Source organism: Lampris incognitus, chromosome 18, assembly GCF_029633865.1.
Source record: "Lampris incognitus isolate fLamInc1 chromosome 18, fLamInc1.hap2, whole genome shotgun sequence".
Taxonomy (NCBI): Eukaryota; Metazoa; Chordata; class Actinopteri; order Lampriformes; family Lampridae; genus Lampris; species Lampris incognitus.
The window spans coordinates 19052230-19124318 of record NC_079228.1 but is presented as its reverse complement, the minus strand read 5'-3'; positions in this window follow the sequence as shown (position 1 = coordinate 19124318).

The following is a 72089-nucleotide window of genomic DNA, read 5'->3' as shown; positions in this document are numbered from 1 at the left end:
TGAAATTGGCCGAGCTGTTACTATATGGGCTGACTGTGCTGTGTGTCATATACACTGGCTTTAAACACAACACACGTTTTTATTTTGGCCATTTCTTTGGTCTTGTCACAGTTGCCATTCAGTTTTTATTTGTCAATAAATCCTAACGGTTCTGTTCCGTGTCTGCAGGTGGGAAGCCAGATGTGGGTATGTGTCCTGGTCACCGCACTACCGCCTCCTCTGGTCAGTCGGGGTGCCTGTTCAGGGGGGAGGGGGAACAGGGGAGAATAGCGTAATCCTCCCACGCGCTACGTCCCCTGGCGAAACTCCTTACTGTCAGGTGAAAAGATGCGGTTGGAGACTCCACATGTATTGGAGGAGGCCTGTGGTAGTCTGCAGCCCACCCCGGATCAGCAGAGGGGGTGGAGCAGTGACCAGGATGGCTCGGAAGAGTGGGGTAATTGGCCGGGTACAACTGGGGAGAAAAAGGGAGAAAATTACCAAAAAAACAAAAAAAAAGTAAGACTGCCTCATCAAACACCAGTGAAGAGAAATGAAGAAAATTTCTTCATCTTCTCTGATCAGGGTATGGGTAAACTACTCACACTTCAATGTCTTAAGGTTAAACTGCAATTTCATGAATTAATCATCAAAAATGAAAATTCATCAGCTAAATAATAAATGAGTAGCTAGTTTCCTGTCATGTTTTTTTAACTATTTTTTAGATATTAAAAATCCTTGAATTTAATGTAAATTCACAAGAACCTTGTTTCCCTGTTTGCCTCTACCGTTTTCAATCCCAACAACAGGAACCAAGAGCCAGTTGGGCAGAGATGTTGCCCAGCCACAGCAAAGCAGTGTTGGAGACCCTTCACTTTCTGAAGGACCCCAGAAAGGGCCCTTCCTCACTGGATTCATATCCACTGATCAAGCTACTCTTTTTGAGATTCAACACCACTTTGCCATCATCGGCACCAGTTGAGCATCTCGTCTCCTTTGCAGGCATGGTTTACCACCCTCACAGAAGACGATTAACAGCTGAAGGAGAAATCAGTTGTGTTGAAAAACAACTAAAACTGAAATGTAAAAAAAAAACCCCAAAAATGGTTAGATGGTACTTGTACTGAAAAACAAGAAAATCGGAAATGGAAGGACTGCAGTGTTAGGGGGTACACAAAGGAGTATATTGTTTTTTGTTTTTTTAGGTCGTCAGCATTGGGGGAAGAGTGGTGCTTCTCTTTCTCTTCTACTACTTTGTACTGTATCATGCTCTTCTGTAATGGTACTGTTATGTGTCTTTTCACTCATTCAGTTGGTTGCTTGTAAAGTTAGAGATACCAGATATTGTGTGTGTGTGTGTGTGTGTGTGTGTGTGTGTGTGTGTGTGTGTGTGTGTGTGTGTGTGTGTGTGTGTGTGTGTGTGTGAGCCCTGTGATGGCCTGGCGGCCTGTCCAGGGTGTCTCCCCGCCTGCCGCCCAATGACTGCTGGAATAGGCTGCAGCATCCCCGCGACCCTGAGAGCAGGATAAGCGGTTAAGATAATGGATGGATGGCACTGCACTTATTTATCGCTCTTGAAAAAGGCATCTGCCAAATGCCCAGTCTTATTGTCTTCTGAAAGACATGGTGCATCACTGTGGCCTAACTGTTCAGTTCCCCCAGTTGCAGTTCAATTGGCTGTTCACTCTGTCAGTCAGTGGTCGCTTTGACTGACAGAAATCACCCAGCAAGCACCCTTGAATTCGCAGCCTCCCACCCCCAAGATATCCTGATTGGCCACTTCAAATTTATGATGGGGGGAAATTAGCAGAGCTCATCTTTTCAAAGTAAGGGGGTTAAGGTCAGACCCATATTGAGATTACTAAATGCATAAAATGTGATATCAATTTGTATAGAATGTATTTTTGTATTTTCACATTACAACTTACTTGTATTTTAATGAAATACATTTTCTCATACCAGTATTTTGTATTTTATTTTGATACATTTGATGAGCAAGTATTTGTAATTTGTAACAATATACTTTTTGATGTATTTGTGCCCATCTCTGGCTGTGAATAATAATAATAATAATAACAATAACAATAGCAATAATAATAATAAGTATTTGCTTATAATAATAATAATAATAATAATAATGCTTAATAATAATAATAATCATAAAAATAATAAGCATGTTGGCAGTCCCAGAAACCCCACCAACATAAAATGAGGCAACTACCATCTACGCCAAACGAGTGAAGCAGAAGGCAAAACACCATGGCCAGCAGCAACTGCAAAAAACCTGGGAGGCCAAAGCAATGCACGGGAAGTATCCAAAAAGAATGAAAGATGCAGATGTGGACCAACAAAAGACACACCAGTGGCTGAGGAGCACCAGACTGAAAGCAGAGACGAAGGGCCTGATAATCGCTGCACAAGTCCAGAGCCTGACAACCAGGTCCTGTCACCGTCGCATCATCAAAGATGGAACAAACCCAAAATGCAGAATCTGTGGAATGTACGAAGAAAACATCGACCACATTGTCTCAGGCTGCCCGGAACTGGTAAAGAGCGAGTACATGTACAGGCACAACAAGGCAGCAGCATACCTGCATGCCCATCCACACTGACAGAGAGATAAAAGCCAACAAGCCCAACATTATTAAGGACAGGAAGGAAAAGACGTGCATGCTCATCAACATGTCAATACCATCTGGAAAAAAACAACAACAAAAAAAAACCTCAGTGAAAGTCACAGAGAAGCTGACCAAGTACCTGGAGATTGAAATCAACAGGGTGTGGGGAATGAAGATTGAAACAACACCAGTGGTCATCGGAGCTCTAGGACTCATGAAGAAGGGAATGAAAAAGTTCACCAACCGTATCCCAGGAAACATCAACACCCATGCAGTCCAGGAGTTCGCCCTACTTGGCACAGCCCACATATTACAACGGGTACTGTCAATTAAGTGACATCTGCCCTATAGTACCTCAGGTCCACAGTTTGGCTCTACAGGATGTAAAACAGGAAACATGAAAGAAATAACAACAATAATAACTGTATTTATATAGCACTTTTCTAAAACAATGTTACAAAGTGCTTTACAAAGAACTAAAAACAGACAAGGCAAAAATAAGAGTAAGACCAATAACAGTAAAAATAAAAACAGTATAAATAAATAAAATCAAATATCAAACATTTGTAAAAGCTTTCATAAAAGCTTCAGAATGACAATACCCTGTTCTCTGCCAGCTGAACAAATTTAGAAAATGTCTTTGGAGAGACTTGCATGTTGAGGCTGGGCCTAAAGGTATGATATGTGATATCTACTTTAAATTAACAATATAGAAGATTCTCACTTGAGTCAACATTTGTTAGGTTACCATCTCTCACCAAACGAGGTAACACAAAGATTATTCAGCTTATCGGCCCTTACATTTGTAGCAATACGGAGAAATACAAACGTGTGACTGCGGCGACATTCCAGCCAAACCAAGCAGCTGGGAAGTGTATGCCAAAAATGAAGGCAACTGGCATCTTTGAGACTGCCACTTCAAGGAGCATTGTGCTCCAAGATGTGAGCTGAGATGAGAATACCAAAAATGCAGAAGAATAAAGAGGATGAGGGGAGGGAGAGCAAACAACTTCAGCAAAAGAGGGTGCATATATATATATATATATATATATATATATATATATATATATATATATATATATATATATATATTCAGGCGAACCTGAGGGAGAGGTTGAGAGTAAACAGATAAAAAAAAACTGCGAAGGATCAGTGCCATTTACAGAAGACAAAAGATACAAGAATGTACATTTTAAAAGGATAAAGAGACCCCAAAAAAAGTACAAATATTGAGAATGACGGATGCGCTGAAGGAGGAAACAAGTCAGAAAGTTGGACAATGATAATCCGTTCTGAACCAAAACGGAAAGTGTCAAGTATTTCCTTTTTTTCCAAAACAAAATCAATAAACAAACAAACAAATATATAAATGAGGTGGAAGATCATGTAAATGTATCTTGATAAAGGAGGAAGACAAAGGTCAGAAGAGGCATCTTTTATTCATAAGAGTTATGTTTGAGAAAACGATCGTTTGTGAGACAGACGAGAATGCCTGAGATTAAGGCCTTGCTTGGTGAAACCCTCGTGTTAATGCCAACACTTATAAGTACACTTAAAAAAATAATTTGTTGGATTTACTTATAAATGCTATATCAAGTGGTTCCAAGCAACTCTGTTGGGTATATGTTAAGATACTAAATGTATTAGTGTTGTCTTAATGAACTGAAGTTATACGTACAAAAGTGAGTTCAGTAAATGCCATTTAACTAAATTAATTCAATGCAGTTCATTCTTCATACATTCAAACAACTTAATATGGCTGAGTAAATGGAACTTAATGAAACGTCTTACATTTTCTGCATACTGAATGCATTTGACTAGCTTTAAATGTTTGAGTAAATTCTATTCAGTACTTAAATGCATTGAATATATTCTTTACACTTAACGCGTGCAACTATCTTACAAAAATATTTAATTATAGCACTTTTAATTATTAAAAACTAATATATAGCACTTTTACAGATTGAGGGGGGCATACAAGATAATATATGCATAAATCCGATTTTTCCCGTTTTTAATCGATGTAAGGAGTGTGGATGTGATCAATGAGACAAATGGTAGCCCTAAAATCACATTTATGGCCAGACGAGAGATATCGGCGGTCAAGTAACTGATTTCCGGTTGGCAAAAATGTGGTAACTTGCTGCGTCACAAATTACCATTAGCCTAGAGGGCGTGTCCATAGCGGGACACTGTAAAAGCGGAGATGCACCCTTTTGGCTCGAAGGAATACGGCTGTATTGGCTGAGCAACATATTCGTGAGGCGAGTAGTCAACTTCCACTGACAAAGAGGAACCGTCTTCCACTTCCACATCCTCAACCTCAAAGCTGCTGTCGGCGGTCTTGTCGCCCCAGTGTTTAGTCCACCCAGCCACACCCACACCACCGCCCTGAATTTCAGTAGCCAATAGCTATGAAATCATAAAACCACACCTACCTTTCAGTTGTAATTCAAACTGCCCCTGTTAAAAATGTACTCAGAAACAGCATGAAAGTATCTATTTAAAGAGCAAAATAATTCAGTGTTTCCACTAAACACACTTCAAACTGCATTTGTGAAAATGTTCACAAATATTCAAAAGAAATCCATCCATCCATTATCCAAGCCGCTTCTCCCAATCGGGGTCACGGGATGCTGGAGCCTATCCCGCAGTCATTGGGTGGCAGCCGGGGGGTTACACTGGACAGGCCACCAGGCCGCCGGCCGACTCCCCCGACCTATATGTCTTTGGACTGTGGGAGGAAACTGGAGCATCCAGAGGAAACCCACGCAGACACAGAGAGAACATGCAAACTTGCACATGCACAAAGAGGACGACCAGGGATGACCGCCAAGATTGGACAACCCCGGGGTTCGAACCCAGGATCCTCTTGCTGTGAGGCGACCACGCTAACCACTGCGGGACCATGCCGCCATCAAAAGAAATAATTAAATATAAAAATAAGACGTACAGGCAGCATTTGCAAATTATTTTAAGTAACATCAATTACATAACTTAAAGTTGTTAAAATGTTAATTTTGATGTCAGTAGTGTCTTAACAGACATACTAACATATTCAATTGATTAATATCTCAATTAGGTATTTATCTTGACAGAATATAGACTTTAAAAACCGTGACCTCAGTTAGCTACTCTTTCTTTCGTTAAGCTCTCTTTGTTTTTTACTGGCTGGGTAGTCTGGGCAGAAATTCACTTCAGCTCTCCTAGGTTTTTTTTTTTAACAGGATTTGGGCTCTTGCCACTGTGTTTCATTTAAGAGAATTTATACTTAATTCTGGGCATCCTACATTCCTCAATCTTTTTTTTTAATCTTTTTTAATTTCACCCCCTTTTTCGCCTCAATTGTACTTGGCCAATTACCCAACTCTTCCGAGCCATTCCAGTTGCAGCTCCACCACCTCTGCTGATCCGGGGAGGGCTGCAGACTACCACATGCCTCCTCCGATACATGTGGAGTCGCCAGCCACTTATTTTCACCTGACAGTGAGGAGTTTCGCCAGGGGGACATAGCGCGTTGGAGGATCACGCTATTCCCCCCAGTTCCCCTTCCCCCCTGAACAGGCACCCTGACTGACCAACCAGAGGATGTGCTAGTGCAGGGATCAGGGCGGATACCCAGTTCCGGCTTCCCACCCGCAGACATGGCCAACTGTGTCTGTAGGGACACCTGACCAAGCCAAAGGTAACACGGGGATTCGAACCGCTGATCACCCTGTTGGTAGCTACGCTACCTGGACGCCTCTATGTTCCTCAATCTTGTACAATAATTTCCCATTTTATATTTAAGGCTGATCTTCCTGTGAAAGAATCCAGTAACAGAGCCTCGCTCCTTTAAAGCAAGGACGTTTTTTTTTTTTTAATGAAAGCTTCTTCAACATTGTCAAACTCAGAACTGAAAGGGTACACTTTCTACTTCATGATTTCAGAAGCCAAGGTGCATAAATTGTCAGATTTGAGTTTTGGGCTTATGTTCAGGAGGGTGCCATTGGTGAGGAATTCTTTATTGGCCTTCATCAGTTGCATCTCAACTTCATATGTGAAGTGAGGTATAGGGAAGATGACTGGCCAGGCTTGACATGTTAGTGACAAGGTTGACTCAGGCAATGAGAGTATGTCTGTGTCCACAGAAGTAGAGGCGGATTTGTCTGAGCCACAGAGAGGTGTGTGAGGAGCATTAGTTTCTGGTTGCACACTCCGTTTGGTCACGTTGACCATGCCTTTATCTTGGAGATCCGCTGTTGATGCAAGATTCATAAATACATTAAAGTCAACATCCATGTTCTGCAGTCTGAAGTCCTCTTCAAGTCTAGATGGTCTTTTGATTTCCTCTACAGAAGGTGGCATTCCGGAAGGAAGAGTCAGTTTTACAGAATCGTCATCTCCCAAGATAATCTTAAGCTTCCCTGGAGCAGTCATTTCTCTTGGACAACTCTTACTCTGAAAGAAAGGGAAAAAAAAGATTAGAGTACAGCACCCAGATAGCACTGCTGTTACTTAATTTATATAATGCTGCCCAAGCAGGCCTTCACAGCACAGCTGCACAACTTGTAGAATTTAGATCAACATCACAATGAATACAGGATCAGAAATCTTTATTTAAATTGCCAAAGCAGCTTTTTGGACTGTTTTCAAAATGTATTTATTTGTTGTTTGAATATAAATGAATAAGTTGGTGACTTCAAGAAGAATTTGTCAATATGATCTCACAAAAACCCCAAAATAGGAAATTCAATGGAGATGTGTGAATGAATATTCATTTAGTACATTGATACAAACATTTTAAGTAAGGCCAGAATGGCAGTCTTCCTATTGCGGGACTGCTTGGTCTGTGTAGAGCCCTGCCAAGTTATTTGTTTTATCATTTCTCCTTGCATTACTAGAGGAACATATTTATCTTTTCAACATAACCATCCGAAGAGATCCAAGATTGTAGTAAGAGAGGGAGTAAAGATCTGCCAATTTAGACAACTCAATCAACCAAATTTTCCTTGGAGATGGGTTCAATTCGAAGGACCTGTAGCATACCATGAGTTTAGTTCTCTCACCATGACTACTAGCCTATCTTTCAAAACACACATCTGCACAATTTCCGCAAATTGTGGCAGGCCACCACCTGATCCACGTACTATTATCATGCCACTTCTTGTTGTTTATGCCATCAACAGAGATATGCTGGGCCATATTAACCACAGTAGTGCAATTACATTCAGTTTAAGTGCTACATCCTCTCTGGGGACATCAGCTGGGACTGTTGAGACTCTTGGAACCACCAGAGAGGGCTCTTCACTGCTTGCTGAAATCATACCATGGTCAACCATGAGCTGGTTTATTAGCCAGAGTGTGCCAAACAACCAACCTGCGTTTGGCCTCAAATCTCATTGTCCATAATAAAATAAGTGGACCAAAGAGACAAACCATGGCTGGACAATTCCAGAAAGTGATGTTTTGGCAATTGTTTCATCTGAAGGACGAGCTCTTGGTACCTATATTGGTGCTTTGATATTTTACTCTCAAAGTATGCTATTGACTCATTCAAATTGACAGGGCAAACAATTAGCTCAAAAATATCCTTCAAAACTAAGAAGAGTTGCCAGGCTGGCTCATCCTCTGGTATCAGTTGCCCAACAATTGTATTAATCTTATTAAACACCAATTCTCATGTGCATTGCCTCCAACTTTTTTTTTTTTTTTTGCTTGGGAAAATATGTGGTAATATATGGGAGCAATTAGTCTTGCCTCCCCACATGTATGGAAATGTCAGGATCAACTCATTTAGATGGTCAAAGGTGAAATACTTCTTGTCGAGAAGTAACCCAAAGCATGCAGCTAGCTCAACAGGTACTACGCCCAACATATGAGCAACATCAGCGGGGAAGCCTGCAGTAACTGCAAAGAAAGAAAGGCTCTCAGCTAAAACACGTGTTTTTTACACCATAACAGGATACCCCTTGCTCGCCTGCGCTTGCTGCACGTGCATGATGCAGCTCTTCAGTTCAATGTGTATACTCACAATTTTTTTCTTTACCTCCTTTGTTTGAATCTCTGAGCGTGAGGCAGTACAAAATCTACAAGTGTAAGCTTGGGAAAAACTCTCCACAAAACTAGCCACTCCATGAGCTCCAAGGTTATCCGCCACAACACAGTGAACAGTGCTTTTAACAAATGTTCCTAGGTAATCAACAAACAGTCCCTGCTGTTCTAAAGTGACAAGGTTATGCATATCAACTTCCCCACTCACAGCTGTGGTCACATCCTGGATTTGGTCTGCTCCACTAGTCTCACAATACATCAGCTCTCCAGCCTCAACCTTAATATCTCTGATCACCTGGCAGTCACCACAGACATTGACATCTCTATCCCCATCCCAAAAGTCAAACGCACAATGTCCTTCAGAAACCTTAAATCTATCTCCCCATCAGCAACACACCTGCTGTGCATACACACTTGCCTCCAATGTCCTGTTGTTGTTCCGCTTATTTCTTCTGTTTTTTTTGCTTGTTTTATTTTTTTGTGTGAGTCTGCAAGTACTATACGCTAGGCACACTTGGCCAATAAAGCTGAATCTGATTCTGATTCTGATCAGCTCTTTCTGCCTCTATTGCCAGTAAAACGTCTGCCTCCCCTTCCCCGCTGTCTGATAATGCCTGCAATCTTGTCAATTATTATAATTACTCACTCTTCTGTCTTGATCAGCTGGCCCCCATTAAAACCAAAACAGTGTTGTTCACAAACTCAGATCCCTGTGATTCTCCTGAACTCCATCAAATGAAATCCTGTAAGCGCCAGCTCAGAAGACTCGCCAAGAAAACTGGCTTAACAGTGCATCTCCAAGCCTACCCCAGCTACCTCAACAATACAAAGATGCTCTCATCACAGCCCGGTCACCCGACTACTCACACCTAATGCAGTCTGGCTCCACCAACTCCAAGACTCTTTTCCACAATAAACAAACGTCTCGAACCCAGTGACAATACCTCCAATTCCTTCACAGTTAACAAATGCAACAAGTGCAACTCTTTCATTTCATTTTTCTGAACTAAAACTGACAATATCTACAGCAACCTGATCACCTCCCCTACGCTCTCTCCCCCCGCCTACCACTCAGCCCCTGTCAAAGTTCTTCCACGTATTCCCAATGGAGCTGTCCAATCTTACAGTAGGAATGAGAAGCTCCACTTGTCTTGTGGATCCCATCCCATCCGATCTTGTTAAGGACTGTCCCCCAGCTATCTCCTCACTCATCACAGAAATCATTAACTACTCCTTCAGCTCCGGTTCAGTGCCGCATACACTTAAACTGGCTGCTGTTACCACCATCCTCAAAAAACCTGGGGCTCAACCCTGATATCATCAGCAACTTTCTGATAATTTCCTGATGATTACCTGATTTCCCAGAATCCAATAAACTGCACAAAGTTTATGCATGTTGTGTGATGTCCCTAACAGATTACAAATTTCAAAATCAACAAAAAGGCATAAAGAGATTCTTAACTCCCCACCAGAGATAAACTTATAGTTTAGGAAGTGATGACCCTCGTGATAAGCTCTGTATTGCTCAGTACTTGCTGAATGTTGGTTTGCATGGCTATCAACAACTTTACTGAGTATATCATTCTGTTTGTGTAATGATTTCAGCGTGGGAACATACCGAAAAGTTGGATTTGTTTGTGATTATATTTATGCGACTACGTCAGTCACCTTGCTCACCTCATCTTTAACTGTCTGAGTTTGACAGAAGTAGCTAGTGGGCCATCATTTTCTGTAGTTTTTTAACAAAGGGTTAAATGAAGTTAATGCGCTACTCAGTATTTTAATGAGCAGATAATCTACAGAGAGGTTGTGATTCTTAAAGGTGTCTAAAATTACTTGGTTTGGCATAGGCACAGATAAACAACTCATTAAATAATGTAATTCTGTTAGCAGATCCTCAATTGCTGTGCTTGAGACATACAAATGGATTTCCAATTTTAGTAAAAGAGATGCAAATTTCAGCTCTAAGGTTTCTGACAAGTCCTGTGCTGTGTCAGAATCATCTGCAATACTGTTTGCATCGCCATTGGATTTTCTGGTATCTAAGCTCCCGTCAGCTGAATCTGGGGTTGATGTTTCACTTCTTTTTACAATGCCCGGTTTAAAATCTTGAAGACTACATGGATTGTGCTTCCAATTTTTGTGTGACTTAAATGTGCCATAAACATTTGTCTGATAAGAACAGCCCTCAAACATACAATGTACAGTCCCCTGACTCTTAAGATGGTTGTTGATGTGACAAAAATACTCTCGTTCTGAATCTATGTCCCTGCATTCACACACATTGCATTTAAAGGTAGCCTAACTCACAGATTTTTGCACAGTTTAATTTGCATATAATCTACTTGACTATGAAGAGCGTTCCATGTTTAAAAAAAGCAAGGGAAATCAGAATGTGCACATGGATAGGGGTGACTGCAGCTAAAATGGCCACGAGATAACCTGTAGTGCTTTAATAATTTAGAACTCGATGACACCTCTGTTCTGCAATCTCTACACCCCCACATTGAAGTCACTGTAAAAAAGAAAAGGGGAAATTAGTTCTTTAGTAAAATATGCATAGTACTGAAGTGCAAAACTGTTTTTACATATGCCATGACATTAAAGCGAAACATTAATCACAATTCCATAAAATAACTAAAAAGGCCTAATTTCATTCCACGGAAAGCGTTCTTCTAAAAGTCAAACATCTTGAAGAATGACTTGTGTTTGCCATTACTTTATTAAAAGGTTGTGAAAGTAGAATTCAGAACGTTATGTTTTATTTATTAATTTTACCATATATTGCTTAGATAGTGTTTGATTATTGACCAAGACTGTAACGGGCAAGTTAAAAAGCATGTGTGTATGTGTGTGTGCATTTTGTGTGTTGTTTTTATATGTACACATTTGTTTTTCACTTTGACTACATTTATTTTTACATTTATTTTTTACACGTTTACATCATGCATATGCAATTATGCATTTATAGATGAATATGATAGCAAAAACAGATAATAAATAAATAAATAAATACATATTTGTTCCTATACATTTATAGGAACAAATACTGATTTATCATTTTGTCATTTATTATTTGTGCTGTAACTCTGCTGGTGTAAATTCATTGGGTTTTTTTGGGACTCGCTCTTAGCCTGGCTCCTCCCCTGGGACCAATTTGCCTTCAGAGACCCTACCAGGGGCTATTGCCCTCAACAACACAGCTCCCAGGATCACTGGGACACACAAACCCCTCCACCACGTTAAGGTGATGATTCTCTGAGAATATATATATATACACACACACACAAACACAGTTGGTCACATTCTAGATGAGAAAAAAAAATTCTCTTCTAGAATGTGACCAACTGTAACTTGACCTAATTTCCCCTTGGGGATCAATAAAGTATTTCTAATTCTGACTACAGCTTTTCTTAGCCATGCAAAACCTGGAATAGGCACCGAGTTTGAAATGGATGTTCTTCAAAATGTCTTTTCAGGCAGTCAGTCAGGTAGCAGATGGATCTAGTTATCTTTGAAATAACACATCTCAGCCATGGAGAGAACACTGACATTTACTGAGACTTCGTTTTTCAAAAATATAATAATCATTTTGTATTATGCATTGACATTTCATTCTGTTTGGTGAATATTTTTTTTAATTAAATGTCTGGATTTAAAAAAAAATGCACAACAGTTTCCATAATAGGGTTGAATAGGTTTTAAAGCACTTATTCCTTCTCACTTAGAAAACCCACCCAAAGGCAACAGCTTACCCATTCTACCACAAATGGTTTATTTTTAACCATATATCACCCTCTCCAGAGTGTGAATTATACAGTGACAATCTGGGGGGTCAACTTTCTCTCCAGGGCATAAAGGGGACCCAGTACAGCGTAGGCACATGCTTCAGTGAACTGACGTCTTACAGTCCTTACAGTAGCTTGTTTGTTTAACATTAATGTCCACAGTTTGTAGATGATGATACATCAAATCCGTTACACCAGCTCATGGGGCATGTACCACACAACCATTTTTGTAGTCAGGGGTCAACAACAAAGCATTCTGGAGCAAAACTGCCAGCAAGTCAGACTCACACACACACACACACACACACACACACACACACACACACACACACACACACACACACACACACACACACACACACACACACATACACAAAACAGTAGAAAATCATTTCCACTAAAACACAGACCCACACAATGCTGTACCAGAACTAAAGACACTACCAACATGCCAAAGAGGTAGGCATGTGTGTTACTACCAGACATGCCTGACTAACATTAAAGGCATAGACCAAACAATAATCAAAAGTTGTCAGCTGTTTTGTTACTGTGAACATAGTCTAATAAAAAAAAAAATCAACATTCCACATCATCTCATTCAACATCACCATCATTCTTTACTATCAGTAACATGTTTTTAAAAGTCCCTGGCATATTAGTTGAGAAGAGAAGGATATGATTGTTGTGCATCACATCAGTTTCTGAAAGTGCTATTTGCCTAAATATCTGGTATGATGGTATACATCTTTAAGTGCAGTCGACTTGGTAACTCACCTCTTTGCTACTAGGTCCCGTCAGTTCAATGTCCTCCTGACCTCCTCCTGACCTCCTCCTGCCTGCTGACTGTCACTCTGACCTCCCTCTGCTTCCTTAATACAACAGCACCTAAATGGAAAACTCACCATCATCCATACTATCCTGCTCAGTATTAAGCCTGCATGACAACCACGGAAAATAAGGCTGCATTATCATCCCTAGGTCCTAATTCTTACATGTTTCAATTTATTCTTTTTTTAGCACAAAAAAAAACTACCATAAACCCAGCCATTAACCCAGCCACTGAGGATACACAAGCCAGTGAATTCTTATGGCCTGTTTCCACTACATGATACTGGCCAAACTCGGCTCGACGAGTGTCGTTTTCCATTACCGTAAGAGTAACCCCTCAGTGTAGCTGGTCTACATTGATTTTGGTACCCGCTCTAGTTTTTTTGGAACCTTAACAAAGGTGGTACTAGAAAAGTGCTAACAGTTACCAAAATGCCAGTACTTTCCAGTAATGGAAAACGAAGTTGAGTCGAGTCGAGCCGGGACCATGTAGTGGAAAAGGGGCATTTGTGTCAGTCCCAAGCTCAGATAAATGGGGAGGGTTGCATCAGGAAGGGCATCCAACATAAACCCTTTGCGAAATCAAATATGTGGATCATAAATCAGATTTCCATACCGGATTGGTCGAGGCTCAGGTTACCATCAACCGCCACCGGTACTGTTGGCCAGCAGGGTGCCGGTGGAAACAATGCTACTGTTGGGCAAAGGAGAAGGAAAGGGGAAAGGCATGTCATGAGGCAGCAGGAGAGGAGGAAGGGTAGGAGTGGGGAGGTGAGAGTCGGAACTTTGAATGTTGGCACTATGACTGGTAAAGGGAGAGAGCTGGCTGGTAGGATGGAGAGAAGAAACAATGTTGAAGTCAATTTGGTTCTTGTTAGCCTCAACGGAAATGTTTAGCCCATTTTTTGCGAATATACTACACATTTCCTTTTTTATTCAAGATATTCACAAACAGTGGGCTAAAAATTTAATTGAGGCTAATAAGAACCAAACTGACTTCCTCGACATCTCATTAGACCTTAGAAATGGTACATACAGGCCAGGCCGCACATGAAGCCTAATAACATACTGCAATGCATCCACAAAGAAAGCAATCACCCGCCCTCTATTTTGAAAAATATCCAAGTGAGCATAAATAAGTATATCATCTAGCCAGGCTATATTTAATGAAGCAGCCCCCCCCCCACACACACACACACATAACAAGCAGCCTTACAAAAGAGTGGGTGGATATAATTTCAGGTTTAAATACAACCCACCATCAATTAGTGACAGCCAGTGGCTAAAAAACAAAACAAAACACTAAAAAAATGTTTAAAAAAATGCAGCAGAAGGCAGAACACCACCTGGTACAATCTTCCCTACAGCGACACCATGGCCTCTAATATTGGAAAACTACTTTTCAAACTTTTGGATGAGTGCTTTACCCCAAAGTATCAACTAAGAAAAATATTCAACAGGAACACAATCAAGATTAGCTACAGCTGCATGCCAAAAGTTCAGCAAGTTATTTCATCCCACAATACAAGCATCAAGACCAAGGCACAGACCCCCTCAATGCAGCCAAACACCATCAACTGAAACTGCCATGCTAAGGCATCATGCCCTCTTGAAGGAAAATGCCAGACAGAGGGAGTCATTTACCAGACATCAGTGACAAGAGAAGACAACTGCAAAGTGGACACTTACATTGGACTAACAGAAGGTCAATTTAAAATTAGGTTTAACATCCATAAGAGTAGCTTCAGGAATGAACATGCAAAAAATGCAACGGCCTTAAGCCACCACATTTAGTCATTAGTGGACAAGTATATCAGTGACTCTATCGCATGGAAAATCCTCGCCAAAAGCAATGCATATCCAATTGATAGCAAAAGATGTAACCTATGCTTGGCAGAGAAATATTTTATTATTTGCAAGCCTGATATGTCCACCTTGAACAGTAGAAATGAATTAGCCACCAGCTGTAGACACAGAAAAAAAAATCTGCTTTGCAATTACAAATAAGCGATTGCCTTTATTACCCCCCCATTAGATGATATACATGTAATGACCTTTATTAGATGTTATATTTTTATATTTTAACTGTCTGCTCTTTCAACTTTGCTCCAGCCCCACTCTACTAGATGATATATGTAAAGTACCCCATTGGATGTTATTTTGTTATATTTTAAATGTATGCTTTTTCAAGAGTGCCCCGGCCCTTTCGGTCCCTGCTTTTCCAAAACAAGACCCAGTCCCTCCCCCATTGGTTGTAAGTTATTTTTCAAACGTTTTCTATCCTCCCATTGGTTGCTGTGCACCGTAACGAGGGGCGTGGCAGGGGGCAGCATTGTATTTATTTGCTGTGTTTTTTTTCTTTGTTGTTTAGCCACCTTGGTAGCTGGTGAGTGCATGACGCACGAAACAGGCTTGTTCTGCTATGTATTAAAGTTTTTTTCTGACATCTATCTTAAAAGTCCACTCCACATTTTTTGAGCACTCTTACCAACATTATTGGTGGTTTCCGGAAGGAAAAAAAAGCTATATATATATGTAACCGGTGGTGTCTCGCGTGCATTGTGTTTGAAGAATTGACCCAGACCAGGATATCTTTGGAGGCAATCTCCATTTATTCTGACAAAATTAAAATAACAAGAATCAAAATCCTCCGATCAATATTGACATGTACTCTTCAGCCCCACTCTCATGTACAACACAAAAAGGCAAAAATGTTGCAGTCAATACATTAAAATATATAAAACTTACCTGACAAAATTAAAAAAAAAGAATCAAAATCCTCTGGTCAATAGTGACGTGTACTCTTCAGCCCCTACAAAAATTAAATGACATAGGAATATGTTAGCATGCTACACAGTAAGTTTAAGCTACAAAGAACTCACAGAAAAAAACAGTGTCGCTTACCTCTTGCATGTACAAACCCCAATTCCAATGAAGTTGGGACGTTGTGTAAAACGTGAATAAAAACAGAATACAATGATTTGCAAATCCTTTTCAACCTATATTCAATTGAATACACTACAAAGACAAGGTATTTAATGTTCAAACTGATGAACTTTATTGTTTTTTGCAAATATTCACTCATTTTGAATTTGATGCTTGCAACATGTTCCAAAGAAGCTGGGCCAGGGGCAACAAAAGACTGGGAAAGTTGAGGATTGCTCAAAAAACACCTGTTTGGAACATTCCTCAACAGGTGAACAGGTGAATTGGAAACTGGTGAGTGTCATGACTGGGTATAAAAGGAGCATCCCCAAAAGGCTCAGCCATTCACAAGCAAGGATGGGGCGAGGTTCATCACTTTGTGAACAGCTGTGTGAGCAAACAGTCCCGACAGTTTAAGAACAATGTTTCTCAATGTACAATTGCAAGGAATTTAGGGATTTCATCATCTACAGTCCATAATATCATCGAAAGATTCAGAGAATCCAGAGAAATCTCTGCACGTAAGCAGCAAGGCCGAAAACCAACATTGAATGCCCGTGACCTTCGATCCCTCAAGCGGCACTGCATAAAAAACCGACATCATTCTTTAAAGGATATTACCACGTGGGCTCAGGAGCACTTGGGAAAACCATTGTCAGTTAACACAGTTCGTCGCTACATCTACAAGTGCAAGTTCAAACTCTACCATGCAAAGCGAAAGCCATATATCAACAACACCCAGAAACGCCGCTGGCTTCTCTGGGCCCGAGCTCATCTGAGATGGACTGACGCAAAGTGGAAAAGTGTGCTGTGGTCTGACGAGCCCACATTTCAAATTGTTTTTGGAAATCATGGACGTCGTGTCCTCCGGGCTAAAGAGGAAAAGGACCATCCAGACTGTTATTAGCGCAAAGTCCAAAAGCCAGCATCTGTGATGGTATGGGGGTGTGTTAGTGCCCATGGCATGGGTAACTTGCACATCTGTGAAGGCACCATTAATGCTGAAAGGTACATACAGATTTTGGAGCAACATATGCTGCCATCCAAGCGACGTCTTTCTCAGGGACATCCCTGCTTATTTCAGCAAGACAATGCCAAGCCACATTCTGCACATGTCACAACAGCATGGCTTCGTAGTAAAAGAGTGCGGGTACTAGACTGGCCTGCCTGCAGTCCAGACCTGTCTCCCATTGAAAATGTGTGGCGCATTATGAAGCGCAAAATACGACAACGGAGAACCCGGACTGTTGAGCAACTGAAGTCGTACATCAAGCAAGAATGGGAAAGAATTCCACCTACAAAGCTTCAACAATTAGTGTCCTCAGTTCCCAAATGCTTATTGATTGTTGTTAAAAGGAAAGGTGATGTAACACAGTGGTGAACATGCCCCTGTCCCAGCTTTTTTGGAACATGTTGCAGGCATCAAATTCAAAATGAGTGAATATTTGCAAAAAAAAAAAACAATAAAGTTTATCAGTTTGAACATTAAATATTTTTGTAGTGTATTCAATTGAACATAGGTCGAAAAGGATTTGCAAATCAGTGTATTCGTTTTTTATTTACGTTTTACACAACGTCCCAACTTCATTGGAATTGGGGTTTGTATAACACAAAAAGCGCGTGATTAAGGTGGGAAGCAGAATTTATAGAGGTGGACCCACAGAAGTGACTGTGGGGGAACAGGAACTGAACAAATGTTCCGCACATTGACTCTGGAGGCATAGCATTTCAGGTTAACAACAGCTCAGCAACACATATAATACACATTAGTAATACACAGTTTAGTAATACACAGATTAGGTGTAATTATAATACCACATATTAGGATGGTATAAATGACTCTGTTACACTCACCCCCCTAGAATTGCACAAAATTATGGGTCATAAAGCAATCCACAATTCAAATACACTGGCCATAAAGAAAACATAAACACAACAAAGTGGAATGAACCAGCTATATGAGCTTCCTACGTAAAGGATAAGATAAGGGGCCCTTGCAGAAGGCTCAGGGGTTTTGCTGTGAACACATTTACGGCAGCACTTCACAAGATTGCGGACATCGTTCTCCATGTCATACCAGAAGAAACGCTGGCGAGCCAGAGAAAGTGTGCGGTGCTGACCTTGATGACCAGCATGGTCATGAACACCGGACAACGCATCTGCCTTCAGGGTCTCGGGCACAACAAACTGAAATCTCTTCCGTTTGGTCAAGGGGTCCTTTGTGACCCTATAGAGGATGCCGTTCAGGAGTGTGAGTTTATCCCACTGTTTAAGGACTCTCAGAGTTGGCTGACTCTCATTGCAGCGTTCACGTCTGGAGGGCCTGTGTTTCCTGTCAACATAGTGAGCAACCCTTGAGATAAGATAAGATAAGATAAGAAATTTAATTTGGTGACTCTCAGACCAGCAACACTAGACAAGGTTAATGATTAAAAACAAGATAAAAACAAGGACAAACAACATTTAGTATAACAAGTGAGGTAGTAAAAATAAGTGAGGTAACAAAAATTATAGTGAGACAATAACTGAGATGACTGGGTCCTGTTGCTGGTGTGACTGAAGGTCAGCGAGAGACAAGGAAGGCAACACGTCCTGACCAGGAGGTTCCAAGGTGGTGAGGTGGTCAGCAAGAGAAGCTGCAAGCTGCACAGGAGCAGAGTCCCACTCGTCCAAAGAGGAGAGAAGAGAGGAGACGTCATCTTCAGACAGTGAACCCTCAATGGTAGCAGAGGTAGAGGGACCTCCTAGTGACTGTGGCTGGCAGGTGAGGCGAAAGTCCAGACGTCCCTCTCCCCAGCAATGCCCTCCAGCTCTTCCCAGGGGATCCCAAGGCGTTCCCAGACCAGATTGGACATGTAGTCCCTCCAGCGCATTCTGGGTCTACCATGGGGTCGCCTACCGGTTGGCCATGCCCAGTAAACCTCCAAAGGAAGGCACCCAGGAGGCATCCTAATCAGATGCCCGAACCATCTGTACTGGCTCCTTTCGATGCGAAGGAGCAGCGGCTCTACTCCAAGCTCCCTCCGGATGTCCGCGCTCCTCACCCTATCTCTAAGGCTGAGCCCAGACACCCTACAGAGGAAACTCATTTCAGCTGCTTGTATCCGCGATCTCACCCTTTCGGTCACTACCCAAAGCTCATCACCATAAGTGAGGATTGGAACGAAGATTGACTGGTAAATTGAGAGCTTTGCCTCCCGGCTCAGCTCCTTCTTCGCCAAAATGGTCCGGTACAACGTCCGCATTACTGCGGATGCTGCACCAATCCGCCTGTCAATCTCCTGCTCCATCCTACCCTCACTCGTAAACAAGACCCCGATATATATATATATATATATATATATATATATATATATATATATATATATATATGTTCACCCGTTGCTTCGTCCACTTCAGCATGCCCTCTGTATACTGACCACTGGGGGAAGGCTTTTTGGGTCACAGGCAGGAAACACGATGTGGTTCCCTTAGCCAAATTTCTACCCTAGTAGCGCCCACTCAAAAAAAAAAAATTAACCAATGAGCAGCCAGAAGTTATTGTCTGCAGACAGCAAAACACAGGAAGGAAGGTGGTTATCTATCAGGAATCTACAAGTACGGATCATATACTGTAACATTAGCAGCTAGTCCCAAAAAGTGGAATCGGTTCATCTGGATACAAAGTTTAGTGGGAGAAACGTTTCATCACTCATCTAAGTGACTTCGTTAGTCTTAGCTGACTGCAGGTATCCCCACCCTTACATACATCACAGCTGCATAATGACTGAAACCGGTGATCTAACACAGGTTTCATATGCAAACTGCCATGCATACTGATCACCTGTTTCAGTTGTTATGCAACTGTGCTGGTTTCAGTCATTAACTCAGTGGTCATTGTATTTGCAAGTTACTTAAATGATGACAACAAATGATGTCAGGGTGACGATACACTGGGCAACGTTTTGGCCAATATAAAAGGGCAATGTGCTTGCACCAGGATATTTAGTGAGATGTGGGAAAATATACCGCAGAATTTATCTGGGTAACAAGAGGTTGCTCTGCAATTAGTACAAATGTGTTGAGAAAACCGCTTGTCCAGCATTGTCATGTATCACCACACCTATAACTATTATTTTGTTGGCTAAAACATTGTGTACTCACTCAGTGGTCATCTACCAGCCTTGCTGGTCTTGTTTGTTTTTCCAGTTTTTCTTCAGTATCCTGAAGAAAGTATCCAGGTCACAGCTGTCAACGTGAGGAGTAAAACTTTCATGCATAGTAATGCAAACAGGCTGTCTCTAGGTTGGTGTCGGCGACAGCATCAAACAAAAACTGCCCATGCTGAAATTCACTGCAGCAGAATTATTCAGTTTCTGTTGGAATCGAAGGACAATTTGAGCAACGACACAACCAGTCTCTGTTTGCTCTCGGAAGCTGAGGTTCTGGATGGATCCCATATCCTTTTGCTCATTTAATGCAGCAGCAACCTCGGCCTCTCTCCATTACATTTCTTTGGTCGTATTATCTGGCTCGAATAAATATGGTTGAATATCAGAGTCAGCCAAGACACAGTGAAATGTATCTTCATCCATAAGATCTTTTACACTCGTATTTTGGGAAGCCATTTTCGCTGTTAGAAACGTAGCTCATTTGCAATACAAGCAAAGAGAACAAAAAAGTTGTTTTCGACTGGCATCTAGAGCATGCCTCCGGAGGTGGTGACCAGAAATCCAAGCTGAACTTGCCCGTAGCTCTTCATCGTCACCAACTACGTCACGTCAAATGATGACACTAGTGCTGGAAGAAGAACAGATTTTGCAACTACATCCCAGAGACCCAGAAAACATTGGCAACAACTGCAGACGTTTTTCACATTAAATCCCAAATTAGGCCCTTCAGTTATGCTTTGCTTATGCATTTCAAATAAAATAAGGTATGCACATGACAGGGTATAGCAGATGTTCATTTTCTTGTCTTAAACATATTTATTTATTTATTAAGACAGATCATTATGTGGAAGAAGACTAATAACACTCTCATGGAGAGTTTTTCCTTGAAGCTGTTCATGGTGAGCAGTGAGCAGTCAACAAGGCGGCAGAAGTAGTTCTGTGCAGAAATAAAAGAACTGAATAGAGAAGTGGCTGGAGTTACATTGAGTAGCCTTGGTTGTCCGTAGAGAAAATCCCATTCATTTTTTTCCCCATAGAAAACGTAATGTAAATGGCCATTTGAGCATTTCTAAACGGTTGGATAGTCGTGAAACTCTCCCAGTTGAATTATAAATATAAACAATTGACAACCGTGTTGAAAAAAAAATACTGGTTTCTTGAGGAAAAAGTCAAAGGTACAAGGCTGTGTACATAAGAGATAAGTTAATTACGCATCCTAATGTGCATTGTGTTTCAGAAACATCCAATCACAGAGCTTAAAATTCTGTTGCCTGCACTAGTGATGCTTTGAAGCCAGCTAAACTCTTTGGACAAGATAAATTAGCAGTAATTTTAATCAACTCAACAAGAAATATCATTTATTGTTTTGTTCCTGACTGCTGCTGGTCTGAAGTGCATTGACTTGATGCATGCTAATAATCCAGGTAACGAAATCCCAGAAAGTTGAATCAGTTCATCTGGACACAACGTTTAGTGGGAGAAACGTTTCATCACTCATCTAAGTGACTTCGTCAGTCTCAGCTGACTGCAGGTATCCCCGACCTTATTTATATACAGCACAGTCCTACCACATTCTACCACTTTACTTCTAGGGCGTTTTCTGTGAAGGAGTGGTGGAGTCTTCACAGTAACAGCCATAGAGGTTTATAGGTACTACTGTCGTTTTAGACATACTGAACAGTGCAAAAAACTTGATTTCTCAGAAATCAAATTAAAAACTTTATAACTGATGGCCATGATATAACCTTATCATATCACCTAATCATCCGGGAGACGCCCATGTACCTGTGTTGAGTGTTATTGCAGTAATTGTTAAAAGTAAAGTTTCCAACCGATGATTGAATAGGACAAAACCCTCCCGGGAAGTAGCAGCTCCGCCCACTTCTCCACTCAGTAGAATTTGCAGACCACCTGCAATCCCGCCCGCTTGCACACCAAAATACACCAATCAATGAGGGAAATGGCTGTGGTCTTTGGAATGTCAGTTTCAAAGTTACAGATTTTAAGGAAAACAAAAACTATATATATATTATAGAGCCCCACACTGATTGCTATCTATAACACAGTTTCACATTCTCTTCACGAGTTTCACTTTGGCATTTCCTTACTGTTTAGAGAAGGCACAGCTCAGATCCAGGCAGTCTGCATAGGAACGAGTGTGAAACCCCAGTCAGGCCCAATAGTGACAGTGAGAGGTACACCTCCTTAAACCCCATGTGACCAAAGTGGTGACGACAGACACACTGACACTGCCATCCTTACAGTCCCTCGCTGTCACCAGCGGGTGCAAAAAATATTCACATCAATAGAAAGGATAAGAGCGGGTTGCATTGGGTTGTCAAAGCTGACAGCTGTCCGCTGTTAAACTGTCAGCAGCCTCCTGACTAGACAGTAGTGTGAACATGGGAGATCATTTAGAGTTAATCCAGTAAAACCGGTGATAAAAAAATTACTTCATACAATAAGACAATATTTGAACTAGAAGAGTGCACTCAGTAGAGTGCAGAGCCCCACTACGTGTTATCTCCCCTGATCCGGTGCTCGGACTTTGGTGAAAAACCAGCTGAGGAGTTAGCACTCAATTGCGGTATAAAACAGGTTTTTCAAAGGTTTTGAATCACCGCAACCACGAGAGGTCCTTGATCACAATCATGACTGTGCACAAAATGATTAAACTGACAGGCCCTGTAGTGTGCACGATTAGCAGTGGACATGCATACGCACACACATACAAAAAAAACAAAACAAAAAAAAACAAAACAAACAACAACCATGGGTGCAAGTCGCACATGTGCAAGCGTAAATGGTTTAGCCAGCTTTATTATATTATGAAAATAAAGACAGGTTATTATTTTTGTTCATCCAGAGTTCCTCCGGTTCTCCTATGCTGAGATTTGCTGACTGGGAAATAAGATCAACTTTTCATTTACTTTCAAGACTCATACCTGACTGCATGATGTTTTGACACCGTCGCTGCCCAATCTAAGTCAACCGTAGATGTGAGTCGCGTGTGCATGATTGCTCTTTCATCCCCATATAGTCATATCATTCAGTTTACTAAACACATTCAAGTGTTTAGTACCTCTTACATATAAAATGTATAGTACTACAGTACTATAATGTTATAACCATGTTGTAACATTCCAGGGACTCTCGAGCAAACCAGGAAACTAACAAGATCCCAAGCGGCGGACGTAACAATGATGGTGATGACGTAATGAGTGGTGTCCAATTTCCCACGTAAAGATTTCAAACCCTACCCGTTTCAGCTCTGTTCTGAAGGGAGAGGGCTCTCCAAAACTAGGGGTAGTGATTGGGCCAAAGTCATTTTTCTTGAGAGCATCACAACTCCAGGGTATTAAGATTTAATCAAATTTTTGAAAGTGCATCCCCGCTCTCGTCTTTAAAATAACCTACTATGAGAATATATGAAACTATCTACTACATGGAGCTCTTGACAATAAAGGGTGCATTTGCTGCTGGATATCAAACTTAAATTCACTTCAGTTTTGATTTGCTTGATTGGTCGAATGCTTGGTTTTGTCTTCAGCCATTTTGTCTGAGGCACTTTTGTCCAAGGCAGTTTAGACTGATGCCCTATTTGTCTGATGTCCATTTTGTCCGAAGCTGTTTTGTCTGATGTGTATTTTGTCTGAGTCCATTTTGTCCGAAATTCTTTTTTTCAGATGTCCAATGTTTTTCTCGAGACCTGAAACTTTTTGGTCTGAGGGACGATGACCCTTTGTCCGATAACTGATACCGAGTTCTGACGATGTCCTAAAATGTACACCATACTCCGGTCTACCTATGTGACAGATCTTTTAACTGTCAGAGGAAACTGGATCCAGTGAGGATAAAAAAAAAATAGACAGGCTGGGACCGCGCCATAAATAAATACAGCAGCCTGTATTCCTCATAGCTATGTGTATATAAATAATCATTACAAAACATTTTCAAAGCTACAATCCTGAATTTGTTGTTTAGCACCTATGTTGCTGTATTTAGTTGTGTTGGTGTTCGACCTCCTCATACTCAGAGAACCATTTGGGATGAGACGGCGTCGCCATGGTGACCGCACTGGAACATTGATGTCTCAGTACTGTACTTTCCCCACCGTCTCAGGAGAAAAAAAAAGAGGTACAAAGCAACCAATGCAAAGCAGAGGCCATGTTGCCCCTATCAAATGAACGTGACACACAATCCACTCTAGTTGTGGCAACTTTATTTTCTTCCCCGGTACAAATTGTTTTTTCTTGTTTTTGCATTGACAAAATTCAGGATGCAGCACAGTACATAACCTCGCTGTGGGGTTGTTTTATTTATTGCCATCTACCCACAGCTTCTTTCCCTTTTTCTTCTGACTAACTGCTTGTAACTTTCTAAAGAAACATGATCGTTTTCCTTCACAAATAAAATTAGTCTGCATACTAGTATTTTAAAAGCAAATTAATAAAAAAGAATGTCAATATGTACATATAAAAATGTAAATATAAGAAAATGCACATAGATATAAATATTTTCTTGCTTCATTACATTGGTATAGTTCCTGGTTCCAGGGGACAACAAACAATTAAAATAAAAGCATTCTCCTATTATTATTTTTTTTTGTTGTTGAACGTTTTGGACTCAGAATTAAAACGTTATGAAGCAAAAGATCAGCATGTTGCTATGGTTACACAGCAAATTTGTGGGCAGCGTATAAATTCTGAATTGATTTAACTTTAACCGAACTACGTGTGCATTATACGCCGTTAGCACACACCCTCCAGCCAATCAGACACCAGTACTCTCCCTGACCACGGTATACGGTTTGATAAATTACATAGCATAGTATCAGCACACAGAATCGGGAAAATTATTCTGTGTCTATGTAATAAAGCATTCAGTGAGCCCAAAAATGTTAGTCTCCACTTCATTTTCAAATATTCTTTATTCCATCCATCCATCCATCCATCATCTGAACCACTTATCCTGCCCCCAGGGTCGCGGGGATGTTGGAGCGTATCGCAGCAGTCATTGGGCTGCAGGCGGGAAGACACCCTGGCCGCCAGGCCGTCACAGGGCCAACATACACACACACATGCACACACGCATTCATTAGGGACAATTCAGTACGGCCGACTCACCTGACCTGCATGTCTTTGGACTATGGGAGGAAACCGGAGCGCCCGGAGGAAACCCACGCAGACACGCGGAGAACATGCAAACTCCACACAGAAGACAACCCATGACAACCCACCAAAGTTGGACTACCCCGGGGCTCGAACCCAGGACCTTGTTGCTGTGAGGCGACCATGCTAACCACCGTGCCGCCATATTCTTTATTCCCGTTTTCTTAATCCTTATTAGAAATGAGCCTTTTTAATCTTGGTTCTAAACATCGGTATGCACACATAACCTTAGCTCTCTGTTAGATGGTAGTTTAGTGTTGACTCAGCAGTTTCTAATTTGATTGATATCAATTAGATTAGATTAGATGGGAAAATTTAGGTGCTACAGCAGCAGAATGAACATGGTTACCATTGTGTACAATCTGAAGTACCTTGTCAAAAGTTCTGGGGAAACTTTCTTTCACTACTATATTTAACTTCACTGTGTATGGTTCACTCCAACTACCATGTGGATTTATAGCAACTTTATTTACACTCTGACTTTTGAATAATGTACTTTTACACAGTATATTAAACACCATTGTCAGTGTTCATGCCTGGTGAAGTGAAATTGTCCTATATTAAGCATAAAAGTTCAAGACAAGAAAATTACAAGATGTTAAATATAGTCCACCGTTAACTGTCCTTTCATCCCAAAGGATTTGGCCAAACCATCTTGATTTTTTTTTTCTTTAAGTCCTGAGCTGCTAATCTCACAGCACAGTTATGAATAAAAAGAATAGCAATAACAAAGAAACAAAACATGTTGCGGAGTGGAGCAATTTGCTGAGTGTCATTTGAGATCATGTGGCGGGGTGGTTGGGGAATGGGGGGGGGTGGTGCTGTTGACTAATGTCTCGTTCCAAAAGTGGGAACGGTTTTAATGTGCAACACACTACACAATCTGCGTTCTTTCTTAAACTCAGTTGTTCTCATACATAACCTCACAATTTGCTTCCCATGTTTAGAGCAGTGAACGTTTGAACTGCATCTTTATTCATCACGGTGCTTAGCGAGAGACACACAATGAGCAAATTGACCTCTTGAATAGTGCTGTATTTGCATCTGAAAGGGAGGATTGCAGAGTTCAAGTGATGATAAGGAGGGAATAAGAAATGCTCCATCCCATCTTCTCCTCCCACTGTAGAGCCTTCAGGTATCTGATCTCATCGTTCTTTTCTTTTGGCCTTTGATATTTTTTATACGTGCACATATGCGTAGACACACACACACACACACATGCACACTATGACAACCGAGTGGAAAAGGCAAAGCCAGCTTGGTCATTGGTTATTGAGACCATCTCCCTTTCCTGTTGTATTGCTCCCTAGCTCTCCTCTCCTAAATGTGTGAAACAGTAATCTAATAATCATTCCTACCGCTGGTGGAAGTGAAATGTGCTATGAAGCACCTAATTATCTATAGAACCAAACATCTAATGTTATCAAAAGTGTGTCCACATATCATCCAAAGCCTAGGTCTTCAAAATTGTCAACTAATAACACAAGGTGTCTAATTCCAACTAATATTTAATCTGATGGCAGCTCTAATACTGCCTACTATTGATCACTGCAACAAGATACTTAAATGTGGTTTTATGAATATCAGATCACTGTCTACCAAGGCCTTACCAATAAATGATCTGAATCTTGAACATGGTTTCTATATGATTGGGTTATCTGAAACATGGCTGTAACCAAATGTTTTCCTTCCCTTAAATGAAGCTTCTCCACCTGACTATACTTATGCCCATGTAGCTCGGGCAAATAAAAAAGGTGGGGGGTGTCACCTTAATATATAAGTCTTTCTTCAATTTAACTTCTAAACTTGAAACTAAATTCAAATCATTTGAAGCTATTATTCTAAATCCACCTCCCTCAGCCATGAAGAGGCTTTAATCAGTCGACATGAAAATGAAAGTATTTGAATGAAAGCCTTCCGGCATTGTGAATTCGTCCTAGGGACGTGGAACATCACCCCTCTGGCAGGGAAGAAGCCTGAGCTGGTGCAGGAGGTGGAGCGGTACCAACTAGATATAGTTGGGTTCACCTCCACACATAGCATGGGCTCTGGTACCAAATTCCTGGAGAGGAGCTGGACTCGATACTTTTCCATAGTTGGCCAAGGTGACAGGCACCAGGCGAGTGTGGGGATACACATAAGTCCCTGGTTGAGCGCCGCCATGCTGGAGTTCTCCCCGGGGAATGAGAGGGTTGCCTCTTTGACTGCGAGTCGCTGGGGGGAAGGCTCTGACTGTTGTGTTTGCTTATGCAACGAATAGCAGTTTGGAGTATCCGGCCTTCATGGAGTCTCTGGGTGGTGTCCTGGATAGGGCTCCACCTCGGGACGCTATAGTTCTGTTGGGTGACTTCAACGCTCACGTCAACAATGATGGAGAAACCTGGAGGGGCGTGATTGGGAGGAACGGCCTCCCTGATCTGAATTTGAGCGGTGCCTTGTTATTGGACTTCTGTGTGAGTCATGGATTGGCCATAACAAACACCATGTTCGAACATAAGGTAGTTCATAAGTGTACTTGCTGCCAGAACACCTTAGGCCGAAGATTGATGATAGACTTTGTGGTTGTATCATCAATCATGTGGCCGTATGTTTTGGACACTCGGGTGACGAGAGGAGCGGAGCTGTCAACTGATCACCACCTGGTGGTGAGTTGGATCAGATTGCGGGGAAGGCTGCCGGACAGACCTGGCAAACCCAAATGTGTAGTGAGGGTGAACTGGGAATGTCTGGCAGAGGTCTTCAACTCCCACCGCCGGAAGAAGTTCTCACGTAGAGGATGGGGACATGGAGTCTGAGAGGGCCATGTTCAAAGCCTCTATTGCAGATGCGGCAGGCAGGAGCTGTGGTCATAAGGTCATTTGGTGGCTGTCAAGGTGGCAACCTAAGAACCCACTGGTGGACACTGGTGGTGAGGGAAGCTGTCAGGCTGAAGAAGGAGGCTTTTCAGCAACAAGGTCCTGGGTTCGAACCTCAGGCCATCCCAGGTCCGTTCTGTGGGGAGTTTACATGTTCTCCCCGTTTCTGTGTGGATTCCTCTGGGTGCTCCGGTTTCCTCCCACCATCAAAAAGACATGCATGTTAGGGCTAATACTTCTGTCTGTGCTCCTGACCAAGGCAATCGACAGAAGAACTGGAGTTGGTCCCCGGGCGCTGCAGCTGCCCACTGCTCCTATACAATAGCATGGGTTAAATGTAGAGAACAAATTCATTGTAAGAATACAATGTGTTGTAAGAATACAATGTCAAATAAAGTGGCTTTCATTCATTCATTTATTTACTCATTCATCATCAGCTGCTTCTCTGGGGTCGGGTCGTGGTGGCAGCAAGCTAAGTAGGACACTCCAGATGTCCCTCTCCCCAGCAACACCCTCCAGTTCCTCCTGGGGGATCCCAAGGCGTTCCCAGGCCAGATTGGACATGTAGTCCCTCCAGCACGTTCTGGGTCTATCCCGGGGTTTCCTCCCGGCTGGCCATGCCCGGTAAACCTCCAAAGGAAGGCACCCAGGAGGCATCCTAATCATATGCCCGAACCACCTCAACTGGCTCCTTTCGATGTGTAGGAGCAGCGGCTCTACTCCAAGCTCCCTCCAGATGTCTGAGCTCCTCACCCTATCTCTAAGGCTGAGCCCAAACACCTGACGGAGGAAACTCATTTCAGCCGCTTGTATCCATGATCTCACCCTTTCGGTTACTACCCAAAGCTCCTGACCATAGGTGAGGGTTGGAACGAAGATTGGCTGGTAAATTGAGAGCTTTGCCTTCTGGCTCAGCTCCCTCCTCACCACAATGATCCGGTACAACGTCCACATTACTGCTGATGCTGCACCAATCTGTCTGTCAATCTCCCACCCCATCCTACCCTCACTCATGAATAAGATCCCGGGATACTTAAACTCCTTCACTTGAGGCAACAACTCATCCCCAATCCGGAAGGAGCAATCCACCATTTTCCGGTCGAGAACCATGGCCTCAGACTTGGAGGTGCTGATTCTCATCCCAGCCATTTCATACTCAGCTGCAAACTGCCCCAGTGTGTGCGTGAGGTCGCGTTCTGATGAAGTCAACAAAACCACATCATCTGGGAAGAGCAGAGATGCAATCCTGAGGTTCCCAAAGTGGACACACTCCTCACCTTGGCTGCGCCTTGAAATCCTGTCCATGAATATCACAAACAGAATCGCAGACAATGGATAACCTTGGCGGAGTCCAAAGCCCACCAAAAACTTGTTTGACTTTGTGCCGAGAATGCGGACACAGCTCTCACTTTGGTTATACAAGGACCGGATGGCTTGTAGCAACTGCCCCAGTACCCTATACTCCCGCAGTACCCCCTACAGATTGCCCCGGGTACATGGTCATAAGCCTTCGCCAAGTCCGCAAAACACATGTAGGCTGACTGGTCAAACTCCCATGCCCCCCTCAGCACTTCTGCAAAGGTAAAGAGTTGGTCCGTAGTTCCACGGTCAGGACGGAATCCGCATTGTTCCTCCTGGATCTGCAGTTTGACAATCGGTCACAGCCTCCTTTCCAGCACCCTAGAGTAGACTTTCCCAGGGAGGCTGAGCAATGTGATACCCCGATAATTGGAGCACACCCTCCGGTCCAAACCAAACTCATGGAGAGGGGCTGGACATCTTTTTATATTTCGCCTCTTGGGCAAAATATACACAATGTAATACATTTCCATTGCTATGTGGATGATACTCAGCAGTATGTGCCTATAAGGGCTGATGATCGTACTCAAATTACTGAGAAAGGACCGCCCCCACCCCAATCTCAGAGGCGTCCACTTCTACAACGAACTGTTTGGTTGGGTCTGGCTGGACGAGGATAGGAGCTGTGGTGAAGCGGTGCTTGAGGGCTTGGAAAGCTGCCTCTGCTACAGGGGTCCACAGGAACTGTCTGGAGGTGGAGGTAGGAGCGGTTAGTGGGGCCGCAACGCGGCTGTAATTGTGGATGAACCGTCTGTAGAAGTTGGCAAAACCGAGGAACCTCTGAAGCTGCTTACGGCTGGTCGGGCTTGGCCACTCAAGAACCGCTCTGACCTTGGCGGGGTCCATTCTCACCTGCCCATCGGCCACGATGTAGCCCAGGAAGGTGACTGAAGGGGCATGGAATTCGCACTTCTCTGCTTTTATGAAAAGGCGGTTCTCCAGTAGCCGTTGGAGGACTTGGCGGACGTGCATGACATGCTCTGACAGGTCTCTGGAAAAATCAGGATATCATCCAGGTAAACAAAAACGAAACGATCCAACATGTCACGTAGGACGTCATTGACCAGACTCTGGAAGACAGCTGGGGCATTAGTGAGACCAAACGGCATCACCAGATATTCAAAATGCCCCAGGGGGGTGTTGAAGGCAGTCTTCCATTCATCTCCGTCTCGAACCCGGACCAGGTGGTAAGCATTGCGGAGGTCTAGTTTAGTGAACACTGTGGCTCCCTGGAGAGAATCAAAAGCAGAAGTCATGAGGAGCAGAGGGTACTTATTCTTGACTGTGGTGTTATTGAGGCCTCTATAGTCAATACACGGCTGGAGGGTTTTGTCCTTCTTGGCCACAAAGAAGAACTCCGCACCAAGGGGTGACGATGACGGGCGAATAAGACCAGCCGCCAAGGAGTCCTTGATGTACCTCTCCATGGACTCCCGCTCAGGCTTGGAGAGGCTATATAGACGACTGCTGGGGAGGGGAGCGCCCGGCAGCAGGTCAATAGCACAATCATAGGGGCGATGAGGAGGCTGGGAGAGAGCTTGCTGCTTGTTGAAGACGGCTTGGAGGTCATGGTACTCTGGAGGCACCAGTGACAGGTCAGAGGTCTCAGAGCTTGACACCTGACTGGGGACAGACTGAGGCAGAGCAGACTGGAGGCATATGGCATGACAGACAGGACTCCAACTTGAAATTCTGGCCGATGACCAATCAATATGGGGACTATGCTTAACCAGCCAGGGATGACCAAGTATAATGGGAACAAATGGAGAATTGATAACGAAAAAACTTAGCTCCTCTTGATGGTTTCCCGACAACAGGAGGCGCACAGGCTCGGTCTTAGAGGTTATCCGGGCCAGGAGACATCCATCCAGGGCATTAGCTTCAAGAGGCTGGTCCAGACTCACAGTGGCAAGACCTAACTGCTTCACAACACTTGCATCCAAAAAGCTTTCATCAGCTCCAGAGTCAATTAAAGCCAAAAGTTTAGTGGACTGACCTTTAAAACTGATGGTAGCTTGCAACTGGGTACGTGGACGAGGAGACAGAGGGCAGACAGTTGGGCTCACGAGGATCCTCCCCCTCCCTCGTGAGCCTGCTAGTTTGACGGACGGTGAGGGCAGGAGGCGAGAAAGTGACCAGGCTGACCACAATACAAGCAGCTGTTCTCGGTGATGCGGCATTGACGCTCCTCTGGGTTGAGCCGGAAGCGGCCGAGTTGCATCGGCTCCGAAGCTGGGGAGGAGTCACGCCTCGGGCTTTCTCGGAGGACGTCAGCCTCAGTCGAGCGAGCTCGGCCCCCAGCATTTGGAGGTGTGGCCTATGGAAAGTTGTTGTGACCAGGAAAACGGCGTGTCCTCTCTCTCCTCCGCTCCCGGAGACGGTTGTCCACACGAATGGCCAGGGTAACCAATTCCTCCAACCCTCCAGGCTCGGGGTAGGAAACCAATTCGTCCTTTATGGATTCGTTTAGACCGTTGGAAAACCCGGCCTGGAGGGACTCGTTGTTCCATCCGCTCTCCGCTGATAGCGTACGGAACTCAACTGAGTAGTCAGCGACGCTGCGGGAACCCTGGCGGAGAAAGATCAGTCTTTTTGAAGCGTCCTTTCCCCGCACGGTATGATCAAAAACCTGGCGAAAAGCAGTGGTGAACTCAGCGTAGGATGAGGAAGTGGAGGCCCGCATCTCCCACACCGCTGTAGCCCAATCCAGAGCGCTTCCCCGGGGAAGACCCATGATGTAAGCGACTTTGGCTCCATCCGTGGAATATGACTGGGGCTGCTGGTTAAACACAATATCACACTGCATCAAAAAAGGGTGACAAAGTCCAAAATCTCCATCATACTTATCGGGCGGGGCAATCCATGTTTCCTTAGCCGAAGTTGATGGCGCTGAGGGTGGCGGAGCTGGAGGGGCGGGTCCCGGGCTAGTGGAGGCTCTAAGTTGGGTCTGGATTCCGGAGATCTTTGAGCCGAGCTCACGGAGGGCATCGGCCATCTCCTGTAGCACCTGGCTGTGCGGGCCGAGGACCGATTCCTGGTTGGCTACAGCCTGGCAGACCGTGGCCAGGTCTGTGGTGGAATGGTCTGCTGGGTCCATAGTGGCTGGAACGTACTGTCATGTATCAGGAAAGAACCCAAAAGCAGACGGGACAACCAGGTAAGGGAAGAATCAAGTCTTTATTGAAGTGACCGATCTCGGGGGTAGAGCAGGAGTTGGCTCAGTGGCAGGTAGGCATGCAGGCAGAAGTCCATGAATGGCGACGTTCCAGCGAAGACTGGTCCACAGTGGAGGCCTTTTAAGGGTGAGGGCGATTGCTTGATGGCCAGCTGGCGTGCCAGGGTGAAGGAGGGGTCAGCAGGTGTCAGCTGGTGTAGCAGGTGTCAGCTGGTGTGCCGGGGTGAAGGAGGGGGCACCATGCCAGGTCTACATGGTGATGGTAGTTACGTGGCTCAAGTCCTATGCTGTCCCGGTGGCATCTGGACACAGCTTGGCATCCTCCTCATCACATTCTTCATCTACTCATATATTTTCGGAATGTGTGTGTGTGTGGTGTTAGTGTAGATAGCGGGACCGGAAACTAAAGCACTTATGATCCTAATTCTTTTTGGAGGTGGTAGGTATTGTCTCAGAGGGTAAGGGAAATGTCCCAGAAAATTAAAATTATGCATAATTATGCAAAATATGCATTTTTCTAAAAATGGCTAAAAACCACCTTTCTCGGCATTTCAGATGATTCTGAGCATCTTTGATTTTTTTCACCTACAGTGCATCCGGAAAGTAGTCACACCCCTTCACTTTCCCCACATTTTGTTATGTTAACAGCCTTATTCCAAAATGGATTAAATTCCTTTTTGTTCTCATCAATCTACACACAATACCCCAAATGACAAAGTGAAAGGGGTTTTGTAGAAATTTTTGCAAATTTATTAAAATTAAAAACTGAAATATTGAATGTACATAAGTATTCACACCCTTTGCTATGACACTCAAAATTGAGCTCAAGGTTCATCCTGTTTCCACTAATCATCCCTGAGATGTTTCTACATCTTGATTGGAGTCCACCTGTAGTACATTTAATGGATTGGACATGATTTGGAAAGGCACACACCGGTCTATATAAGGTCCCACTGTTGACAGTGCATGTCAGAGCAGAAACCAAGCCACGAAGTCAAAGGAATTGTCTGTGGACCTCTGAGACAGGATTGTATCGAGGCACAGATCTGGGGAAGGGTACAAAAAAATTTCTACAGCTTTGAAGGTCCCAAAGAGCACAGTGGTCTCCATCAGTCGTAAATGGAAGAAGTTTGGATCCACCAGGACTCTTCTTAGAGCTGGCCGCCCAGCCAAACTGAGCAATCGCGGGAGAAGGGCCTTGGTCAGGGAGGTGATCAAGAACCCGATGGTCACTCTGACAGAGCTCTAGTGTTCCTCTGTGGAGATGGGAGAACCTTCCAGAAGGACAACCATCTCTGCAGCACTCCACCAATCAGGCCTATATGGCAGAGTGGCCAGACGGAAGCCTCTGCTCAGTAAAAGGCACATGACAGCCCGCTTGGCGTTTGCCAGAAAGCACCTAAAGGACTCTCAGACCATGAGAAACAAGATTCTCTGGTCTGATGAAAGCAAGATTGAACTCTGGCCTGAACACCAAATGTCACATCTGGAGGAAACCAGACACCTCTCATCACCTTGCTAATACCATCCCTACAGTGAAGCATGGTGGTGGCAGCATCATGCTGTGGGGATGTTCTTCAGCAGCAGGAACTGGGAGACTAGTCAGGATCGAGGGAAAGATGAATGGAGCAAAGTACAGAGAGATCCTTGATGAAAACCTGCTCCAGAGCGCTCAGGACCTCAGACTGGGGCGAAGGTTTACCTTTCAACACGACAACTACCTTAAGCACACAGCCAAGACAATGAAGGAATGGCTTCGGGACAAGTCTGTGAATGTCCTTGAGTGGCCCAGCCAGAGCCCAGACTTGAACCCCATTGAACATCTCTGGAAAGACCTGAAAATAGCTGTGCAGCGACGCTCCCCATCTAACCTTACAGAGCTCGAGAGGATCTGCAGAGAAGAATGGGAGAAATACCCCAAATATAGGTGTGCCAAGCTTGTAGCTTCATACCCAAGAAGACTTGAGGCTGTAATCGCTGCCAAAGGTGCCTCAACCAAGTACTGAGTGAAGGGTGTGAATACTTATGTACATGCAATATTTCAGTTTTTTATTTTTAATAAATTTACAAAAATTTCTACAAAACCTTTTTCACTTTGTCATTATGGGGTATTGTGTGTAGATTAATGAGAAAAAAAAAGGAATTTAATCCATTTTGGAATAAGGCTGTAACATAACAAAATGTGGGGAAAGTGAAGGGGTGTGAATACTTTCCGGATGAACTGTATATAACATTTTTTTTCTGGGACTTAGAAATGTTTTGGCATTATGCAAAATATATGCATTTTTGCAAAAATGCACTTATGATCTTAATTTTTTTTGGAGGTGGTCGGTATTGTTCCAGAGAGGACCAGAAAAATAGCAGAAAATTATAATATAATATAATAATTATGCATAATTATGCAAAATATGTATTTTCTAAAAATGGCTAAAAACAACTTTTCTCGGCATTTCAGATGATTTTGAGCATTTGGGGGGAGGGAGTTGGAGTGGGGGGGGTAAACCACTTTTCTCAGCATTTCAGATGATTCTGAGCATTTGGGGGGAGGGAGTTGGAGTGGGGGGGGGGGGGGGTTTAGGGGCAGGGGGAAGGCGGTTAGCTGGCAGGATGAAGGGGAGGGAGATTTAGACGGGTGGATAACCAAACCGCTACATTGTAGCGGGGTTCTTCTAGTGTATCTTATAATTCTGTAAATTGTGTTCTATTCTGTACACACAACACCCTTTGCATGTCTGTCCATCTTGTTAGAGAGATCCCTCCCTCCTCTGTTGCTCTCCCTGAGGTTTCTTCCTATTTTTTCTCCCTGTTAAAAGTTTTTTTTTTTAATAGAGAGTTGTTCCCAAGCTGATGCGAAGGTCTAAGGATAGATGTTTTATTGCTTTAAAGCCCCCTGAGGCAAATTTATAATTTGTGATATTGGGCTATACAAACAAAATTAACTTGACTTGACTCCCCTTTGTTTGACCTCTCCCTGACAAGAACACCCACACACAGACACTGTACACATGCTCCACTATCCTTCCCCATCTTTGTTAACTGTAAGTGCTTGAACTCTATAATAAGCCCTTAACAATTGGACAAAGATTTAAACGGTGGTGCACGATGGCTGTGCAGCGGCAGAGGGGTTTTGGCAGAAGAGAGTGGGAGTAGGAGGGTCGTGAATTGAAAAAAAAGAAAAAAAAAGAAACAAAATTGGTACACAAATAGGGTGGCCTGGCTAAGGACCAAGACTGAATTTAACTCTCACTCCATCCATTTTTAGCCAGGGCTGCTGTTTTCCAAGAGCACTCTCCGTCATGCTGGAGAGTGAGCTCTTTCGGTTTGGGCGCATGCTCCCACCCTTAAGCAAGTATGTTTGCTGAATGCACACATATTTTGTCTGTTTTCATCTGCACTAACATGACAATTTGCATGTATTGTATGCATACATCAGTGGTGATGTAGCCTATATAAAGACATATACAGAATTTGTATGTGTTACAGCCTGCATTTTTGGGATAATTTACATACTGTATGCAGAATACTTTAAAACCACTTCCACAAAAACATACTACCTCTCCCTATGACCTTTTTAGTAAGAAAAGAAAGAGAAAAGCTGTTCTCTCTTTAGATCTGCCGGTCAGCTCTGGATGTGGGAGTGTGAGATATGCCCTCAATATAATGAATAAGTAATGCAACTGCTTTGCTCTGCTTTAGAAAAGAGCTCTTTAAAATGACCCCTGGCCTCCTGGCACAATACAAACAAGTGGTTGCCAGTACGTCTCTGTGCAAATCGATCTAATTTAGTGAGGGTGGGTTTGAGAGCCAGGCAGTTTCCACCCATTAGATCATTTAACTTGCGAGTAGCTTGTTGCATCATGATCACCCCATAATCTAAAATTTACAACTGCACAATCTGAATTTACTGTCCTCAAACTTTATGATACCATATCAACAGCAGTGGCAATATATTCGAACTCCACTCTCATTACTCAGGACCCATCAAATCCTTCCGCATGCTCTTGCAGCAATCTGTCATTGTTATTCATAAAATGTTTAAGTATGGATCATGGGGTGTTAAGTGAGTGACAGTTTAATTTTCACCATCTGCGTTATTGCCCCCCCCCCCAACATTACCCAGTGCATATCACCTGTGAAGGTGTCAGTATTAGTGATATCTCCATTCTCAACAATGATCCAAGAAGAGTCACATCAGCCCTGCAGGGAACTGTTCAGCTATTAAAACCTAACGTTGTAAAGATTGCTTCGTTATCCTTTTGCCTTAATCACTTTGCTCTCCAAGGACTTGGCTTTTACTTGATTTGTATATGGATACATGTGTGTGTATATATACATGTATATATATATATATATATATATATATATATATATATATATATATATATATATATATAAAGAGCTAGATGTAGAGAAAAACTTTAATTCATATTCATATATATATATATACATACATACATATCAACACGGATACAGGAAAAAAGATTTTAATACATAGCAGTACAGGCTTGTTTTGTGCGTCTCACACTCATCAGCTGCTAATGTGGTTCAACAAAGAATCATACAGTTTGCGTTGCCCAGTGTCACACCCCTACTTTCAGTTGGACAGCAACCAATCAGATGGGGAAACATTCAAACTATAACAACCAATGGGGTAGGTACTTATGATGCACAACAACCAATGGAGGGGTAGAAAACATTACAACCAATGGGTTAAGGGATTGGGACTTGTTTTGAAAAGCATTTAGGAGCCACAGCACTGTTGAAATGGCGTACATCAAAAATATAACAAGGTAATTTATGTGAATTATATAGTGGGGTGGTGTTGGGGCACAGTTGGAAGGACAGACAGTTAAAATATTTAAAAAATATTTAAAAAAAACTCTAATAAATGTCATATGTGTATCATCTAATGGGGGGGTAATAAATACATTTTACTTATAGTTACAAAGGAGATATTTTTTTCGGTGTCTACAGCTGGTGGCCAATTCGTTTCTATTATTCAAAGGGACATGTATCAGGTTTTTCGCATGGTCATTTCTGAAGCTACTCATATGGGCGTTAAACTTAAAAGGGCCCTCTGTTAATCCCACGTAAGTGTCCACATTGCAGTTGTCTTCTCTTGTCACCGATGCCTGGTAAATGACTCCCTCTATCTGGCATTTTCCTTCAAGAGGACACGATGCCTTAACACGGCATTTGCAGTTGGAGGTGCTTGGTTGCGGTGAGGGGGTGTGTGCCTCGGCCATGATGCTTGTGTTGTGGGATGAAATAACCTGCTGAACATTTGGCATGCAGCTGTAGCTCATTTTGACAGTGTTTCTGTTGACTATTTCCCTCAGTTGGTGGTCTGGGGTAAAGCACTCATCCAAAAGCTTGAAAAATTGTTTTCCAATATTAGAGGCCACGGTGTCGCTGTAGGGAGGGTTATACCAGGTGATGTTCCGCCTTCTGCTGCGCTTTTTTTGTTGTTGTTGCTGGCTGTCGCTAATTGGTGGTGGATTGAAGTCTGAAATCATATCCACATGTTTGTAAGGCTTCCTGGTATGGGGAGGCTGCTTCATTAAAGATGGATTCGCTGGATGATAAACATGAGAGTCTTTTGTTTATGCTCACTGGGATATTTTTCAAAATGGAGGGTGGATGATTGCTTTCTCTGTGGATGTATTGCAGTATATTGTTGGGCTTCATGTACGGCCTGTAGACACCGAACAAAATACCTCCTTTGTAACTATAAGTAAAATGTCTTTATTACCCCCCCCATTAGATGATACACATACGACATTTTTTAGTTTTTTTAAAATATTTTTTAAAATATTTTAACTGCCTGTCCTTCCAACTGTGCCCCAACACCACCCCAATATATAATTCACATAAATTACCTTGTTATATTTTAAATGTACATCATTTCAACAGTGCCCTGGTCCCTAAATGCTTTTCAAAACAAACCCCAGTCCCATTGGTTGTAATGTTTTCTACCCCTCCACTGGTTGCTGTGCATCATAAGAACCTACCCCATTGGTTGTTATAGTTTGAATGTTTCCCCATCTGATTGGTTGCTGTCCAACCGAAATTAGGGGCATGACGCTGGGCAACGCAAACTGTATGATTCTTTGTTGAACCACATTAGCAGCTGATGAGTGCAAGATGCACGAAACATGCCTGTACTGTGATGTATTTAAACTTTTTTCCTGTATTCGTGTTGATATTACGCTACTCATTAGTTGAGAACTCACAACACCATTGACGGTTTTGGAAAAAAATGCTATATATATATATATATATATATATATATATATATATATATATATGTGTGTGTGTGTGTGTGTGTGTGTGTGTGTGTGTGTGTGTATGTATGTATGTATGTATATGTACTATTATCACTTTATGATCTGGCAAGCAGTTGAAATTTATCCGTGGTTGCTAGGTAGTAGTCCTTAACTTCATTTTTCAAGATAGGTCATTTTTGACTGTGTCCCATAATATTCTCCAACTCATTTGACAGTGTCCTGCTGTCCCAATAACAGCGAGGTCAAACTAAAGCTGATTTTATGCTGAAGTGATGGGACATAACACAGCATGACAAAATGCAGCTTGACATGATGGCCGCCTCCTGATTTTTATTGGAGTTGAGCATCTTATCCTTGCCAGTGATTGCAGAGGGATGCTGAGGAGGACTGAAAGCAGAACATGGGGAAATGTTGGCAAAAAACAACAGGTGGCAACATCTAACCATTGTCCCAACACAAATCTCCATATGTTCTATCTTGATTACATCCATTTCAATTACCCTTCCCAAAAATAATACTGTTGATATTCTCAAAATGATCATGTTTGTGTAATTATTTGCTGTAAGGCGCGTGGGATTTGAATGCTTACACAGTAATCAAATGAGTGATGTTGGAATAGAAATAAGCAATAAATAAAGAATATTTCCTACATGATCTTAGGGGGCTCATTGGACAGTTATTCATTTTTCAGCAGTGCTGCAACAGTCAACAAAGGAGTTGAAAGCAAAAAAAGGTTTTACTTGGGTCGGATAATGACTGTTAAGTTTTTTTCAGGGTTTGACAAATTTTGAAACACGATTGAAATACTTCGGAGAGAGGGTTTCTGCGTGAAATATTATTTAAAAAACGGAGAATAAAAGAAACAAATCAAATTTAATGTAAAAGCGAGGGAACTAGTCAGCTGCATGTAAACGCGAGGAACCTAGTCAGTTCATGTGGGTATCAACAGTGTCCTCCATTTCCGCCCGCTCCCTTGTTTGTTTCTCACACCTGAGCTGTCTTCTGAAGCCAAGATGAACGGCAAGGACAAAGATTTGGCAGAGCTACAATATTACCCTGTTTATCAAGCACAACATGAATAATATGCAGTGCATGCAGTTTATAAACATCATCTTAAAACTGCCCGAGCTTGCTTCCTCAAGATGAATGGAGCCATGGAGCTCTGACACTTAAAGTATGATATGATATGAAATGATATGATATGAGTCATTTGTCATCTATTTATGCTTATCTGTGTGTGTGTGTGTGTGTGTGTACAAGCACGCATTCAAGACAACAATCACTCCGACATCATGCGCTATCCACTCATAACTTTAAAAGCTAATAACATCTCAGTCAATCAATATCTATCTCTCTCTCTCTCTCTCTCTCTCTCTCTCTCTCTCTCTCTCTCTCTCTCTCTCTCTCTCTCTCTCTCTCTCTCTATCTATCTATCTATCTATCTGGAATCAGGAAAATTTACTTGTCATTTCCCCCAGACCACAGAAGTGCAACACAAAGACAAAGACACATCCAAAACCTACAAGAACACATATTTACAAACTACAACAAAAAAACTACAAAACTACAAAAACACACATGTCCAACATATATATATATATATATAAGACAAAAAAAATCACTGTCCAAGAGAGCGAACGCCAGCCAGGGTGACTGTCAGAACTGTTGTCTGCATGGGCTACCAGTTAGTTTAGCCTGCTCCACTTCTGCATCCTGTCAGACCGCCCTCAGTGTTTCCTCTTCAGGCGCAGCTCCAGGCAGGGCTGTGGGCCCAAGGACCACGGCCCTATCTGTCTATCTGTCTGTCTGTCTATCTGTCTATCTATCTATGCCAGTGAGAAGTCCTTTCAAAAGATAGAGAGCTAGGCAACTCATTGATCTCGTAGACTTCTGGATTGTACACTAAACAAATTTATAATCCATCACATCAAACTTCTTGTCTGCTTGGTTTGCACCGTATGGAACATAATACCGAGCATCATGTCTGGACCATATGGAACATAATACTGAGCATCATGTTTGGCCCCTACCCAGGGGTGGGCGGTGATAATTTTCTAAGTGGATAAAAATTATATAAATTGGAAGCATTAAAACATCAAAGTAATACCTGACGATCAGGTCGGGGTCAGAAATATAGCAACGTGAACAATTTCAATCTATGTGGCAGGAAAACAAATATTTTCTGGTTTGAAAACTGCTGTTTGATGTTGTTGTCAAAATGTTGACCTAGTATCAAGGATAGGGTGGTGGAACTTGAGAATTAGGGGATCTGGCTGGCTGGGTTAGCGCTGTAAAAGTTTTGCTAGCCCAGAAAATATATCATTAGCCCAATATATGAAATGCAGTTTTCAAGTTTAAAGGCCAAAATATATAATCTCTCCAGATATAATTTTCTCTTCATAATTTTTTCATGAGTTCAAGCAGTTGCAGAATTTTAGCAACAATATTGTAGTAATCATGAAACTGGTTTAGCAAGATAGCTCTGAGCAGCTGTCGTCTCTGTCTAAGCAGGTCATGGCTAGATGGTGTCTGTATTTTGTTTGACGTTGGACAAAACCTACCCATGAGGACATTCGTTGGTCGAGGCTGATCGGTTTTGTGTAGACAGCCAAAATATTTGTCGTGCACTTTTGCTATTTTCTCTAGCTAAGGATATGATGCCAATCCAAACAGGGGAAAAGGAAGGCTTTTAGCGACTTATCAAAAAGCTTGATCCAAGATACAACATCTCTACAAGAAAATATTTTTCAAAGACAGCTCTGCCGGCGACATATGAAGAGCGTCGTGATCGTCTGGAAGCGACACTATCTTCAGTTCATTGTCTCAACCTCGGACTTGTGGTCGAGCCAAACTTCAGTTTCTGTTTACATTTGCACTTAAATTCGAGGTCATTTCATTCACTGATACTATTTATGTTTTCTACGGTACTGAATATTAGCAGGTCAAGTTAATTTCTCCCTCCCCCAACCTTTTTCTCCCCAATTGCACTTGACCAATTACCCCACTCTTCCAAGTTGTCCCGGTCATTGCTCTACCCCCTCGGCCGATCCGGGGAGGGCTGCAGACTACCACATGCCTCCTCCGATACATATGGTGTTGTCAGCTGCTTCTGTTCAGTGAGGAGTTTCACCAGGGGGAGGTAGCGTGTGGGAGGATCATGCTATTATACCCCCCCCCCAACAGGTGCTCCAACCAACTAGAGGAGGCGCTAGTGCAGCGACCAGGATATATACCCACATCCGGCTTCCCACCCGCAGACAAGGCCAATTGTGTCTATAGGGATGCCAAACCAAGCAGGTCAAGTTGATTTGAGTTATTTTTTTATAAGAAAAATATTAAAGGATTTAGTTATTCATACTTTTACTGAAGATTTTACTTAAGGGAAACACAATTGTGCCTGCTTTTATGCATACATTTTAATTTTGACACTCAGGGTGTTTTCCTCGGCCCTGTGATGGCCTGGTGGCCTGTCGAGGGTGTCTCCCTGCCTGCTGCCCAATGACTGCTGGGATAGGCTCCAGCTTCCCCACAACCCTGAGAGCAGGATAAGTGGTTTGGATAATGGATGGATGGATGGATTGGTGTTCTCCTTATGTTACTATGATAAATCATGAATCGTTAATATTGTTATCATAAAAGTACATTGAAATATCATGATATAAATGTAAGGCTATATCGCTCACCCCTAATTGCCACATTTGTCTTTTTGAACTCGACCATCCTCTAAACCCTTTGCCTTGGGAAAGCGGGCAAGCTTAATTTCCAGCACTGTCATGGATTTATATGCTTCACCACAAGCTAATGTACAGCCTAATATGTCAGCTACTTCTTTGTGTTTTGGGACTATTAATCACTTTGCTCTCCAGTGTTTGTGCCAGTCTGTTCATCTCTACATCCAGATTCCTCTCACCCCTCCTGGCTCCTCAATAGTGGAGTGACCTTCCCACTCCTGTCAAAACAGTAGAGTCACACTCCATCTTCTCTTGTAACCTAAAAACTCAACTTTTTAAGAATCACTCCACATCATCATTTCTCCCACTGAATCATATGACATACCCTCTACTTACTACATCTGCTTGCACAAAATATCCCCTCTGCTTAGTTCACATTTTATTTATTATTTTTTTTTGTAGCATCCCCTTCTCACATGATTACTCTAGCGGTATCAGGACACACTGGCTCGGACTCCTGGGCTCCATGCAATTGAGTGTTAATAATTATTAACACTCACTTATAAATTATAATTTCAGCATTCAACTCTTCGAGTTATTGGTACCCTAATCTCTACCTTTATCTTTTTGGGGTTTGAAGCTTTCTGTAGGCTAAAGCCATTTTCACAGATGTTTGATCGAACCATCCCGAGCCACAAGATTCATCACTGCTGTATATCTTCTCTTATTGCTGACTGAATGTTGATTACCACCACTATGAAGGGCGTAATACGGAGGAGGTTAAGCTAAGCGAGTCATTGCAGGAGTCTTTGAATCGTTTGGGATGTCATTAATGTTGTGTGAACTTGGAAGTGTGCCAGCACAGGAGGAAAGCTCTGGTCCCAGGCCACTGCCAATGATCATAAAATTAACAAGTATTTACGGTTGTGCTAATGTGTTCCTCTTTTTTTTTCTCCTACCAGTCACAAATTATCCGGGGCGGTATTTGTGCCACAGGGGCGACATGTTCTCTGATAAAACATTCACCGGTTAGCTGGTGATCCTCCTTTCTGCAACGCTAACCACAAAACATCCTAATGAGATGAACTATCCCAAGTGACAACATGATAATCCCATTCTGCGTCATCCATCACAGATGTGAAGGGCCTCTGGGTAACCTGCTGTTACTAGAGGTTCAAGGGACCCTAAATAACTTAACCAAAAAACAGGGGAGAGTAGCTGCCGCAGGCGAATTGGGATGTCTCTTGCACTTCAGCTGTGTTATAGTAAGTAGAAGATAAAATGTTGATAACATAAAAATAGTACAATATAGTGATATATATTTATGGATACACACCAATCAGCCAAAACATTAAAACTATTGACAGGTAAGTGAATAGCATTGATTATCTCATGACAGTTGCACCTGTCAAGGGGTGGGATATATTAGGCAGCAAGTGAACAGTCAGTTCTTGAAGTTGATGTGTTTGACTCAGGAAAAGGGGGCAAGCATGAGGATCTGAGTGACTTTGACAAGGGCTGAATTGTGATGGCTAGATAACTGGGTCAGAGCATCTCCAAAATGGCAGGTCTTTTGGGCTGTTCCCACAGTACCTCAGTACCTACTAAAAGTGGTTCAAGGAAGGACAACTGGTGAACCGGCGACAGGGTCATGGGCGCCCAAGGCTCACTGATGCGCATGGGGAGTGAAGGCTAGCCCGTCTGGTCTGATCCCACATAAGAGCTACTGTAGCTCAAATTGCTGAAAAAGTTAAAGCTGGCTATGATAGACAGGTGTCAGAAAACACAGTGCATCTCAGCTTGCTGTGTATGGGGCTGTATAGCTGCAGACTGGTCAGAGTGCCCATGATGACCCCTGTCCACCGCTGAAAGCACCTACAATGGGCACGTGAGCATCAGAACTGGACCATAATTGAAGAAGGTGGCCTGGTCTGATGAATCACATTTTCTTTTACAAAATGTGGATGGCCGGGTGCATATGCATCGCTTATCTGGAGAAGAGATGGCACCAGGATGCACTATGGGAAGACGACAAGCCTGTGGATGCAGTGTGATGCTCTGTGCAATGTTTTGCTGGGAAACCCCTGGGTCTGGCCATTCATGTGGACATGAATTTGACACGTACCACCTACCTAAATATTGTTGCAGACCAGGTACGTCCCATCATGGCAATGGTATTCCCTGATGGCAGTGGCCTCTTTCAGCAGGATCATGTGCCCTGCCACACTGCAAACAGTTGTTCAGGAATGGTTTGAGGAACATGACCAAGAGTTCAAGGTGTTGCCCTAGCCTCCAAATTCCCCAGATTTCAATCCGATCGCGCATCTGTGGGATGTGCTGGAAAAACAAGTCCGATTCATGGAGGCCCCACCTCACATCTTACAGGACTTAAAGGATCGGCTGCTAACGTCTTGGTGCCAGATACCAGAGGACACCTTCAGAGGTCTTGTGGAGTCCATGCTTCGACGGGTCAGAGCTCTTTTGGCAGCACAATATTAGGCAGGTGGTTTTAATGTTACGGCTGATTTACACACACACACACACACACACACACACACACACACACACACACACACACACACACACACACACACACACACACACACACACACACACACACACACACACATACACAATAAGTACACAAGAAGGATCTCTTTCAGTGTTCGTTAAAAGCACACTGCGGGGAAAACTTCTGCTTTGATCTTTGTGTCGACATGTAAGTACAGAAACGATGGTGGAGCTACCTCGCTCCTGGTGAGGCATTGAAACATAACAGACCAGAAGGTTCCAGCTCTGAGAAATAGTATTTGGCCCACGATCAATATGAGAAAGATAAACTGGAAAGGGGAAGGGAGCAAGGAAATGTGAAGGAATACATTTCCCTTTAGAGCCTCATATGTGGGATTACCTTTTTACTGTTGAGTTGGTAGCGGTAGTAAACTTCAACTACACCCCTTTTTTACCTCTTTCTAGATATGAGTTGGTGGGGGCAGGCTAAAACAAGTGTTGACGTACTCTTTAAATGTACATAAAATGGATGCTTGGATGGTAAGTACAGGTATCGTGCTTGGTACGTGTGTGTGTGTGTGTGTGTGTGTGTGTGTGAGACGCGGATCTGTTAACAGTCTACCACATTTCCTTAACACAAGTGTGAATAATGGGTCCATAGTGGAAACACTCTGGCGCACTTTTACGGCATCTTTACGGCCTTTTACCACACACGAGCGCACATATGCTTCAACAACTTAGAGCACTTTTAGCCCATTTTGAAAGTGCACTGCACACACAGTCCCTTAAAACCGGGATGAGCCGTGAAGTGATGTAATCAACTATTTCAATTAAGTTGATTAATATGCTGTGGAGAGCCCCCGGAGAGAGCCGAGAGATCTATGAGGAGGGATTTGTGAATAGAGTGGTGATTAGTTTTCTACTGTGCGTGTGTGCACTTGAGTGCGCGTGTGTCTGTGTGAGGTGAGAGAGAGAAAGAGAGAGAGAGAGGAGAGGGAGAGAGAGAGGGAGAGACTGAGAGAGAGAGCGAGAGAGAGGAGGGAGGGAGAGAGCGTGAGAGAGAGTGAGAGGGAGAATGAGAGAGAGGGGGGAGAGGGCGAGAAACAGAGAGAGACAGAGGAGCGAGAGAGAGAGCGAGCAAGGAGAGGGAAAGAGAGTGAGAGAGACAGAGACAGGAGAGAGAGAGAGAGAGAGAGAGAGAGAGAGAGAGAGAGAGAGAGAGAGAGAGAGAGAGAGAGAGAGAGAGAGAGAGACAGAATTTGGACGGTGAACTAGGTTAATTCTTCAAGCAGTATCAGTAACTAAATTGCGAGCTTGATGGAAGACAGGTACCTGAAAGCCAAGTGAAACTTTGATTGGTGCAAGAACGACGCTCCTGTTTGATTACTTTGTCCCTTGTAGGTACACCCTTGCTGACGGAGCGAGACTCTGTGCCTGTCTGGCATTTGGTTTGATTTTGTATATTAGTATTCACAAGCTTTATGCATTTTTTTACTCCGCCAGCATCTCTCATGGTCTTGACCAGAGGCAGTACTTGAGATGCTGATTTAATTTAAAAATCAAACAAAAGTGATCAAATAAAAATCTAATCAGCGACAGGAGACACAGAAATAAATGTGTGCGCGTGTGTGTGTGTACATGCCTGCATGCTTTTGTTTGTAAATTCAAGTATTTGTATTTAGCCGAATATGCAAAGAGATTCAGGAAACAGAGATTTATTCATCTACCCTTGGAAAAAGGGCTGCTTGATCGTCTGGTTTGAGATTCATCGATAAAACATCTCTGCCATTTTGGATTCTTGAGGGAAATCTGTTTATCTCTATGCTACAGTAGCATGCACAAGGAGGGAGGGATGAAAAATAAGATGTGCTGGCAGGCAAACCCTCCTCTCCCACCCTGAACGCCCCCACCTCTGCCAGGTGTGTCGGGGCATCGAATTAATGTGCCAGGGCCGGCCACTCTGCGGGACGGGATGAAATAGAGCTGGGACATACTGATTATCAATGAAATAGGGGAGATAGGAAACACCTGGGGATCGAGTGATAAGGGACACTCGAACTCATGGTGCTCCCAGTATACTCATTCATTGCATCTGTGTTCCCCCCCCCCATCAACAACAAACAAAAGATATAAAAAACTCATTTGGTTCTCTACCTTCTCAACATGCTTCTATCCCCTGATCCCCACCAACCCAACCACCACGATTTATTCCTCAATGAAATAATCGCACACTTGCACGTTATTTGCCAGTTATTCTGTCCTGTCATTTAAAAGAAAGCATGTCGGTATCAATACTGATGGCGGAATCACGGCATCGCCAATATTAGCATCAATATTATCATTAACCTGTTTGTTTGCACTCCATAGATTTCCTTTTATGTCTGAGTCATTGGCTGCATTTCTGGTTGTGTGTGTGTGTGTGTGTGTGTGTGTGTGTGTGTGTGTGTGTGTGTGTGTGTGTGTGTGTGTGTGTGTGTGTGTGTGTGTAGATAAACATCTCATAGCTGCTTTATCGTGACTGTGTGGACTCTGGCTTATTTCTCTCCTTGACAACCACCTTTAGAGCTAACTAATAGCCCCGCCAGCCACCTTTAATTGGAAATCTATGGCTGAATTTATTTTAGAGCACAGCCGACAAGCACAAGTCTCCACATTTATGCATTACCCACAAATAATCAATTATCCTGGGGACAGGACTTGATATTTATGAGCAATACCTTCATCAATACTAGGGGTGGGCAAAAAATCGATTCACTTATGTATCGTGATTCTTTTTTTTTATGATTTTTTAAAAATCTACTTTTTAATTCCTCAATCAGGAATCATGCAAGGACAGCTTTTGAGTTCAATTTCATATGTCATGCAATTTCATATCACCGCTTCCGGTGTGGGAAGATGGCGGCGCAAATTCACGTTTGTGGCGGCCTCACCCAGTACTGTACATGCAGTGTCTTTGTTCACGTCTAAGTTTGTGTCTTCATTTGATGGCTGGGAGAGCTGACGCTGGATCGGCTGGAAGCTTGGTCTGCTGCATCCTGTGGGCGCAGGGACCACGGCTGCGCCTGAGCAGGAAACACCAAGGGCGGTCTGACAGGACGTGGAAGTGGGGCAGGCTAAGCTAACTGCTAGCCCATGCAGACCGGCAGTTCCAATAACACCGGGGGCGGTCTGGCAGCGGCCTCACCTAGCATTGACTGTGTTTTTGGTGTAATCATGTGGCATGCGGGAGGTGTGTCGAATGTGTCTGGGTGGGAGAGCTGGCATTGGATCAGCTGGGGGAGCCTGGTCTGCTGCGTCCGGTGGGTCCATGGACCACGGCCCTGCCCGGAGCTGCACCCAAGGAGGAAACACCGAGGGCGGTCTGACAGGACGCGGAAGCGGGGCAGGCTAAGCTAACTGCAAGCCCATGCAGACCGGCAGTTCCGACAGTCATCCTGGCATTTGCTCTCTTGTCTTTGTGTTGCTGTGGGCTGGGGGAAACTATATTTTCCTTCACTTCGTGTACACAAGTGCATGAAATGAAATGACAAATAAATGTTCCCGATTCCTGATATGTGAAGGATGTTGATTTAAATGCTGAAATTTGTGCTGTGTGCAGTTTTCAGGGGCTCTATTCATTTTGGCCAAACATTTTATTTTATTTATTATTCTCTTATGGCCATAGCTTGATGAGCAGGAACAGCTAAATGAAGCACTTCAAAAAGTATTCTATTTACCGCTTTTACATGCAATATAGCAAGGATGCTTCTCTAGAACTGTATGATTCAACTTTTTCCCCATGGTCTAGAGTAAAAACAAAAACAAAAACAAACAAAAATCGCAATAAATCTTCATATTGCAATACTTGCAGAATCACAATACTTGAGAATCGCACATCTTATGAATTGGCACCCAAATATTGTGATAGTATCGACTCAGGAGATAAGCATATCATCCCAGCCCTTATCAATACACAAGCAGGGTGAGAAAGACGGGAATAGTGGCTTTGGAAAACAGACCACTCGATCAGCTTGAGGGGAAATCTCTGCTTTGGCTTGGCAATGCCAAGTTAACAGTAGCTGCCATATCATATTCTGCGAGCAAAGGAGAGACTGAGTGAGAAAAAGAGAGAGAAGGTCTCTTGGGAGCTCCCTGCTCTCACAAAATAGATCCCGCAAAATTGACTGTTGAACTATGTACACCTGCCTCTATAACAATAAGTAAAATGATGCATATCTCTGCATGTGTACCTGTCAGTCACTCCCGGGTCAAAGGATGAAATGCTGGAAGGAATTCAATATGGGAAGACAGAAAATACAGGTGCCTTTGCATTCCAGTGAGGTTTTTTTTTTTGTACTGCTATTCATTAAAATTGGGAGGCTGATGAAATATGCAGCTCTCTCTCTCTCTCTCTCTCCTTGAGGAAGGTAAGATGCTGTGCAGACGTGCATAGATGCAGATGTGTGGTTACCAAGCCGGCTCTCAAACCTGGCATGCACGCCATACCACTGGTGGTAGTAATCCTGCCTTTGGGAAGGACAACCAAGGAGGTTAAACTGGGTTACATGTACAAAGGGGAAGATGCAGAAGCATCGTTGATGCTCTGAGCTAGTTAGGCACTTCTGATGAGAAAACAGTGGCTCTCCAGAAGGAAAACTGTGCAAAATTCATGTTAAATGAAAGAAGGGGGTGGTGGTGATGTGTGAGGGGGATATGTACTTTGAAGGCATGGTGTTTGTGTGTGTGTATATGTGTGTGTGTGTGTATTTATGTATGCTATGCGTGTGCCTGCACATTTGTGCATTTATGTTTGTCCACATGCCTGTGGGTGCTCTATGTTCAATATTCACCCACATTTTCATGACCGTACCCAAGGTCATCTGTGCCTTACTGGCGGACGAGAGAAAAATCACTGGAATTTTGGCCTCACTCTCAGATTTAATGCGGTGTGGGTAGCGGCCTACACCTACTGTGTGCTGGTGTGTGTTATTTGTGCAGTCATGGGTGTGTTCATGTCAAGGACTTTGTGACTCAAAGCAATGCGGTTAGGGGCCAATTAATCAGAAAGTGCTGCCACCACGAGAAAGGCTTATGAATGTGTTGCCCTCTCCCTAGGAGACACAACACAGTACAAAGAGCCCATCTCACATAAACGAGTTAAAAGTGCCCCCTCCATCTAACTTTCCCGCGCTTCCTCTCTCACCCCTTCTTCATTCCTCTTATCTTTTTAAACATGGGCGCATCAGTTTAAGGATGCACAATAAGACTTATGCATAAGAGCATGCAGACAAAAGCTTTTTTTTAATTTTATATAATTTAGTTTGTTTTCAAAAAGGCAGTCAGGCACTGTTCTCTCATCATCATGGTAAACCACCAGGTCCTCTGGGAAACCGCCGGGTCCTCTGGGAAATAAGAAGCACGAAAACAAAAATTCCAGTTTCAAAGTCAAACATCTATTCCATCCCTCAATTCATTTATTTATTATTATACCCCCCCTTTTCTCCCCAATTGTATCCGGCATATTACCCAACTCTTCAGAGCCATCCTGGTTGCTGTTCCACCCCCTCTGCCGATCCGGGGAGGGCTGCAGACTACCACATGCCTCCTTCAGTACAGTGCAGTCACCAGCTGCTTCTTTTCACCTGACAGTGAGGAGTTTCACCAGGGGGATGTAACACGTGGGAAGATCCAGCTATTCTCCCCAGTTCCCCCTCCCCCCTGAACAGGCACACCGACCGACCAGAGGAGGCACTAGTGCAGCGACCAGGACACATACCCACATCCGGCTTTCCACCCGCAGACACGGCCAATTGTCTCTGTAGGGACGCCCGACCAAATCGCAGGTAACACGGGGATTCGAACCAGCAATCCCCATGTTCGTAGGCAATGGAATAGACTGCTACGTTACCTGGATACCCCCATATCCCTCAATTTAACTGTAAAGTACAAGCACCAATTTCTGAAGGCCATGTGCATGTCCGATCAGACTACACTTGTTCTTTCTTTCTTTTTTTTCCAAAATTTTGACAGGCCGTTATTCAAAGGGGCCATGTGCCTTTGTCAGCTGCCATGTGGGTCTCAAGGAAGGTTGGACGGTGAATGATGAATTAGCATAGTAATTGATAATTACTCAGAGATTAGTGGGACCATTGTTCTTTTCAGTGTCCCAACATGTCCCCCCTTAGGTTTAGGTCAGCGCTAAAAGCAGAAGTATAATTGAGTGCCCTGTGGCTTAATTAACAGGCTTTTGCTAATTACGGGAGAACGAATGAGGAAGGAGGCTAACACATTATATTTGGACTGCTGGAGCAAACGCTATCTCAAGACCGACCTCACACGGTCTTCTATGGAAATCACCACAATTCTGCTCTGCAATCTGTAGTAACCACACACGCACGCACACACACACACACACACACACACACACACACACAAAAAGCAATTTATGAGAAGCCAATTACAAAGGACATCTCCCAACTTCATTGAGAGATGTTCAGCTCGAAGTTAATACTACTTTCGCCTCAAGCCCCCCATTGTCTCTTTATAGTTTCAACTTTTTTTTATTTTTCTTGCGTTGCTTTGAATATTGATGACTTCATCAGTCATCAGTCATCGCCACTTCTCACTACCTTTCTCGCCTTCTTTATCCCCCACCTTGTCTCCCGCGCCCCCCCCCCGCAACCGATACAAAAGCGCGGATCCTCGATCCCCAGCTTCCATCTCGTTCGGTGAGGGTGGCGGAGCCGTATGTCTGTCATCTAATCTGACAGCAGTGTTATCAAGCTAATGACAGACACAATTTCCTCTGGGTCTAATGACAAGTAAATAATACCATCACATCAAACCATGAGCTAGATGAAAGGAATAACAAAACCGAGGTGCTGATAAAAGAGGAGAGGGAGGCAATGCAGCTGTTTGTCAACTAAGGGCAGCGGTGTCTGTCTATCTTTCTTATCGCTCCCTCGCTCCGTGATGTGTTTGTTCTTCACACGCCCGCCTCTGCCTCCGCTGTCAGATGGAATGAAAACTGGGCGTTCGTCACGGGGGCTCCACGAGACTGCTGGAGCACTCGCTGGGGCCTCCCATACGCACGATTACCATTTCAAAGCCATCTCCTTTTACCGTTATAATTCCATCTAAGGCAATTGTTAAATGAACATTCCTAAGTGCTGACTAGGACAAAGATATTTTGAAGAAAAAAAAAAACGAGTTGCACGCATCGGTAATGAGGGCGAGAGAAGGTAGGGCGAGCACGATCAAAGGTATGGTAATGCTTATGGTAAAAAGGATGAGAACGTGTGGGGCCTCTGGAATAAGGGGAAGCAAGAATACGCACTCGCCCGCAATGGAAAAGGACATCGTGGTGGGTGGGGGGGTTGGGTTGGGTTGGGTTGGATTGGGTTGGGGGGGGGGCGGTCTTTGGAGAAAGACATCTACGTAGATCGGTTGCATCCGGTTTATAGATAGACTGCTTTAGATGTCACCGGAGAGGTACAGTCCCCTACGGAGAGGTACCTAAGCGCAGATTTTAAGCAATTCTATGCCCTCTCCAGAGCACAACTCTGACTCCATGCAGCAATTCAAGCAGTGTGTACGTCTCATAAATCATTGATATTCTGGTCAGTGGATGCACATGAAAGCCAAGCAGTCTTGTTGAGGTAGAGTCCTGACATGCTTAAAATACTGACCACACTTCAAATTGGTACACATTAACGAGACATTTATAGACACTTTCAAAGTTTGAGGCCAAGTGTAAAGTGCTACTGGGGGAAGTTGAGATACAATTATGCAGGTGAAGCTAAAGATGAGAAGACTACTTTAAGATATCCTGGTCTGAAGTATTAACATTTATAGCTGAACGCCCTCTCACCAATAACATTTCTGACTCGTTGGTCTTGACTTCTCACCTCTCTCTTACAACAGTCTCTCTAATAACCATGTGTCTCCCGGTTCAGCCCAGTCGGTCATGTCTACGTCTTCTAGGTTAGTTCAGTCAGTTATTTTCGGCAGTCATTGTCTCTCAGTCGGTCAACCACCTCCTTAGTAATTGTCTGTTCTTCTTCCCGTTTTATTTTGAAGTTCTCGCCTGTCTTCTCCGTGTCAGTTCCTGCCCCAGGTTTTGTCATTAGTGAACCCCGTGTATCCCACGCCTGTTTCCATTTCCCTGACTAGGTCCAGCTCGTGTAGACCTTGTTCAGACTGCAGGCAAATCGGATTTGTTTTTCAAATAAGATCTTTTAGACAGACTGTCCGCACTGTTATTTACAAGTGACCAGATCGGATTTCTGTATCCAGACCTCACCAACCATTTTTCTTAGTAAATTTTATTTATAGATTAGGTGGCACAGTGACACAGTGGTTAGCGCTGTTGCCTCAGAGCAAGAAGGTCCTGGGTTCAAGCCCCAGGGTAGTCCAACCTTGGGGGTCGTCCCGGGTCGTCCTCTGTGTGGAGTTTGCATGTTCTCTCCGTGTCTGCGTGGGTTTCCTCCGGGTACTCCGGTTTCCTCCCACAGTCCAAAGACATGTAGGCCAGGTGAATCGGCCATACTAAATTGCCCAAAGGTATGAATGTGTGTGTGTGTGTGTGTGTGTGTGTGTGTGTGTGTGTGTGTGTGTGTGTGTGTTGGCCCTGTGTGATGGCCTGGCGGCCTATCCAGGGTGTCTCCCCGCCTGCCGCCCAATGACTGCTGCGATAGGCTCCAGCATCCCCGCGACCCTGAGAGCAGGATAAGCGGTTCGGATAATGGATGGATGGATGGATTATTTATAGATTGCAAGATTAAACAACATCAATCAATCAACACCAATATAAACAGACATATATATGCCAGGGGTTATGAGGTAAATAGAATATAAAATGAAAGAGAAAGGAATTAAAAAAAGAACAAAAAAATACATAAAATAAAGAGAGGTTCAGCAGGTCAGACAATTGTATAGTTTACACACGTCAAGAGTTTTTAAGGCTTTGGGGTTTGTAGAGTGCTGAATAGTTTTTATGTATTGTTGCATTTAATTTATGAAAATTTTTTGAATAAAAGTTTTCTGTTAGAAAATTTACTTTTGTGAATGTGACATTTTGCTAAAATCATGAAAAGATTTGAAAAATAATATTGTTTTTGTTCTAAATTGCATACACCATAGAAACCAAACAGCACGTCCTTGTAGTAGAGTAATGAAAATTGGACAAAAATGTTACAACAGATATACTGAGCAAAATCTTTCCAAAAAGTCACAGTAGAAGGACAGTTCCAAAACAAATGAATGGTTGTTTCACTAACAAGTCCACAGAAAGTGTAATTAACATCAATGTCATTTTCAATTTTTTGCAAATAAAATCTGAAGGAAAAAAATAAAAATCTGCATGGGTTGCTGTAGTAACGACGTAGGTGTAACTACGTACGTGGTGACGCGGTTTACCAACGCTGAAACGTGAGAAATGGAGATCTATAGAGCATTCGGGTGGTGTGGCGGTCTATTCAGTTGCCTACCAACACAGGGATCGTAGGTTTGAATCCCCGTGTTACCTCTCGCTTGGTCGGGCATTCCTACAGACATAATTGGCCGTGTCTGTGGGTAGGAAGCCGGATGTGGGTATGTGTCCTGGCCACTGCATTAGCACCTCCTCTGGTCGGTTGGGGACCCTGTTCAGGGAGGAGGGGGAACTGGGGGGAATAGCGTGATCCTCCCACACGCTACTTCCCCCTGGCAAAACTCCTTACTGTCAGGTGAAAAGAAGTGGCTGGTGATGCCACATGTATCGGAGGATGCATGTGGTAGTCTGCAGCCCTTCCTGGATCGGCAGAAGGGGTGGAGCAGCAACCGGGACGGCTTGAAAGAGTGGGGTAATTGGCCAAGTACAATTGGGAAGAAAAAGGGGGGAAAAGCAAAAAAATAAAAATAAAAAAATGGAGCTCTATAATCTCGACCTCCAAACAATTCTGCTATCAAGTCGTGCTGCACAAAGTCTCCGTCGCACCAGACAAACTCAGCGATGGAGGAGGCTGGTATTCATTGCAATGTTCCGTGTTGCAGTCATGGTGGGCTTCACTGTGCAGTGAGAGGTGTGGCGCCATTCACATTGCGAGTGGCACAAAAGACAGTTTGACATCCTATTTTGGCAACCACAGTGTCCGGACTGAGAGGCATCTATAGAAATTCAATTGGAATCACATTTCAGACCACCTCCAAATATGCTTAAGATCCATCCATCCATCCCTTATCCAAACCGCTTATCCTGCTCTCAGGGTCACAGGGATGCTGGAGCCTATCCCAGCAGTCATTGGGCGGCAGGCGGAGAGACACCCTGGACAGGCCGCCAGGCCATCAAATCACATTTCATGTGGTTTTTCTTTTTTTAATGTCCAAACAATCTGGATATGCCAAAAATGGATTTGGGCTGGAAGTCTGAACAAAGCCATACTCCTCTGGTTTCCCTGTTCCCTTGCCAGAAGGTCTTGTGTGTCCAGCCAGGTAAACCAGAATTCTCTAGTTCACATTCAGCATTGTTTTTGAGTCTCTGCCTGTTTTCTGGACCTTGTTTCTCTTACCGTCCCTCATCAGATCTGTTCGCCTGCTTGGACTAAAAACCCAGTTACTAGAACTTGTGCTTTGAACCTGTTTTTGCTTGTCTGCCTACCCCTTGTGTATCTGTTTGTACTGATTGTGTACTAACCCCTGCCTGTTATTGATCATTAAACCGGTTCGTTACTGTAACCTTCCTGTCTGTGAGTCATGCACTTGGGTTCTAACCTGTCCGTGTCCCCCGGGAAATGTAACACCATCATGTTCTTGCTACCAAGTTTTTTTGTTTTGTTTTGTTTTTTGATCCTTAATGGGGACAGAGGAGAAGCATCCACATCACTAGCCGCCAAATATCACAGAGCCCTATTTCGCTTTGATGTTCTTACCATAGAAGCATTTAAGAGAACAAATGTGAAAGACCGTCAACACTCAAAGCATCAAAGATACAGATAATGAGACACACGCCCCAAAGAAGGTATGATGATGCCGGTATAGTTGCGAAAGACTGGAAATGGGAAGATATCATGGCCTCATCATAACCATGATACGAGGAAGAGGAAAGCTATGAGGTCTCAGTCTGACTGTGGAGCACAGAGAACAGTTAACTCCGATAGACTTACACACTGACAAATGATCTAGTGACTGAGCCTACCTAGAGTTGATTGAAAAGGAGAATAGCTATGATACAGTGTACTGATATATTAACAGATATGCACCCAGTGAAACATCCATCAATCTATCCATTATCCAAACTGCTTATCCTGCTCTCAGGGTCGCGGGGATGCTGGAGCCTATCCCAGCAGTCATTGGGCGGCAGGCGGGGAGACACCCTGGACAGGCCGCCAGGCCATCACAGGGCCGACACACACATTCACACCTAGGGACAATTTCGTACGGCTGGTTCACCTGACCTGCATGTCTTTGGACTGTGGGAGGAAACCGGAGCACCTGGAGGAAACCCATGCAGACACAGGGAGAACATGTAAACTCCACACAGAGGACGACCTGGGATGTCCCCCAAGGTTGAACTACCCCAGGGCTCGAACTCAGGACCTTCTTGCTGTGAGGCAACCATGCTAACCACTGGTACACCGTCCACCCCACACAAACATATGCAACCAAAAACGCATTTGCAATAGCCTGAACAGCATTCTGACCAAGACCATTTCTTTAAAGTGGATAAAGATGCATATATGTATATGGATGCACCTAAGCTTCATTATGGCATTTTCATTGACTCAAACTGCACAAAGGGGAAAATGCTTTCGAATTTGAATGACCAAACTAAGCATGGTAAGTGTAACATGCTTTCTGACTTTGGCATGTAAGTACAGGAAGCCCCCGGATTACAAACGAGTTGCGTTTTTGAGTCTGTTCGTAAGTCAAATTTGTATGTAAGTCGGAACAGTTACATACAGTTCATATCTAGCATCAACTAGTCAAATATTTGTCCTAGCATATAGTATATATTTTACCTAAAACATCATAAACATAATAATGCAGTAATAATAATAAATCTAACTACAGTACAGTATTTATAATTGAGAGAGAGAATGCAGGTATAAGAGACATTTCTTACATTTCAAACTCCCCACCTGCCACTGTCCCTGGAGTGGGTCGCAACCAGCTGAGGCTGGCCGTTTGACATCAGAAATGAGAGCCCACTCGGGCCTTGCCTCCCAGCCTCACCGGGTAAGTGAAAAAATGATAAGAGCATTTCACCTTTGGTTGTACAGTAGAGAGCAGTTGTGTTTGGATGGTGTCACATCGTACTGGGGTAGAAACTTCCCTCACTATTCACCGTGGGCAGAGATGCATCGTTGGCATTCATGAAACAACAGTCTTTTGGTCAAGGTTGATACTTTAGTCAATTTACCTCATGTTTTGATTACCATACTCTGTAGCATAAGCTACCCTGGCCCAAAGTGGCACCAGGTAATTCTTTTGCCTTAACATAATAAATTCCTTTTTGTCACATATTGCGATGGCTATGGGAGAATGACACAATCGCCACTCCGATCAGTTCTATGGAAGCTTTGTGTTTACAATGTTTTTTCTCTGCCACTGGGCACAAAATTTACCTAGGAAAAGTATGCACACATTTCAGTTGTCTTTGCAACAGTGATGTAAAGGACACTGGTGAAATCCAAAAAAAGTTACCTGATGCGGCTTTAAATAAATTGTGAGTGGATTTAAGGACATTTCACAAGGGTATGAGAACAAGGAACTGAAACATGTTATGTCACGTAGGAAGCAGGCTAAAATGTTAATGGACTCATATCACAGGACCCTGGAGGTGATGGTCGAGATTATTCATAAGGACACAGGCCTACAGTGTGTATGACAACACTGGTAGTTGTCCGATTTTTTTAATGGAGGGACGTGAGACATACAGTAAGTAAGCAGCATGACTCAATCACTGAATGCGAGAAGAGATGCACAGTCAGTTTCAGGTAAGTGCTCGCTTACTTGGCGGGGAAGTAGGTTGTACTGTTGGTGTGCTGAAATGGTGTATTGCAAATAGGACTCAATTTGTGGGTTCTAATGCTGAGAATGGTTGTCCAAAGAAGATGACAGTGTAGAGTAGTCAGCAGGGGAAAGTGGCACAGATCATGTTTGTGTAGTTGGGGAAAGCCTGAGTACTGCTACGCTACCCAGACGCAGGTAAAGTAACGGTAAAGAGGTAGCACAGCAGATTATCATGGTGGTATGTGTTGTGGATGTGAACAGCAGAACAGCTGTCGTTGAGAGTTGTCTGAGACCTCAAGTGAGGGGGCAGATTGGTGTGTGGTGGCAACAAAGAAAGAGGGGCCAGGGACAGAGACAAGTAAGGTGGATGGTGGGGCTGTCATTCCAGAAGGAGAGATGGTGAAGGAAAGATTCGTTGTCCGTCTAAAGGGTCATTTTCTTATTTAAGTAGACAGTTACGTGATGGAGCAACGTTGTTTTCTCTTGAAAAGGTTGTGGTTGCTTGTGAAAGCTTGTAGTTATAATGTACTTAGCCCAGCTGGCAGAACTTGTTCAGACTCAAGACATTTTTATTTGGAATCAAAAGTCAGAATAGTAAATGTTGCACTTTGTTAAACGAAAAGGGGGAACAATAAGATCAGATAATGGGCAGAACTTATCGTTTGGATAAACTTCCCTGTCTAATTACTGTCATTCATTTTTTTTGTGTCTTTCTGCATCTTTCTTGCTGTGTGTTTGAGGGCTGGAATGTATGAGGTGAACAAAAGAGCCTTGAATTGTGCAAATATTTGCTAAAAATGGGTTAGGATGGTACTCTGTCAGGAGTCATGTATTGTTAATGAAGTCTAGGGTATGAAGTGTGAATTGCTTTTACTGCAGGTCTAATTTTATACTCGGTATAGTTAAAGGAAGGTCTGATGAGGGAAGTGAAGATAGTTTGTTGGAAAAAGGGGTGCTCTTATCATTGTAGGCTAACTGGAAACTGATGAGGTGTTGTTAATTTACTATGTATGCCCCTAATCTGAAGGGGACAGAATGGAGATTATGTGAAAGACTGGGGTAGGCATTACAGCAACATGATAATGACAGTGGACTATGTAGTGGATAGGGTTGGAGGTGGGATCACCTCTGCTGTAACCTAAAAATACAGCTCTGAAGTATTTAAGAGGGAATTTGGACTACAGTGGGGTGCAAAAATTTGTGTACCCCTGGTTTAAATGTCTGTTACAATGAATCTCTGGGTGATCTAAAGCCAACCTGAAGTCTAAACGGTACGAAGTTAAACATGACCTTTCTACAGATTTCACAGCAAGATTGCTTTTTATTTTAATGTTCTACTGTTTTTAATGATAACAAAGGAAAATGACCCTTTGCAAAAGTTTGGGAGAACTTTCAGATTATCCTCTGTTACTTTTTAAAAAGATGATTACTAAGACCAAAACCCAGGTGATTTATTCGTTAGGGCTTCAGTGAGACAGCTGAAGATAACTCCAGAGCTGAATTATTTATTCTGAAGTAACTCCATGCCTCTGGCAGCAGTAGCTGTTCTGTCTGGTGTTGTCAGTCCAAGGATGTTAGAATCAAAATAGTTCACATCCACAAACAAGGAGAAGGCTGCAAAAAGCTCTTGACATTTCAAACCACCTATTTCCACTGTCAGAAACTTTATCAGAAAATGGAAGATAAATGAAACAGATTAAGACAAGGCAAGGTCTGGAAGACCAAGAACATTTTCAGACAGAATTACCCAAAACTTGATGAGAAATGTTCTGAAGAACCCACATACCACTGCAAAAGAGCTGCAAAAAGGGTAACAGACACAAATCTAGTCGTTCACATGACACCAATTCAATGTACTTTAAACAACAAAAACCTACACCTGAGTGGCACAGTGGTCCAGTGGTTAGCGCTGTCGCCTCACAGCAAGAAGGTCCTGGGTTCGAACTCCAGGGTTATCCAACCTTGGGGGTCATCCCAGGCCATCCTCTGTGTGGAGTTCGCATGTTCTCCCCATGTCCGTGGTGGGTTTTCCCGGGGTGCTCTGGTTTTCCCCACCATCAAAAGAAACATGCAGATTAGGGTTTCTACTCCTGTTTGTGCCCCAGACCAAGGCAATGGGAAAATAACTGGAGTTGGTCCTCAGGTGCAGCATGAAGGGGGCAGCCCACTGCTCCTTAGCTACACAGATCACAGCTATGATGGGTTAATTTGCAGCAACTGAATTTCCTCAAGGGGATTAATAAAGGAAACAATTAATTAATTACATGGCAGAGTTGCCAGAGAGAAGTCTTTCATACGACCTCAGCCAAAATTAAGCACCTGAAGTATGCAAAAGAAAACCTTTAGAAGTCTGAAGATTTTTGAAGCAATGTGCTTTGGACTGACGAAACCAAAATGAAAATTTTTGGTCATAACCAAAGAAGATGTGTTTGGAGAAAAAAAGGTGAAGCCTTTGTAGAGAAAAATACCTCGCCAACTGTTAAATATGGTGGTGGATCCATTATGCTTTGGGGTTGTATGGCAGCTGGGGGCACAGGAAATATGGAAGGAAGAATGGATTCCACCAACTATTAAGAAATTCAAGAGGCTGATGTTCAAAGGTCCGTCCAGACATTGAAGTTGAAGAGAGGGTGGGTATTCCAGCAATACATTTATCCGAAGCAATTACCTCAAAATCAACAATGAAGTACCTCCGGGAAAGACCGATGAAGATCTAAAACATGCCACGCATGCAAGGAGGCCAAGGAATATTTCTGAGCCAGAGGTGTTCTTCCAGGAAGAATGGGGAAGAATTCCAAATGCAAGAAATGAAAGACTGTTAGCTCTGGCTTTAGTCTCTTGGCTACAGGAAGCAGTTGCAAGTGGTTATAGTTGCCCGAGGAGGTGTTACAAAGAACTAACGGACAGGGGTCCTAAACATTTACACAGGGCCTTTTCCCTTTTTTTTTATTTTGAAATTGTAAAAATATTGAAATAAAAAGTAACCTTGCTTTAAAATTTGAAGAAATATGTCACGTTTAACTTTGCACCATTTAGAGGTCAGGTTAGCTTCTGTTCACTTATTGTACAATGCATTTTGACCAGGGATGCCCAAACCCCCCCCCCCCCCCATGTATATGTCCATATCAACAACCCCCCTTTTTAACCTGAACATAATAATGAGCACAGCGGGATAAAACAATAGACAACATGAAGTAAAACCTAATAATCACAGCACCTTTTCATATATTCATCATGTTTCTAACAGAGTGAAGTAAGATGGATGTTAAAAGATAGGCTAGGCTACATGTTCAGTTAAAACTGCTCTAACTATTTAAGCCATGCTAATGACATGTTACAATATGAATTTGTGCCTACTGATCTATGTTCTGGAATAGACATATGCTACTTTCCACTGCAAAAGCCTTTAAATACAGTGCATCCGGAAAGTATTCAAATCCCTTCACTTTCCCCACATTTTGTTATGTTACAGCCTTATTCCAAAATGGATTAAATTCCTTTTTTCCCCTCATCAATCTACACACAATACCCCATAATGACAAAGTGAAAAAGGTTTTGTAGAAATTTTTGCAAATTTATTAAAAATAAAAAACTGAAATATTGCATGTACATAAGTATTCACACCCTTTGCTATGACACTCAAAATTGAGCTCAGGTTCATCCTGTTTCCACTGATCATCCTTGAGATGTTTCTACATCTTGATTGGAGTCCACCTGTAGTAAATTCAATTGATCAGACATGATTTGGAAAGGCACACACCTGTCTATATAAGGCCCCACTGTTGACAGTGCATGTCAGAGCAGAAGCCAAGCCATGAGGTCAAAGGAATTGTCTGTGGACCTCCGAGACAGGATTGTATCGAGGCACAGATCTGGGGAAGGGTACAAAAAAATTTCTACAGCTTTTAAAGTCCCGAAGAGCCCAGTGGTCTCCATCATTTGTAAATGGAAGAAGTTTGGATCCACCAGGACTCTTCCTAGAGCTGGCCGCCCAGCCAAACTGAGCAATCGCGGGAGAAGGGCCTTGGTCAGGGAGGTGACCAAGAACCCGATGGTCACTCTGACAGAGCTCCAGCGTTCCTCTGTGGAGATGGGAGAACCTTCCAGAAGGACAACCATCTCTGCAGCACTCCACCAATCAGGCCTTTATGGTAGAGTGGCCCGACGGAAGCCTCTGCTCAGTAAAAGGCACATGACAGCCCGCTTGGAGTTTGCCAGAAAGCACCTAAAGGACTCTCAGACCATGAGAAACAAGATTCTCTGGTCTGATGAAACCAAGATTGAACTCTCTGGCCTGAATGCCAAACATCACGTCTGGAGGAAACCAGGCACCTCTCATCACCTTGCTAATACCATCCCTACAGTGAAGCATGGTGGTGGCAGCATCATGCTGTGGGGATGTTTTTCAGCAGCAGGAACTAGGAGACTAGTCAGGATCGAGGGAAAGATGAATGGAGCAAAGTACAGAGAGATCCTTGATGTAAACCTGCTCCAGAGCGCTCAGGACCTCAGACTGGGGCGAAGGTTTACCTTTCAAAATGACAACGACCCTAAGCACACAGCCAAGACAACGAAGGAGTGGCTTTGGGACAAGTCTGTGAATGTCCTTGAGTGGCCCAGCCAGAGCCCAGACTTGAACCCCATTGAACATCTCTGGAAAGACCTGAAAATAGCTGTGCAGCGACGCTCCCCATCTAACCTGACAGAGCTCGAGAGGATCTGCAGAGAAGAATGGGAGAAATACCTCAAATATAGGTGTGCCAAGCTTGTAGCTTCATACCCAAGAAGACTTGAGGCTGTAATCGCTGCCAAGGGTGCCTCAACCAACTACTGAGTAAAGGGTGTGAATACTTATGTACATGCAATATTTCAGTTTTTTATTTTTAATAAATTTGCAAACATTTCTACAAAACCTTTTTCGCTTTGTCGTTATGGGGTATTGTTTGTAGATTGATGAGAAAAAAAAGAAATTTAATCCATTTTGGAATAAGGCTGTAACATAACAAAATGTGGGGAAAGTGAAGGGGTGTGAATGCTTTCCGGATGCTCTGTATATTCAGACTCACCTGTCAACAATAAAAAGACTATATCATTAAAAGCAAGGACTGTGGGACTAAATCTAGTGGGCTATGTCCTGTAATTTGCAGGCATAATACACGGCAAGTGGTGGTCTGGTGTGATGAGGTTGATCCAACCTTGCATAGTGAAGCAAAGTGGAACTGTTTCCTTGACCAAAAAACAAAAACAAAAACAAAACAAAACAAAATACACTATTTTTCCAGTTGTTTTATTCCCTCATATATCTGTGACTTTAATATCAGAGAATTTCCGGATTTTTTCTCGCAAATTTATTACTTTATAATCTCAGAGAATATCCATGTTTTTCTCGTAAATTTGTGAGTTTTTTTTCTCTCAAAAATTTACCACTTTAATCTCAGAGAATATCCGAGTTTTTTATCTCGTAAATTTAAAACTTTAATCTCTGAATATTAACCCCCTCCCCCAGTTCTGTATTGTTTTTTTTTTAAATTTTGTATCTATAATGGCTCTAATATGCCGTCGTAATACATAGTATATATAAATATAAAAATGAAAAAGTAGGGCATCCGGGTAGTGTAGCCGTCTAATCCGCTGCCTACCAACACGGGGATTGGCGGTTCAAATCCCCCTGTTACCTACGGCTTAGTCAGACACAAATTGGCTGTGTCTGCGGGTGGGAAGCTGGATGTGGGTATGTGTCCTGGTCGCAGCACTAGCGCCTCCACTGGTCGGTCAGGGCACCTGTTCAGGGGGGAGGGGGAACTGGGGAGGGGGAACTGGGGAGAATAGCATGATCCTCCCATGCACTGTGTCCCCCTGTCGAAACTCCTCACTGTCAGGTGAAAAGAAGTGGCTGTAGACTCCACATGTATCAGAGGAGGCATGTGGTAGTCTGCAGCCCTTCCTGAATTGGCAGAGGGGGTTGGAGCAGCGACTGGGATGGCTCAAAAGAATGGGGTTATTGGCCAGATACATTTGAGAAGAAAAAGGGAGTTAAATACACTACCGTTCAAAAGTTTGGGATCACCCAAACAATTTTGTGTTTTCCATGAAAAGTCACACTTATTCACCACCATATGTTGTGAAATGAATAGAAAATAGAGTCAAGACATTGACAAGGTTAGAAATAATGATTTGTATTTGAAATAAGATTTTTTTTACATCAAACTTTGCTTTCGTCAAAGAATCCTCCATTTGCAGCAATTACAGCATTGCAGACCTTTGGCATTCTAGCTGTTAATTTGTTGAGGTAATCTGGAGAAATTGCACCCCACGCTTCCAGAAGCAGCTCCCACAAGTTGGATTGGTTGGATGGGCACTTCTTTGAGCAGATTGAGTTTCTGGAGCATCACATTTGTGGGGTCAATTAAACGCTCAAAATGGCCAGAAAAAGAGAACTTTCATCTGAAACTCGACAGTCTATTCTTGTTCTTAGAAATGAAGGCTATTCCATGCGAGAAATTGCTAAGAAATTGAAGATTTCCTACACCGGTGTGTACTACTCCCTTCAGAGGACAGCACAAACAGGCTCTAACCAGAGTAGAAAAAGAAGTGGGAGGCCGCGTTGCACAACTGAGCAAGAAGATAAGTACATTAGAGTCTCTAGTTTGAGAAACAGACGCCTCACAGGTCCCCAACTGGCATCTTCATTAAATAGTACCTGTTAGAGCCTGTTTGTGCTGTCCTCTGAAGGGAGTAGTACACACCGGTGTGCAAGAAGTGCCCATCCAACCAATCCAACTTGTGGGAGCTGCTTCTGGAAGCGTGGGGTGCAATTTCTCCAGATTACCTCAACAAATTAACAGCTAGAATGCCAAAGGTCTGCAATGCTGTAATTGCTGCAAATGGAGGATTCTTTGACGAAAGCAAAGTTTGATGTAAAAAAAATCTTATTTCAAATACAAATCATTATTTCTAACCTTGTCAATGTCTTGACTCTATTTTCTATTCATTTCACAACATATGGTGGTGAATAAGTGTGACTTTTCATGGAAAACACAAAATTGTTTGGGTGATCCCAAACTTTTGAACGGTAGTGTAAAGGAGGCACTAAATTGTTGGATTCTTTTTTTCCCCTTTTTCATTTTTGAATGGCTTTGAAATAAGGCAGTTTTATCTAGTTCATGTGGCCAGAAATTGAATGTGTTGTAAAATTCAAATTCTCACTAAGGGCATCCGGGTAGCTTAGCGGTCTATTCCATTGCCCACCAATGCGGGGATCTCCGGTTTGAATCCTCGTGTTACCTCCAACTTGGTCAGGCATCCCTACAGACACAAATGGCCGTGTCTCTGGGTGGGAAGCCTGATGTGGGTATGTGTCCTGGTTGCTGCACTAGCACTTCCTCTAGTTGATCGGGGTGCCTGTTCGGGGGGGAGGGAACTGGGGGGAATATCATGATCCTCCCATGTACTATGTCCCCCCGGTGAAACTCCTCACTGTGAGGTGAAAAGAAGTGGCTGGCGATTCCATATGTATTAAAGGAGGCATGTGGTAGTCTGCAGCCCTTCCCGAATCGGCAGAGGGGGTGGAGCAGTGACTGGGACAGCTCGGAAGAGTGGGGTAATTGGCCAGATACAATTGGGGAGAAAAAGGGGGATAAATCAACAGCTTTTATTATCTGTCTTGGTATTATTTATCTACATGAACAACAGGTAAAGTTGGACCAAGGCCAATAATCTCACAGGCTGCGATAGAGGAAACAGTCTTTAAGGGATAAAATGACGACAGTTGCTTTGGAGAAATGATCACATTTAATGTTCAGAATGAAAGATCCAGCAATGGTTTCATGTGGCTATCTGAAACAAACAAGACCCCCCCCCCCCGATTTATAGATGGGGGCTCACTGAAAAGTGTCACCAAAGCTCTATCTGATTCTGTTCTTATTATTTCACCACAAGGGCTTTGAGCTTGTTTACAAGATTCCTGAGGCGATAGTAAAGATAAAGGAGAGAAGTGTACGAACATACTTTTAAAAAGGCAAGGTCTCTCTACACGAGATGTTTTCTTTGTTATTTATATTCCATCTGTATCTCTTCTCAAAAAAGACTGGCTGCTTTACATGTCAGCCGAATATAATATAATTCAGAATGAATTGTGATTTGGCTTGGGGGCCAGCAAGTAGAGCAATGAGCCAACTGACCGGCGAATCTTCAACAGATGGATTTTTTTTTTTAAGGGTCCAAGGACATCTACCAAAACTCCCCCTAAGAAGAAAAGGCCGACAGAGTGAAAGAATAAACAGAAGATTCTCCAGCTGGAACAGTCGTCACTATGTCTGATCATAGAATGACAGTTGAACAAGAAAAAGTACTAAATCAAAAAAGCACTGGAAACTCTGAAAATGTGATCTTTCTTTATGACACATTGCTTCATCTAAGTCACACTTTTGTTATAAAAGAGGGATTCTTTACTGGTGCTTAATGAACCAGATATGCAGACTAATTCGCCAAGTCCAATTACAGATTTTGTAAATGTACACACTTTTCAAACACCCACAACACTAAACTTCCATCTCAGGTGAATAAAATGAAATAAAACTGTTCATTATCCACATGGTAATGTAATTTAATGTATATGCTAAAGTGTCTGCAGAACACAATGCAGCGATGATAATTGGGAACATGGATGATGGTATTGTTAAATATCATTTGGATATTTAACACGGTTCCTCTCTTTCTAAAGAGAGGAACTGTGGCTCTGCTGTATTGCTCAAATGTAATCTCTAATCCTGGAACAGGCAATGTTATCAATGAGTTGTTGAAAAGGGAAGCATCCTGGATATACACTGATGAGCCAAAACATTATGATCACTCACAGGCGAACTAAATAATGTTGATCATCTCCGAACAAGGGCACATGTCAATTTCTGGGTAGAGATGGTGAGTGAACAATCAGTTCTCGTTGTCAACGTGTTGAATGCAGGAGAAATGGGCAGGAGTAAAGACCTGAGCAACTTTGACAAGGCCAAATTGTTATGGCCATGCGACTGGTTCAGAGCATCTCTGAAATGGCAAGGCTTGTGGGGTGCTCCTGGTCAGCAGTAGTGAGTACCTACTGACAATGGCTCGAGGAGGGACAAACCACAAAACGGCAACTGAGTGTTGGGCGCCCAAGGCTCATCGATGCATGAAGGTCTACTGTGGCACAAGTCACAGCAAATTTTAATGATGGTTATGGGAGGAATGTGTCACAACACAGAGTGCATCGCAGCTTGCTGAGTATGGGGCTGTGTAACTGCAGACCAGCCAGAGTGCCCATGATGACCCCTGCCCACCATCGAAAGCGCCTACAACGGGCACGGACGCGTTGAAACTGGACCTTGGAAAAGTGGAAGAAGGTCGCCTGGTCCGATGACTCAAGTTTTCTATTAGATCATGTGGATGGCCATGTACATGTGCGCTGTTTACCTGGGGAATTGATGGCACCATGATGCACTGCGGGAAGACAACAAGCCAGTGGAGGGAGTGTGGTGCTCTGGGCAATGTTCTGCTGGGAAACCCCGGGTCTGGCCATTCGTGTGGATGTCAGTTTGACACATGCCATCAAACAACGCATGCCATCATTGGAGACCAGGTACACCCCTTCATGGCAATGGTATTCCCTGATGATAATGGCCTCTTTCTTTCAGCAGGAACAATGCACCCTGGCTCACTGCACACATTGTTCAGGAATGGTTTTGAGGAACATGATGAAGTGTTCAAGGTGTTGCCCTGGCCTCCAAATTCTCCGGATCTCAATCCGATTGATCATCTGTGGGATCCATGGCGGCTCCACCTCGCAACTTACAGGACCTAAAAGATCTGCTGCTAATGTTTTGGTGCCAGATACCACAGTACATCTTCAATGTGTTGGCACTGTTTTGGTGGCACATGGAGGGCCAACAGCATATTAGGCAGGTGGTCATAATGTTTTGACTCATCAGTGTATTTACCCCAAACACCATAGAACTATATGGCCTGAAGGATTCACTATATTTCTTATAACTTGGTTTGCTTATCTACTCTGTGACTGATGCCTCACTGATGTGTGGACATTTCGTTCTTGTGTGGAGAGATGACACTTTGCGTGGGATGAGCCGGGGTGCTGTGCTCCCCCTCTAGGACTGACCCCATACAAGGACAGGTATCAGAATAGTACATACAGTAACTGTTACTGTTGTGGTATCTACACATAACACTGCATTGTACAATTATGCTTCTAACCTAGGACCGGATTGAGAACCACTATGTTATACTATCTCTATGAAGGATTCTTGTATTGTTAGATGGCACAGATATGTTTATTTTGGTGTGAAATGTATATAATGAGCCTCAAATTGGAGTCTGGTGAACTCTTTCACTTCACTCAGTTAACAGGTCGCTACTTGAAGGCATACCTGATGTTAATTGTACACAGAGCAAACCTGATGAAACAAGGCACAATTCAGTGCTAGGTCCCTTTGTTTCATTCCTTACAGTTGCTCATCCTATTATTTATTGTAAAAAGAGTAAGTCCTATTGGTGTGTGCAGCATTTATTACCGGTTTTGGATTAGTTTTTCCTGTGCTGGCTGGAAATCACAAGAATAGCGCTGCTGTGCATGAAACACCCTCAAACTTTCAAATATGGTTCACTTTGGGATGAAAACTGGTTGGACACAATGCTTGGCAATACATACCCAAGTCCTTGTCATTCCTTTTTGCATTTCTTTTCCATGTCAATTGCTTTCATATTTCTCAGCCAATAATTCTGAGTCAACAAACACAATCTGTTTCTTTCTCCGTCCCCTCTTATCTTGGTCTTTCTTCTCTCATTTTTCCCAGGTTGACAATTAATGCATTTATTTCCCAGCATCCATCTTGTTCTTCAAAGACACTCACCAGGGATGCAGCTGTCGCTCCAACCATCAAAGTAACTCCTGCACTCTTCCCGCAGCCTCTCTCTCTTTCCTCATCTGTCACACTCTGCCCTCAACCTTTCTTTCCTTACTTTCTTTTTACTTTGACTTTCTTTCCTACCCATTTACGTTTCAGTACTGTATTGTACTCCATCTTCTTGTTTCAACCCTTGCAACAACAACAAAAATACCGTTATATACTAATGATTGCAGTAACAACTCTTCCCATCCTATACATGCGCTCATCTTTCATTAATTTATACCAACTCTTAAACAAGCAAAATATGAACCAAAAAAATGAGTGCAAACAAAAACAGGGAAGGTTGTGTGGATGTGTTCTTCTTAACTCTTGTGTTATCTTTTTCATCTCCCTGTCTGCTGTGCTTCTTTCATCCTCCCCCAGGATGCAGGCTGAGTGATTCAGGTGCACACTACAAACACTTATTCATCAGAGTTATCATTTCAGCCATGATACCTGACTCTCCAGCGTCACACTGTTCTCCAAATCAGGCCACTTTGGGATATGAGTAATGCGTTCTCTGAGTATATCCTGATTCATCTAATCTGCACTGCCTTCTGGGATCTGACTAAGACTTCCTTGAATATAATTTCTTGCGCTCACTCACAGCTGGTTCTCACTTGGTCGACCGGCTGATCTCCTCACCCATGTTTGGTATATATGCTCTCTCTTGTTCATTTTTCCTTTTCATTAATGTTTTCATTTTTATCTCATTTTTTTTCCTATTGCTTCGCCACTTTTACTGCAGGCACATTATCACACACACGGCCAGATATTGGAAATGCTGCTCGAGACGATTCTTTCAAAGTAAACATGATAGTTGAAGGCACCTGTTTGCAGCACCGTATCATTATCGCCTACAACAAAGCTTGTTTTATGCATTATATAATTTCTCTTCCTTCCTTTTGAGCTTGTTATTTCCAAATTCAGAATACATTAAGTTTCCAGGTACAAATGAAAATCTCCAAGGATATCATCATCTCTAACTCCCCGAAATAAAGCTGCTTAAATATGTTTTCCTTCAGGCTTATTTAGTTAATCAGGGAAAAGAATTTCCATTATCAAGGGGATATTCTATTGCAGTACACTTTCAATTGCATATACATAGTAACACTGATATTCACAATGAACTATGAACTAAAATAGAAATCGTATCCCTTGTACAATAATATAAATAAGATCAGACAGATCTTACAGTGCCTAATTATTCCTCCTTAGTATTGTTCAGGATATTCAGAGTATTCTGTCATCCTGTGTACTATAATATTTACATGTCCCTTTAATGCCTTCCCAGTCTTTGCAATGGATCAGTTCATATTTTTTTCATATTCTCTTCTCTCGTCCTTGATGTTGTAAAATAACTCTTAACAGAGGAAAACAACCTCTACTGTATGTCGATTACTGCACTGCTGAGAAAAACAGTCATCAAAACTGTAGTAGTCAAACTGCATTTCCAGCTTACAGCTCCTTATTGCACTGGCTCTCCTTCTTCATCTTCTTCCTCATCAGCCTTTCAGACTCAGACTCTTTTTTTCCTGCCCGCCCTCTCCTATTCCTTTTATACCAAATCAGGCTACAAGTGATTGGTGCCCCCCACCCATTTTTCTCCCCAATTGTACCTGGCCAATTACCTCACTATTCTGAGCTTTCCCGGTCGTTGCTCCACCCCCTCTGTGGATCCAGGAAGGGCTGCAGACTACCACCTGCCTCCTTCGATACATGTGGAGTCACCAGATGCTCTTTTCACCTGACAGTGAGGAGTTTCACCAGGGGGACATAGCACGCTATTCCCTCGGTTCCCCCTCCCCCACCCCCCGAACAGGCGCCCCGACCGACCAGAAGAGGCACTAGTGCAGCAACCAGGACACATACCCAGATCCAGCTTCCCACCCGCAGACACAGTCAATTCTGTCTGTAGGGATGCCCACCCAAGCCAGAGGTAACACGGGGATTTGAACCGGCGCCCCGGCAATCCCCGTATTGGTTGTCAATGGAATAGATCACTACGCTACCCGGTGATCCTTTTTTTTTTTCTTTCACGAATGATGACATCAATTTTTTTCTTCTTTTATACTGTATGTGGAAACATTCCAGACTTTTTTTTTATGACAAGGGTCTGTTTTTAAGCTTACACTTCCCCTGACGACTGAAACACTCGTTTACATCTGAGACCGTCATGTACACGATGGGAAGATCTGTAGCTCCTCTTTGCTAGAGACCATAGAGGCCTTAGACACCTCTTGGAGCCTCACTTTGTAAATTGTCATGTAAAACCTGTCGCCCCATGGATCATCTCCCTAGCTGTGTAGCAGGTGCCATGAGCACACAGCTGTGACTTCTACAGATTTTATGCATGAGTTGTTAAGCTTTTCAATTAACTCCCCACCATTCAAAGTGTGGGTGTCAATGATCTGCACAGGAGCGATTCCTTCTTCCCCCCATTTAGCATCTCTTTTAATAGAGACATAAATGCGCTTGGCCTTGTTCACTGCTGCCGCAATTGTGTAGTATAACTGGTATAAATGGATTTTTAAAATTTTTAAAGGGCTATCATAATTACATACACTACCGTTCAAAAGTTTGGGATCACCCAAACAATTTCGTGTTTTCCATGAAAAGTCACACTTATTCACCACCATATGTTGTGAAATGAATAGAAAATAGAGTCAAGACATTGACAAGGTTAGAAATAATGATTTGTATTTGAAATAAGATTTTTTTTACATCAAACTTTGCTTTCGTCAAAGAATCCTCCATTTGCAGCAATTACAGCATTGCAGACCTTTGGCATTCTAGCTGTTAATTTGTTGAGGTAATCTGGAGAAATTGCACCCC